Here is a 72,089-nt window from a genome sequence, read left to right on the forward strand (position 1 = left end):
GGACCAAGGGATCTCCCAATCATGTGGCCCCGCTTCCTCCTAAGAAATCAAGTAAATTGGCCATCTCCTCGTCCTCGCGGGCCTCATCTGCCTCGTCGGGAGCCTCTGCTGGTGCCTCTGCAGGTGCCTCTCCTGCCCGGGCCTCAGGCCAATCTCCAGGCCATGCGACCTCTGCCCTGAACTGGTCCGGAGTAGGGCACAGAAAAGAAGTAAAGCCCTGGCTCTGCAGGCTGAGGCTCATCTGATAAAGACAATCATGGGTCTGTACATGTGCCCGATGGTTGGCCGCCTGCTGGCGAACCAAATGTCGCAAATACTGCTCCGTATCAAACGATCCGGCTGGACCGGCCTGATGAGGTGGCGGCGTGTCTGCGGCCTGCGGAGCATCCCCCTGGACCTGTCTCTGCGTGCAATACTTCTCAATAAAAGCTCGGGTGATGGGCGGCCGAATCACCTTGCTAGGTGCGACAGGGACTCCGAACAACTAGGAGAGTCCTGTGATCAAAGCGGGAAATCCCATACCTGCAAATATATTGATGGCATCAGCGATTAGCTGAGCCACGTGAATGCTCATCCACGTCAGGATGGCGTACACCAGCTGACACTTCGGCAGGGGGAGGTCGGAATTATGGTTGCTGGGCTGGATGTTGCTGAGCAGCAAAGTCATCCAGATCTGAGTCAGGGTGGTCATGTTGGTGCGCAGGATCCGCACCCGTCTCCCGGCAGCAGTCAGGGCAAAATCCTGCGCCGGTATACATAGCAACTGGGCGATGGCCTCCTCATCGAACCCATCAGACCGGTTCCTCCTCTGGCCATACTCGCACTCCTGACCCTCTTCCAACACTAAAGGATATCCCAGGAACTGGCTGATAGCATCTGCATCAAACGGGATCCACTGAGCCCTCACCCAAGACCTCATATCTCGCACGCCCTCCTCTGTAGGCCAAGCATTGGCATAAAATTCGAGAACTATGTCTGGATCGAACTTGGCCATGGGGGTAACCAGTGATGCCCACCGCCGGCGAACTATCTTCTCCTGGAAATCGGTATACTCATCGTCCCTGAGCTGGACACGTCGCTCCCGGAGAAATGACCATCCCTTGATGGCCTCAAAGCGCTGCTGGTGTTCAACGCTCCTAAAGCGGTGACTGTCATACTCGGGAGCGGAACTAGTTCCTTCGGCCGCTTTATCGTTGCTGGATCTCTTTGAGGCAAGTTTCCTCGGGGCCATTTCCTGCGAGAACAAACATTTGGAAGTTAGTTTTACAAGATAATGCTTATCTTAACGCAAAAATGTCGTGCTAACCCCCCTGATTTAGACCAAACTCATGTAACCCATTTATGCACACGCGCATGTGTAGAAAATATCCTATTACTCATGTCAACATACAAGAGCATCAAACATATTCTAATTTCCATACACCTATATACACTATGAAAAAAGAAAACACACTTTCGTGCTCAAAGTGTTGCGTCAAACTTTACACCTAATTTATATCCTAAACATTTGCTATCACAAACTACATACATACATTTGAAGTACACCATACAAATTTTTACTGTTTCACTCATATTTATTTATATGAATATTGGAAAGCTAATTACATCCTGCACATATTTGCATTCAAAAAGGCATTCCACATTATCATACATTCATTTAGGAAGACAATCATTCACACTTTGCTAGGAATTTCATGCTCCTTATATTTACCTATGTATACACACTATTGCAAGGTGTTTTCCACACTACCTCTATGTAAAGTATCAAACATGGGGCAGCCCAAATTCGAGCAAAAACTCTCACAAGCAAATCCTAATTTTCATGTTTTTTCTAATTCTAAAACCAAATTTTGGATTCCTAGCCATAAGCATGTTTCCTTGCATTGAAGCTACAAGTTTAGGTTCCTAAGCTTGGAATTGCATTTGGGCACCTATTTTGAATCTCCTATGTTGTACCTACATATAAGAAACAGTCCCACTCTCCCAATTTTTCAAAATCATATTCATACATCATTGGGGCATTTCACCGAGCACTTGGTGAGCGCATGTTTGGACATAAATTGCAAGAGGATGGGGACAATGTGGCATGCCCCATTTCTTCAGAATACAGCATAGGCCTAAGGCCTTCTCATTCAAATCCTCAACTCAAGAAAACAAGCATAAAAATAAACCAAAACTGCCCCACAAATATAAGCACATTCTCACAATTTGGAGCACCAAAAGATGAAGAAAATATACCAATGGGAAGCTAAAAACATCAAGGATTGAATACTTACTTGTTGGAGTGAATAATAACACCAAAAATGAAATCAAAAGGCAACCGAAAGTGGCTTGAGGGAACAAGAACTGCAAGCCTTCGTGTTCTTTCTTTTGAATGAGGGGGGGGGGGGGAGTTTTTGGATGCCAAAACATTCCCCTCCCTCATTTTTATAATTTGGGTGCAGGGGTTGCTCGCCCAGGCGAGCTAACCTGCCATTTTTTTTTTTGAGGGGAACATTGACCATGTCTCCTCCTCCCTTACGGGTTAGCGTTTGCCTACTTGAACCTACTTAAATTAGAATTAGGTGTCGATTACTTATTTAAAACAAACAATAGTAAAAGAAACTGCGAATGCAAAGGATATTAGGCTGCCTTGCAGCGATGTTCTCTGCTTGTTTGGCGCCGGGAAGGGGCAACGATCGGTCGGTCGTGACCCTATCCCCACTTGCATCCGTCCCTATGTACCTGCAAGTAGGAAACAAAATCCGTGGCCAATCGTGTCCGGTCATCGTCTTACCTTGGTTGATTTTCGCAGTCAACTTGTCTTGACTTCTAACCGTGACCTAGGAAGGCCCTGCCCCTGTTACCACAAAATATGCATGTGTATGTGCATGTATGAATGTTCCTAATGCGATGACTTTCTTTTAGTGAGGGCTGGTTAGATTCAATTTTAAATAAGCGTTTGGGGCACCCCATACACCGAGCGAAGAGGGCTCAAGTTATAACAAATCTAAAACACAAGGTTTGAAAACAAAGGGAGGACTGAAACCTCGCCCATCTTTAAAGAAACGAGACAAATACAGTGAATGGGAATCCCTAGAGGAAACCAAAAAGAATGAGAACAACTCAAAAATAGAAAACATGCAACGGTCCTCTCGATTGCCCCAGACTTCAAGCGTAATATCGTTTAACTACATCGGAGTTCACGGGCGAGGGCAGCTCCTCGCCATCCATGTCGGTGAGTATCAGAGCACCCTCAGAAAAAGCTCTTTTCACCACGAAAGGTCCTTCATAATTCGGGGCCCACTTGCCTCGACTATCCTTAACAACGTGGGACATCTTTTTCAGCACGAGGTCCCTCTCGTTGAACTTGCACGGACGTACCTTCTTGTCGAATGTGTTCTTTACTCTTCGTTAATACAGACACCCATGGCTCATGGCTGTCAAACGCTTACCTTCAATGAGGTTGAGTTGGTCGTAGCGTGCTTGAGCCCATTCCGACTCTTCTAGACCGGATTCTGCTATTATCCTCTGAGAAGGAACTTCCACCTCAAACGGGAGTACTGCTTCCATCCCATAAACTAAGGAATACGGTGTTGCCCCAGTAGAAGTTCGTACCGAGGTTCTATATATGTGCAGGGCGAAAGGCAACATCTCATGCCAATCTTTGTATGACACTGTCATCTTTTGAACAATCTTCTTAATATTCTTATTCGCAGCCTCTACAGCTCCATTCATCTTTGGCCGATAAGGGGTAGAGTTATGATGTTGGATCTTGAAGTCTTCGCACATCTCCTGCATCATCTTATTGTTCAGATTGGTGCCATTGTCAGTAATGATCTTCCTGGGGAGTCCGTATCGACAAATCAACTCCTTCTTTATGAATCTAACTACCACATTCCTTGTGACATTAGTATAAGAAGCTGCTTCGACCCATTTGGTGAAGTAATCTATCGCCACAAGAATGAAGTGGTGACCATTCGACGCTTTGGGTTCGATGGCCCCAATGACGTCTATTCCCCACATGGAAAAAGGCCAAGGGGCGGACATAACATTCAGAGGATGTGGCGGAACATTGACATTGTCCGCGTATGCCTGACATTTTTGGCATTTCCTTACATGAGCGCAGCAATCGCTTTCCATGGTAAGCCAATAATAACCGGCCCTAAGGATTTTTCTGGCCATAGCATGCCCATTGGCATGTGTCCCAAAGGAACCCTCGTGGATCTCCTCAATCATGAAGTTCGCCTCTTTGGCATCTATGCATCGTAGGAGGGTCATGTCATGGTTTCGTTTGTACAGGATGGTACCACTTACAAAGAAACCTGTAGCCAATCTCCTCAACGTCCTTTTGTCATTGTCAGAAATCCCTGGTGGGTATTCCTTGTTCTCGACATACTGCTTGATGTCGAAATACCACGGTTTCCCATCCCGCTCTTCCTCTATTGCATAACAATATGCTGGCCTGCCTTGAGATTTGAATTCGATGTACGGCAGATCCCCGTGTGGGGCAAGTTGAAACATGGATGCCAGAGTGGCTAATGCATCAGCCATTTGATTCTCTTCCCGAGGTATGTGGTGGAAGGAAATGTCGTCAAAGTACTTGGCTAACCTCAAGATGTGAGTTTGATAGGGTATCAACTTCGGATCCCTAGTTTCCCATTCTCCTTTCAACTGGCGTATCACCAAAGCTGAGTCTCCATACACCTTGAGTAGTTTTACATCAAAATCAATGGCCGCCTGAACCCCGAGGGCGCATGCTTCGTACTCAGCCATATTGTTGGTAGAATCAAAACCTAGCCTAGCCGTGAAAGGAATACACTGATCATCTGGGGATACAAGGACTGCCCCTACTCCGTGGCCCAAAGCATTTGACGCCCCATCAAAGCAAACAATCCATTTGTCTATGTCCTCGTGCGTCCGCTTCTCTTCAAATAGGGCCATGATATCTTCATCTGGGAACTCGGGGTGCATCGGCCGATAATCCTGGAGGGGTTGCTGGGCCAAATAATCTGCTAAGGCACTTCCCTTTACCGCTTTTTGGGTGACGTAAACGATATCGAATTCAGATAATAGTACCTGCCACCTAGCGATTCGTCCCGTGAGGGCCGGTTTTTCAAAGATGTATTTCACAGGATCCATTTTGGAAATAAGCCACGTGGTATGGCTGAGCATATACTGCCTAAGCCGATGTGATGCCCATACCAGAGCACAACACGTCCATTCCAGCATTGAGTAATTCATCTCACATGCGGTAAACTTCTTGCTCAGATAGTAGATGGCTTGCTCCTTTTTCCCAGAATCATCATGCTGACCCAACACGCACCCCATAGACTCGTCCAACACGGTCATGTACAGGAAAAGAGGTCTTCCTGTTACAGGTGGCATGAGCACCGGGGGATTCGCGAGACTCTGTTTGATCATCTCGAAGGCCTCTTGGCAGTCACTGTTCCATAGGACCGCCTGGTTCTTACGTAACAGCTTAAAAATGGGCTCACAGGTAGGGGTGAGCTGCGAGATAAATCTCGCGATATAATTCAACCTGCCTAAAAACCCCCGAACCTGCTTCTCCGTGCGTGGTTCTGGCATTTCAAGGATGGCTTTTACTTTCTCGGGATCTATCTCTATCCCTTTTTGACTTACGATAAATCCTAGCAGCTTCCCCAACTTCACCCCAAAGGTGCATTTGGTTGGGTTTAGTTTTAATTGGTATTTCCGCAACCTTCCAAACAGCTTACGCAGATTGACAAGGTGTTCGTCCTCAGTCCGAGACTTGGCAATCATGTCATCTACGTAGACCTCTATTTCCTTATGCATCATATCATGGAACAATGCCACCATGGCACGCTGATAGGTTGCCCCAGCATTTTTCAGCCCGAAGGCCATCACTTTATAGCGGAATGTCCCCCATAGGGTGACGAAAGTGGTCTTCTCCACATCTTCGGGTGCCATCTTTATTTGATTATACCCCGAGAAACCATCCATTAATGAGAAAAGGGTGAATTTGGTTGTATTATCTACCAATATATCAATGTGTGGCAGGGGAAAATTGTCTTTAGGACTGGCTCGGTTCAAGTCCCGGTAGTCTACACACATTCGAACCTTGTCGTCCTTTTTCGGGACTGGGACAATGTTGGCCACCCACTCCGGGTACCGCGCCACAGCTAAGAAACCTGCATCAAACTGCTTCCTTACTTCTTCTTTAATTTTTAAGGACATCTCGGGTTTCATTCGTCGTAACTTTTGCTTAACCGGGGAAGACCCAGGATTCAAAGGCAACTTATGCTGCACAATGTCGGAATCTAGACCGGGCATGTCTTGATATGACCACGCAAAGACATCATGATACTCTTGAAGAAGGGTTATCAAGCCTCGACGGATAGGCGCGGTCATACCGGTTCCTACCTTTACTTCTTTCTTTTCCTCCGTGGTCCCCAAGTTTACCAATTCGGTTTCTTCTTGGTGAGGCTTCATTTCACGTTCTTCCTGAGCGACCAACCTCTCCAACTCTGGTGACAGGACGTCCTCTTCCTCTTCCTCGTTTATCGTTTGGCTTATATCTCAATCGAAATCGATTTTCAAACCCTCGTTGTTAGGATCCTCAAAGAATCGACCCTCATATCTATACCAAACAAGACAAAAGAAACAAAAAACATGCAAAATGATATGAGAAAAGGTGGGACTGCAAGAACAGATGAAACAAGATCTCTTCGTTTATTTAATAAGGTAGGTTTCACAAAACAAAAGAGAAAGGAAATCTATAGGCTCTAATTACATTGAATCAGCGGTATAGACTTCTGATTGGCTTATCACGCGCCAGTTCCCCACTTGGGAATCGGGGTGGCATGGTTGCACAAAACTTGGTGGGTCTTGAGGGAACTCCTCTTTTATTGCTGCCACCTCCTCCTCGGACACCATTCCAGCGCTGGTGAAACATTGGCTAATACGGCCGGGCCATACCCTATCTGCCCGAAATCTTGACGGCACGTTCCTCCTCCCCGGCATCCCGGGTTCATACCCTAATCCATACTTGTATGGATTTCCCTTGATATCGACCACGTCGGCATTCCTGAGGCAGTCCTTGCCTAGACCCATTCCGGGCTCAAATCCGTTCCTGAGCATAACACGCGCCACCATTATGGCCGCTTTGGAGAGAGAAGGTAGCGACGGACTTGGTTCCACAGAGGCGCAGCTCACCACTTCAAAGGATTGGAAAGCCGTTTCCAATGATTCTTCCGCCGCTTCTACGTATGGTGCGGAGGAGGGGCAGCTCACTAACATGTCCTCTTCACCCGACACTATCACTAAAAGTCCACCCACTGCGAACTTCAATTTCTGGTGAAGCGTTGAAGGGACCACTCCCAGGGCATGAATCCACGGTCTTCCCAAGAGGCAGCTATAGGTAGGATTTATATCCATTACTTGAAACACCACGTTGCAAGTGTGGGGGCCTATCTGAATGGGAATGTCGATTTCCCCCATCACTTCCCGCCGAGTACCATCAAAGACTCGCACCACCATCGAGCTTGGTTTTAAACGTGACGCACTAAAAGGAAGCTTTTCCAAAGTGGTCTTCGACATTACATTTAAGCTTGATCCATTGTCGATAAGTACCTTTGCGACAACGTGGTCCATACATCTCACCGACACATGTAGAGCCTTGTTGTGTCCTCTCCCCTCAACGGGAATCTCTTATTCCGCAAACGCGATATAATTGTTGGTGGTTATATGATTAACGATGCCTTCGAAACCCTCCACTGAGATATCATGTGCTACATGGGCATCGTTAAGGACCTTCATCAACAGCGCACGATGAGGCTCGGAGTTTATGAGTAGTTCAAGCAAAGAGATCCTTGCTGGAGTTTTATTCAGTTGCTTGACTACCTTAAACTCGCTTTGTTGGATGAGGCGGAGGAACTCATGGGCCTCTTCCAAAGTCATTGTTTTTCCTTGAAGTCCCTTTTTTTTTTCGGCCCCTCTTACCACTGGAGGATCTACTTCTTTCGATGGGGTGGCTATATCTGTGGGCTCTTGGACCATGGGCGCTTTCCCTTTAGAGGGCAAATCCGCCGGGTGAGGGGAAGCGAACACCCGACCACTGCGGGTTACGCCACTGAGGCCGGTGATGTTGGTTACCTTAGTTGATAGGGAGTCAACTTCGGTTGCAACTCTTTCGCTGGACGCGGGAGGGGTATACTTCCACGGAACGTCCTTATTACTTTGATATGCAAATGGTGTTGGCTTGGGTGCCGTTCGGGGGTATATGGGTGTGGAGCCGGTCCCCTTCCTAGTAAAACATATCACTAGGGCCTTGGGGGTTAGAGGAACCTTCTTCTCTTCCGACTGCATGCAAATTTGTGGTTCTTCCCTCCCTCCTATGGACACTTCAAGCTGCCCGCAATCCATGAGCCGCTAAAGCAATTCTTCCACCACGGGACAGGTTTCCATGTCATGCGACTCCCCGAGGTGAAACAAACATTCATCCCTTTCGTCTCCACCTCGGGAAACCATGCACGCCGCTTGCAGTGATTGATAGATGAAGCGTCTAGAAGTAACCACCTCTCCTAACCTCTTTGCCCGCGATGGCCTGTCCTCTTCGACGGCGTTCACGCTAGCCCCTCCATGACTAGCTAGCAGGTTGGTTTTAACATTTGGGCCTTCCTCCTGAAACGCTAGCCAGCCGGCACTAATCAGGTGCTGCACTTTATACTTGAATGGGATGCAGGAGTCAATATTGTGTCCAGGAGCTCCACTATGGTACACACACTTGGCACCCGGGTCGTACCACTTGGGGTAGGGTGGCTGGAAGACCTTCCCGGGTATGGCCACCACCAAATGATTCTCCAATAATGAAGGCCATAACTCGGAGTATGCCATGGGAATAGGGGAGAAGTTATCTTTCGGGGACGGGTGCTGGGCATATTTATAGCTTGCGCCAAGGGCTGTATTATTAATTGGCCGGGGAGCGGCTAGAGCTGTGCGTTGGGCTGGCGCTCTTTCTGCTGCGGGTGGTCCTTTTACTTGGGTCGGGAGAGAATTCCCGGCTCGGATTAAAAAATTTGGGGGATTGGGCTGGTATGAGCTTTGGATATTTTGGGGTGCTTTCATCCACGTCGGGGCGGTGGTGACTGCGTGGGCGTCTCCTTCTTTTTTCCTCGCGCCCACTACTAGGGCTCCTGTGTTGTTGTTGGAAGCATATTCGAACTTGCCTTTCCGTAATCCAGATTCAATCCTTTCTCCAGCAAAGACGAGATCCGCAAAGTTAGCTGGCATGTAGCCTATCAGCTTTTCATAGTAGAACGTGGGTAACGTATCTACCATAATTGTGATCATCTCCCTTTCCGTCATGGGCGGTACAACTTGGGCTGCGAGATCTCTCCATCTTTGGGCATATTCCTTAATGGACTCATGCTTTCGCTTAGTCATACTCTGAAGCTGGTTCCGATCGGGAGCCATGTCCGTATTGTACTGGTACTGCCTAATGAAGGCAGTTGCCAAGTCCTTCCATGATCGGATCTGGGAAGCTTCCAAATTGGTATACCATGATAGAGCTGCTCCGGCCAAGCTGTCTTGAAAGAAATGGACCAACAATTTCTCGTCCGCAGAATACGCCCCCATCTTTCGGCAATACATCCGAAGATGCCCCTTCGGACATGTCGTCCCTTTGTACTTATCAAAGCCCGGTACTTTGAACTTGGGAGGGACGACGATGTTGGGCACGAGACATAAATCTGCTAAATCCGAGAATGGGTAATTGCCGAGGCCCTCGACTGCTCTCAACCTCTCTTCAAGCGCCTCAATCTTTCCCTTATCTTCCACGAAGGGAACAGATTCTTTTACAGGTGTGGGTGAGGCCGGGATATGGCGGACTATGTTCGGTTGGGGTAGTTCATGTGGGGACGGATCTTTGAGGTGGAGCAGGGGGCCGAGATGGGTATCTCCTTCCTCATCGTCTTGCCCGGGATAGTCGTCATAAGGCGGGAGTTGCCCCTCAAAAGTAGGGCTTGTCTTAAATCTTCCGGAGTGGCACGGGGAGTGAAGTCCGGAGGCAAGCCATAAGGATAAGCTTGCAGACTATACCTTCGACCAAACACGGTCGTGTTTCTGTCTCGGCCCGGATTTAAAGCGGGTTGCAGCACCGGCTCCGCTTCCCTAACCGTACTGGAGGCGGTTGCCATGGCTTTGTCCTCTATGGTTTTCTGGAGTTTTAACATGACCTCCGAGATGGAAGCCATTTGATCTTTTAAGGCCGATAGTTCGGCCTTCATCTGTTCCTGCACGCCCTCTTCATTATCCATTTTTCTGGATCGAGTGTTATAGGGGTGCCTTGGTGTTTTCTTAGTTATGATGAATTTCCTAAAGAAATAAACAAAGGTGAGTATGCCACCAAAACATGAATATGCAAATGAATGATCGGTGCACTTGGATCCACCCAAAGGTTTTTAGGTAACGTAATGAGTCCAGAACTTCTCATTTTACAAAAAGAACAAAGCTTTCATCTAGCCAAGATTATACAAAGGTGTTATAAGAGAACCTAACGATTTCTAATTATGTGGGCCATCAAATCTATCATGTGTTGACAGTAATTGATTAGCCCATGAATCTCCTCTAGGGCCGTACACACTTCGGCCATGGCTTTCGCTTTGGCTAGTAGACGCGGGAGGTCTTGACTTCCATTCAAGGTCAAGGCGAACCTATCCATCCACATAGTCGCTTCTTGATGCAATGCATCAATCACCCTCCCTCTTGCTTCTTTTTCGGCGTACACTTGTGCAAAATCCTCCACTAGCTTTTGTTCATGGGCCATAGACTGGTTCAATTCTTCCTTGTATTGCCCTATGATAGCTAGCATGCTTTGCTCCGTGGCTTCCAAGTGTTGAGCCAAACTTCTTTTGGACCTCGCGCAGGCAACTAACTCTTCTTTTAAGATCATGCCATGCACCCGTGACCGATCTCTCTCCTCTCTTCGGAGCTTGAGCTCATTGTTGCTACCCCACAATGCTCCTCGGAATTTCTCTCGGCCATATTCCTCCTTGCGGGCCCTTTTGGTTTTTTGTTCAAGGGCTTTTGCAGTGGCCGCGTTTTCCTCTTGTAACTCAGTGCAGTCCTTCCGGATGTGTGTAGCAGCTGACTTGAACTTCTCCTTGGCGAGTCTTGCCTTCCCTAACTCTAATTTTAGAGCTCGGACTTCTTCATCTTCCTCCGGAGCTTCGAAGTCCTCCTCATCGATAACTTTCAACTTGGAGAGCCAATCTAACCCCCGCGTGTGAATTCTTAGCCATCCATGATAACCTCCGATGACGCCATTACGGATGCCCCTAAGCTCCTTGTCTTTCCTCAACGGACTTCTCCACGCCTTGTGGACTCTTTGTATCGCCTTGAGACTTTGTGCGCCTAGATTCCTCACAAGGAAAGGCGAGAGACTTTCTTCGGTTGGCGCTCCCCTCATGGGGTACCCTAGTTGTCTTATGGCGAGTGCGGATTATAATTAATACACCCCCTAGTCCCTATCAATGGAATATTAGGGTAGTCCCCACACGAGAAAAGAACTCCTTCCTTGCCTTCCTTCCAACGAGGAAACCAATTGATCGCGCTGCCCCCTATCCCAGCCAAATGTTGGTCCCAATCGACTCTTCCTTTTTCGGCGCATGAGCGATAGCTTTGAAGCGGACACGGGTGTCTCGTGTCTTGTTGGAATAGGTGTGAAATCAACCACACACAGAGAGCGGGTAAACAACAGACAATCCGCGCACTGTTTTTCTCACACCTCCGGTCAAAGGTGTCAAACAAATCTGCCAAGATAGCCACCACTGGACTTTCCTTGCTATGGTGATATGCGAGGAAAGCATCAATGGCGGCTAAGTCTACCAAACCGTCGACGTTCGGGAAGAGGACAACCCCAAAAATCAACAAAGCTAAAATATCTGCAAACGGGCCCCACTTCTCTTGGCTCGCCATATCCTTTGCCTTACCTTCCAAGTATTTCCGAGGCAGGCCCACTACGCCGTTCCGAGTTTGCTTCGTGCGATCCAACTCTTTTGCTGAATCACCAACCACAGCTGCAATCTTGCTCAAGGAAGGAAGAAAGCCGGAGAAAAGATACGGTTTTCTCCCCCCAAGAGGGCATCCTAATATTTCCTCAAACTCTTCAATAGTTGGTACCATTTGGAAGTCCCCAAACGTGAAACACCTCAACGGCTGGTCATAGTATTGGGCGAGGGATACGACAGCTTTCGTAAATACCTCCGCTGCGGCCAAATCTAAAATCTTCCCGTACACTTTGCGGAAGGCTTGCCTTTGGAGAGGTCCCATCAATCGTCCTAATTCCTTGAGGCTAGTGACATCTAGACTTTTAACCTTGACTTGATAAAACCTTTTGCCGTTTTGATTTGTCCCCATCATTTACCTAAAAAAGGGGTGGATCAAGACTCCGACATGAATGATGCGATGCGTATGCATGAAACGGAAAGAAAACAAGAAAAAGGGGTAATTCATACATACGAGACCGCAGAGACCCAATTTTAATGCTACATTTTGGGCATGATGGCGCCTCAACGTAGCATTAAAAAGGTTACGTATTACTCTAAAGAAACCAAACATCACTAGCAAAAACTATAAACCAAAAATGCATGAGAACGAATGGCACAGGAGAGTGTTTGCTCTTTGCCCCTATTTGGGAACCTATAGGACAATATCTAGGGGTCTCTAATAATTACTTCCCAACAATTCATAACTCACATGGCCGTTCTCTAGAGGTATTATCACTCAAGATAATAATATTGTGGCGGTATGGAATACTAGCAACAACACATTATAAAGAGAGAAAGCTCTAGACGAGGTTTCACTATTATCAAGCAAGTCGGAGAGCTAGCATGATGATAGATTCACCTCCACTCCTTAAATTCCCATGAACCCGGGTATAGGGCCCTTTTTTACTCAAACCCATGGGTGCTTAGAATGCAGTGTAAAGAATGCGAAATAGACAACAGTTATTTACATTTTACACAATTCAACAAAAGCACACACAAGGTTTCACAAATCCACAATTCCTTAAAATAGGCCTAACACAAAAATAGTCCCCAGTGGAGTCGCCAACTGTCGCAACGTGCCCTTCGCGGGCGAGCGAGGGCGAGGCTCACGGGTGCGCTTTCCAAAGGAGGAAAGATGCGCGGAGTCGCCACCAACGTTTATTTGTGGGAAACTTCGGAAAAACCGAAGGAAACCGGTCACAATGAAAATTCTAAGTTCGGGAGTTGTATTTACGCTTGAGGAAGGTATTAGCACCTCTCACGTTTGTCTCAAAGGACAACAGCCTATTTTTTAGAATTGTGGAAATTGTGTTACCTTAACTTTTATTTCTTTTTATTTTTTGAGGTCGACAAAAGCGGGGCTTTTGCTCCTACGTACCCTCCATCAAAGAGGAAATCAGACCTACGTAGTTCTTTCTTATGCGTGAATCAAGTGATTCTTTTTACTTGAAAGGTGATCATTTTAAGGCGTTGGACCTTAAAAATGATCCATTTTGCTTGGTAAGAAACTGAAATGATAAACTTTGAAAACCCTATTTTTTGTGGACGAGCTTGACTAGGCGAGTTGATTTTAGCCTTAATTTCACTTTAGTTATTAGTCAATTCAATTAAGAATGAGAAATCCCAAAGAGAAAACGTCTGATTGATTTTTCGCTTTATTTTACTAAAAGGTACTTTTTCCGATTATTATATTATTATTTTACCTCTTTTTTTGATTTCCGATGTGGTTACGGCACGACCGAACGGTCGGAATTCATTTTAACAGAAATTAACGAATGATACAATTCAAACGATCGGTGGAAATTTATTTTATTTTTAGATTAGGCGAGAAGTGACTTAAATAAATGACTGAAGCACGTCAAAAGGGGGTATAGAAAGCGAATGAAAACGAGAATAAAAATACATGAAACAAAATGTGGACCACCACGGGTACATAGAATGAATTGAAAAGCTCGGTTTGAAGTACTTACCCGTTGAAGACTGAAGAAAACGAAGAACGAACAATGAATATTTGAAGAACGATCGAGAATCTTCGCGTAATTACTCACGGAAACGTTACGGAAGCGCCTCGGCTTGGATTTTCTTCACGGAAACAATTTTCCTCAGCAAATTTAAGAGAATACGAAATGCCAAGAAGGCTGAACCCTTTTCTTCTTCACTCCTCCCCCTATTTATAGCAAAATAGGGGAGGAGCTTGCCACCCAGCTCGCCCAAGCGAGCAAGGTTGCTTCCTCCAGAAGCAACAACCTTCTGGAGGAAGGATCTGGAAGGCCCAAGTGGGCCAGATTGCTATTTGTACCCCCTTTTTTACTAAATGCACCCCCTTCTATTTTTTTGGTAATTCTTTTTTCGTAACGTTACGAAAATTTATGAATTTCGTAACGATACTTATTTTCCTTCCACAAGGTTACGAATCCTTATGGAATATATATCTACTCTTTTTTAGCTTTCGAAGGAGTTACGGAAACTCACGGATTACGCAAAAACACCTCTTTTCGATTTCCGCCACATCACGGAATTTCACGGATTGCGCTAGCCTGCTTCCTTTTGATTTCTAACACGTCTAGGGACTTCATTTATTGTGCAACAAAGGACGCCAAGTATCTCAAAGCGGCTAACCAAAGGTTGCATGTCATCAAGTAATAATCCCCGGACGAAATTAGGGTATGACAAGTCTGATATTGGTTCAACAAGGAACCCAGAGAGAAGCTCTCACCAAATTTTTATGAAAATGCCAAAAAGTCTTTTTTATTGAAAACAAAAACCAATACTTATAGTGTATCAGAACAAAAGATAAAAATAGACATGGGCCTTCTAAACAATTTGGGCCAAAATTACACTAAATAAAAATTATAACTAAAAAACATATTTAACTTGGGCCTTCAGCAACAATTAATAGTCTTGATAGTGTCTTTGCCTCTGGGCCTTCATCCTTCTCCATTCGGGGGCTTTGTCCTTCTCCACTTGGTCCTTCGTCCTTCTCCACTTGGGCCTTTAGCCTGTATTTGACCAGTTTTAGGATTCTCATCATTCCCTCCTTCTTGGAAAACATTTGCCCTCAAATGTCTAGGATCATCACCGGGTTCAAGTACCACTTCCTTCCTTTTCTGGTTGGCTTGCTTGGCATAACTTTCATTCTTCTTTGCAATTTGCACCTTCACTTGGTCATACAATCTTTTCACATACTCAACTTTGGCATGTGCATCCTTACGTTGAGTCTCTTGGGGATTGCTTTTGTAAGTTGGCCTATTAGGCAATGAAGCTCTGAGAAGGAGATCAACTTGATGTTCTATGCCTCTTGAAGGTGGCAGTCCATGAGGAATCTCCTTAGGAAAGACATTTTTAAATTCCTGCAATAAGGGTTGAACACTAGGAGAAATAGAAATAGTAAACTCATTAGAATTATCAGTAGAAATTTTACTGTCTTTGTAATACTGTAGATAGAGTGGTTCATGAGCAGGTAACACTTTCCTCACTTCACTCGCCTCTGCAAAATAATTAAATTTTCTCTCATGTGTATCACTCTCTCTTTTATGTGTATCACTCTTTCCCTCGGGTGTATCACTCTTCTTTTTCCTAATCCTCTGTGGTGCCTCACTATTTTCTTTCTCTTGTTCTCTCTTTTCTCTCATTCTAATTTGGTCATCACACACTTCTCTAGGGGATAGAGGTTTAAGAATAAACAAGGAAGATTTGACTATTCGCCTGTAGAGCTCTTCATTGTTACGGTTCAACAAATGTTGCATTTGTGTAGTCATCGCGTCCAGTAATAAGCGCTGAGATCCGTCCAGTTGATGATATACACCACCATTATCACCAGCTCCTGCCATGATTAAGGAACAAAGAATTTTGTAGTAATTTAAAAAAAGATTCGGGACCTCACCACACTCTACTCACGTGTTTCTCTCTTTGATGGTAGTTCACTCGTGTTTGATGCTCTCAATATAGGCTTTTGTGTGATGTTTTCACTCTTGCCTTTTACCACTCACTCCCTCTTAAGTTCCTGAATGAATCAAATTAGACACATAAGGTATATAACAGGAAAGATAGTTTAATTATCGCAGACTGTGTAGCAGATTTAATTTGGATAATAAATCAGATTTGATTTTGGTTAACAGATTAGACTTGATTTGGATTTAGATTTGATTTGGATAACATATTAGACTTGATTTGGATAGCATATTGGATTTGATTTGCATAACAGATTAGACTTGATTTGGATAACAGATTAGACTTGATTTGGATAGCAGATTGGATTGATTTGGATAACATATTAGATTTGGTTTGATTTGGATAACAAATCTGATTTGGATAACAAATTTTGATTTGGATAACAGATATGATAACAAATAAGATAACAGATAAGATAACAGATATGACCAGTAAACTTCAAATGCTCATAACTTTTGCTACGGTTGTCCGTTTGAGGCCCACTATATATCAAAACGCTCAGAATTCAAAGGAGAATCCAGATAAGGGGATTTGGTACACGATTTTCTGCCAAGAAAAAGCCTCTAACTGCCTCAATTTCGTGTTCAAAGATTAAACACCCACTTTTTTTTTCTTCTTTTCTTTCAAAATTTATGCAGCTTATTTATTTTTTTACTTGAAACAGAACTCAAACAATTTTTTTTACTTGAAACAGAACTCAAACAGATTTTTTTTACACAAAGTCTGAAAGACACAAGAAACAAGAACAAGAACACAAACGTGACAAGAACAAGAACGAAACAAAGACACAAATAAGAATGCAACAAAACGCAAACATGAAAACAAATAACAGAACAAGGACAAAACACGAACCTGGACAAATTACAAAGAAAAAAAATAGGATAGGATATAACTTGTGTGATTTTTCGTATTTTTTAATTTTATCCAAATCACTTGGTTCTTTTTTTATAACTTTTTTCCAGATGTCTAGAAAATTAAGTAAAAATTTCAGCTCAAAATTCAAAGTAACCAATTCCCAGTAATTTTTACAAGTTTGTATATCCAAGCTGCCAGCACCAGCGATTTTTTTTTAAGCATGGTATATTGATTGCCTTGGGCTTACTTTCAACCTTCCTATGTATGTTGAACTCACTAGGATTGTTTAACACAGTTTTAGGAGTTCAATATTCACTTAGGATCAACATTTCAGCCAGCAATTCAATCACCAAAACTCAAATTCACAATAGACACAATCATAAGGAAACCTAAAAGTTCAAGAAAAGGTTCACAATCAAAGACTCTCTAAGAATTTTGCATGAACATGTTAAGGACTAATTAACATGAAAGATTTGACTCAAATCAAATAATAGGCTAAAAGAATTTCATACACTCATGAACAAATGAGTTAGACAAAGAAACAAGAAAATAAAATTCAGCACAACATAAGAAATCTTATGTGACAAGTTTCATGACTAGACATGACTTCTATGACAAAACTACAATAGGTGAACAAGTCACTCTAGATTTTTGAGGTTTTCTTCTACTTTTAATATTTTTGTAAGAATTTTATGGTTTAGGTTTCAGCCACAAAAAATAACAAGAAAAAACTCAAAGGAACCTAAACTCAACACAATTCATGGTTCAAGAACAAGAACAAGAAATTTGAACCATAGAAAATCAAATCTAGCTTCTATAGCAAGTTTAATCGGTGGAAACTCTAAAGAATCATGTTAACAACATTTAGCACAAGACATGTGAGGAGATACATGGAGAAAAATGAAGAAACAACAATAGAAGAGAAGGTAAAGCAAAAATTAATGGAGGTTTAAGGAGCACTTACTTGAAGCTCTTGTGCTCTGATACCACTTGATGGAAGCATGCTTGTGGAGCTTCTATGGAGGCTGGATCTTTGAGCTTCAATGAGGTCCTTTAATGGTGACTTTCCGCCATGGAGATGCAGCGGAAGATAAAGGAGAAGAGGTAAGAGGCGGCGCCATCCACTAGGGAATAAGCCATGGAAGAAGGAGCTTCACCACCAAGATGAGCCTTGGATAAGAAGCTTGGAGAGGATGCTTCAATGGAGGAAAAGAAAGAGGGAGAGAAAGAGAGAGGGGGGAGCACGAAATTGAAGGAAGAAAAAGGGAGAGAAGTTGAACTTTGAGTTGTGTCTCGCAAGACTCTCATTCATCAAAGTTACAACAAGTGTTACACATGCTTCTATTTATAGACTAGGTAGCTTCCTTGAGAAGCTTTCTTGAGAAAACTTCCTTGAGAAGCTTCTTTGAGAAAACTTCCTTGAGAAGCTAGAGCTTAGCTACACACACCCCTCTCATAACTAAGCTCACCTCCTTGAGAAGCTTCCTTAAGAAGATTCCTAAAGAAGCTTGAGCTTAGCTACACATACCTCTCTAATAGCTAAGCTCACCTCCTTGAGATGAGAAGCTAGAGCTTAGCTACACACCCTCTATAATAGCTAAGCTCACCCCCATGACAAAAACATGAAAATACAAAAAAAAGGTCCTTACTACAAAGACTACTCAAAATGCCCTGAAATACAAGGCTAAAATCGTATACTACTAGAATGGCCAAAATACAAGGCCCAGACGAAGGAAATACCTATTCTAATATTTACAAAGCTAAGCGGGCTCATACTTAGCCCATGGGCTCGAAATCTACCCTAAGGCTCATGAGAACCCTAGGGCCTTCCCTTGGATCTCTAGCCCAATCTACTTGGAGTCTTCTACCCAATGCCCTTGCGGGGTAGGATTGCATCAGAACCCAGAGAGAAGCTCTCACCAATTTTTTATGAAAATGCCAAAAAGTCTTTTTTTATTGAAAACAAAAACCAATACTTATAGTGTATCAGAACAAAAGATAAAAATAGACATGGACCTTCTAAACAATTTGGGCCAAAATTACACTAAATAAAAATTATAACTAAAAAACATATTTAACTTAGGCCTTCAAATTAGTTTGGACCTTCAACAACAATTAATAGTCTTGATAGTGTTTCTGCCTCTGGGCCTTCATCCTTCTCCACTTGGGCCTTCATCCTTCTCCACTCGGGGGCTTTGTCCTTCTTCACTTGGGCCTTTAGCCTGTATTTGGCCAGTTTCAGGATTCTCATCAGTACCCCTCAATGCGATATTAACCATATCATTTCCCACTACGCTTACTTTGTATTTGTGCAGCCGGACAACCTGTTGCGATTCTCGTAGCAATTCTTTAGGCATGATGCCAATGGGAGGCCTACTAAATCTACCTTCCATCGGGATATAGTTGCTAAAGTCCACGAGGATGTGGGAGATTTTAGCAATGATGAGGATCTCACGTCGTCCAAGATCACTTTCTATCGGGATGTCATCGGTGAAGAGATATTTGAGGAAGAAATGGTTCCGTCTGTTGAGGAATGGGATTCCTCGGGACACGAGAGTGACCCTTCCGAGTATATGACTTCGTCCTAGGTAGTTTGTGGGTCTTGAGTAGTGACTACTCTAAGTGTAGGATTGTTTCCTTTTTTGATGTATATTTGGAGTGGGAAGATCTCTATACTCATTGTCGTAACATTTTGTTGTACTAAACCTTTTGTTGATACTGTGTAATATTTTGAGGGGTGGTGGATGTTTTATTTTCTTACCAATAGTTATAATGATTTTGTTACACTTATGTTTAAATCTTAAGGATCATTGAGGCTCAACATATATGTTTACGTATTTCTTACACTTTATCATCATTTAATTTGTGCAAGTTATTTCTTTATGATTTATACTTTATTATAGCGTTGTGTAAGGATAGAAGAAAAATGACAACAACTTTTGAAATGTTTTTTTAGAGAACGCATTTTGACAATACCTTTTATTCGTGAGCTTTTTAATTATATGTACATGTTTTAATCAAGAGTAATATATATGTGTGTGTGTGTGTGTTCCTTCTTTTCCCAAAAGAAAAAAATGCATATATTGAGATATTTTAACAATTCATAAATATAAACTAATTCAATGGTGCATATTTCACAATATTTATTATTTACATGATTTTAAAGCTATATTTCAGAAAAAAGAATTTGAGGTGTTACATTACCAACACTTATCTTACCATTTGATAATATGCTTTTACCACATTAATAAAAATCATATATATAACTCTTGTTCTTTATGTTGGTACCTCTCCATCAACCTCTATAGAAAATAATGACTTTTGTGTACATCTTTATGACATGAAGCTATGCTATATAAACAATGCTATGTCATTCACTATAATGATAATTTTGTTAAATAATATTGCTTAAGTTTGAAACAACTCTTGTTAGCAACAACACTGGAAGATGACATAAAATGCCCATATTTAATGTTCAATAAAATCTCAAATAAGATTACCTTTGATATCTATTATGGAAAAAATAATTGTTTTTGCTAACATTATTTTTATAAAGTTATGTTAAACAATGACGGTAACTTAATTACAAAAAGTATTTCTCAATAACAAAAAGTATTTCCTATTGAGAAGTCGGAAAAGTAAATATTTGATCTCGTCATTGTTATAAATGATTATTTGATACTTGAGTTCATTAATTAAGATCCATGGGGTTTGATTTTCAGCCTTATCCTAAAAAATGGACTGGTGAGGGGTGTAGAGAGATTATTCAAGTGTCAATAAGAAGTTCAAGGTACATCTCAATTAAAAATCATCTTATACGATCATTAAATCAAAATCAATTATGTACTATAAATTTGTTAACTTTTAAAATAATTATTTACAATAATTCAAATGATAATTTATGATGGAATGATGTATAATAATAATAATAATAATAGTCTAATTAAACATAATAATAATGATAATTTGTGGGTTAGCGTGCATGAAAGAAGAAAGGGAACGGTCACTTACCCAAGTCCGAGTCTGACATCAGGAGTGTAGGAGTAGCTGGATCCAAAACTAGCAGGAAATACTCTAGAGCACTTCATTCTATTTGCGCCCTTCTCTCTGTTTCCATTCACCGAGCCAGAGAGAAAGAAAGAACTAGTCTCTCTCCCTCTATAACCACACGCGAAAAAAGGGTACAACACCCTCTTCTCCTTCTCTCACTCTCATTCGTTCATCTAACTTCTTTTTCCTTTTCACACATTCACTTCTCTTCTTAAATATATCATCTTAACCTTCCGTATCTACCTCCCTTCCTCGCTCTCTAGTATTTCTCTAACTGCACTTTTTATTATTACTACTAATACTACTGTTACTGTTATCATCATTATTTCTTATTCCTTATCTCGTTCTCCATACTGGTAATTTTATACGCTTACTTAGGTCCTTTAAATCTTTTCTTCCCGCAAGATTTTCCTGATTCTGGTTTTTCAGATTTGTTGTTGTTGTTTTAAGGGGCAAATCTAAGAATGAATCTGAATTGTTGTGTTTTGGGGGCCTTTTTTCTTTGAACAATAAATATCAATTCAATGCCTATCTTTCATGAATCATAGAAAATGAGCTTTCCACATAAAATTTTGCACCTAACCTACATGGCTACACCTATTAGTGATAAGTAAATTATCGATTAAATTGTTAAGCAATCCAAGGTTTTAAATTGTAGGCAAATGCAGCCAATGCTGCAGTTGTGATGCAATTGCGGAGACCTCCGAAACCATGATAATATGGACGTTGCGGATCATAATTTGAAACCTTGAATCATTTGATACATAATGTTAATCAATAGTTTTAGTCATGGTTATGTATGGAATGCAACATGTGAAATGTTTGGTATAGGGATAACAAGACTCATAAGAGAATTATTTTTAGATACATAGACAAATTAACTTTCTTTGGTTTGAAATTTGATTTGATGTGCCAGAACAATGGCTTCTCATATTGTTGGATACCCCCGCATGGGCCCCAAGAGAGAGCTGAAGTTTGCATTGGAGTCATTCTGGGATGGAAAGAGCAGTGCCGATGATTTGAAGAAGGTGGCTTTTGATCTCAGGGCATCCATTTGGAAGCAGATGATTGATGCTGGGATCAAGTACATCCCCAACAACACTTTCTCATACTACGATCAGGTGCTTGATACTACCGCCATGCTTGGCGCCGTTCCACCCAGATATGGATGGAACAGCGAAGAAATAGGGTTTGATACCTTTTTCTCCATGGCCAGAGGTAATGCATCTGTGCCTACCATGGAGATGACCAAGTGGTTTGACACCAACTAGTAAGTGGCAACTTAGGTTCTGTTGTATTGATTATTACTCCTTTTGTCCCTAATTATAAGATCATTTTAATTAATTCATGTCTCTTAAGAAAAGTAGTTAGTTAATTATATTAAATCTGTCAATTATTTATACTATCATGCCAAAATTACATTTTTTTCTTATCTCTCTGTCCACTTAATTGTTTCTTATTAATGTTTCGAAAAAAAATAATTAAGTAAAGATATATAGTGAAAATAAATAAATAATATATTTAAAAATTAAAAAAAAATATAAAAGGAAATAAATAAATTTCTAAAAGGAGTTTTATAATTAAAAACGAAGGAATTACTGGTGATGCCATGACTGACCTGATTGATTTATGTGCATTGATCCAGCCACTTTATTGTCCCCGAGTTGGGACCTGATGTGAATTTCAGTTATGCTTCCCACAAGGCAGTGAATGAGTACAAGGAAGCCAAGGCGGTATGAATTTTATAGCCATTCATGTTATCTGCTTATTTACAAAGCTTAGAGCTTAGTTAAGTTAAGTTGTGGGTGTGAGCAGCATTATGATTTTTTGAGTGGTTAATATTTAGGGCGGGTCGTCCCATGAGAACTAAAGTAAAAATTGAAATTTCTTTTTTTACTTTAATGAAAAGAGTGATATGTGAAACCTAGCCTAATATTTTTTACTTTAAAAAACTAATAACAAATGTTAGTAGGCCTAAAGTGATAGTTTTAATTATTTTACCTTTGGACTGAGCATGAAATATTATCAATATCTAGATTCTCATTGAATTTCTAATGTCTCTTCCAGCTTGGAGTAGATACAGTTCCAGTCCTCATTGGCCCTGTATCATACTTGGTGCTCTCCAAACCTGCCAAGGGTGTTGATAAATCCTTTTGTCTTCTTTCTCTCCTCCCAAAAGTCCTTGCTATCTATAGGTAAGGCTTTAAATTGTGTGCAGCACATCTTCATTAGTATTTTTCCCTTTATGATTATATTTTTGTGTTAATTATTTCTCAAACTCAGGGAAGTTGTGGCTGATCTTAAGCAAGCTGGTGCTTCGTGGATTCAATTTGACGAACCTATCCTTGTCTTGGACCTTGGCTCTCAAACGTTGCAAGCACTTACTGCAGCATACGCAGAACTTGAATCTACTCTATCGGGTTTAAATGTTCTTATTGAGACCTACTTTGCTGACATTCCTGTAGAGGCATACCAGACCCTCACAGCTCTTAATGGAGTTGCAGCATTTGGATTTGATTTAGTCCGTGGAACTAAGACTCTTGATCTAATCAAGGGTGGATTTCCCAGTGGAAAATACTTGTTTGCTGGCGTGGTGGATGGAAGGAACATCTGGGCTAATAATCTCACTGCTTCTCTTGATACATTAAATAGTCTTGAGGGAATTGTGGGAAAAGGTACTTGTTGCAATTCATGAAAAATTTTGGGAGACTTTTTCATTTTTTTTTAATATTTTTTTGGTAAAATAATCACTTTTTCTTAGATAACAGTTAATATTTTATTGAAAGGGAGATAACAGTTAATATTTTTTTGAAAGGGATCTTGGTTAATTTGAAAATCAAGATGATACTGGATAAATCTGAAGTCGTGTATAACACTTTCAAATTGAATCAAATTTCGGGGTTCAACCAAAATTGTTCAATCGGATAAAATCAGAAGATTATAATTCAAGAGTTTTGTTTTGGTCTTGTATGTTTTGTCACCCGTTATGCTTTCTGAACCAGAATGATTATTTATGATCAAAGAAAAGGTGGTTTTTTGGCGGTTGATGGAAGTTATTTCTTTTTAAAAATTGTTGTTGATGGAAGTTTTAGTAACTTCCATGTAACTTCCAACCGTTGATGGAAGTTTTAGTAACTTCCATGTAACTTCCAAAATTTGCCTAAACCGAACATCTCGTTATTACATTAAAACAAGCGTGCACTCTTATTTTAACATAATAAAGAGATCAATTACACTAAAATGTCCAACAAACCTCCCCCATTTTAGTGTAATTACCAATCAAATCACCAAAGTCATAACATACCACAAACTACTGCATAGATGAAATATCGTGACGATTGAATTTCATCTTAGCAAATTACACGTTTCAAATATTCGAATATCAGGGTGTCACTAAGGATTGAACCCTTTCTATTCATAATGAATACATGAAGATAATCTGCACAATAGTTTATAACATTACTCTTGCTCGACACTAGTTTACTAGCCTGTGTCCCTATCCTTCATAAGCATATCAAAGCCAAGTCCCAGCTTCTTGAAGCGGCTAAACTTCATTCTTATATAGATAGTTATTTTCTTTCTTGCACCTGCAAATGCAATTTTTCAAAAGAACCATTGAGGAGTTATACTCCAACCTCCTTAACTTACAGAACCGAACACATACCTTTTGGGATACTTTCGATGATGTGTTCCAATCTCTATATGTTAAGCTTTCCACATTGAATTCAGCACCTAATGTCATATTAGATGGGAATTGGGTATCTTAACATAAGAGATTTCAGATGGACTTTAATCCTAATCCCACAGCCGACCTTTTCACGAGATCTCTACTTAACCCTTTGGTTAAATGATCGGCCAAATTATGCTGAGTTCTCACAAACTCCACTGATATCACACCATGCATGATTAACTCCCAAACCATGTTGTGTCTAACACCCAAGTGTCTAGACTTCCCATTATACACTTGACTATATGCCTTAGCCAAAGTAGCCTGACTATCGCACCTGATAGACAAGGGAGGTATAGGTTTGGGCCATAATGGAATCTCATAGATCAGATTTCTTAGCCACTCAGCTTCTTTACCAGCTGCTGCTAAAGCTACAAATTCAGATTCCATTGTTGAATTTGTAATGCAGGTTTGTTTCTTGGATGCCCAAGAGATAGCACCTCCTCCAAGGAGGAATACCCAACCACTTGTGGATGAATAATCTTCCATATTGGTTATCCAACTTGCATCAGAGTAACCTTCAATAACTGAAGGAAATCCAGTATATGTCAAACCATAGTCAATGGTTCCCTTTAAGTACTTGAATACTCTATTCATAGCTTGCCAATGATGAGAACTAGGATTACTTGTAAACCTACTAAGTTTAGCAACAACATAAGCTATATCAGGCCTAGTACTAATCATTGCATACATGAGTGATCCTATCGCCCTTGAGTATTCAAGTTGAGACACTGCTACACCTTTATTAGGTAATAGCTTCAGGTTAGGATCAATGGGAGTACTTACCGGAGAACAATCTTTAAAATTAAATTTCTCCAATATCTTCTCAATATAATGTGATTGAGAGATGGAAATGCCATTGTTTCCACGTTTGATCTTTATTCCTAAGATCACATCCGCCTCCCCCATATCTTTCATATCAAACTTAGAAGACAAAAATGCCTTAGTTTCATCAACTTGATCTTGGTCGGTACCAAAGATCAACATGTCGTCTACATACAGACAAATGATAACTCCTTTGCCATGAGTATCAAACTTGCTGTATAGACATTTATCTGCTTGGTTTAGAACAAAACCACTAGACAACACAACCTCATCAAATTTTTTATGCCATTGTTTAGGCGCTTGTTTCAAGCCATAAAGAGATTTCATCAGTTTACACACCTTATTTTTATTTCTTGGCATAACAAACCCTTCAGGTTGTTTCATGTATATCTCTTCGTCCAATTCACCATTTAAGAATGCAGTTTTCACATCCATTTGGTGAATCACCAGATTGTGGATAGCAGCAAGTGCTAACAACAGTCTAATAGTGGATATCCTAACAACAGGAGCATATGTTTCGAAAAAATCAATACCCTCCTTTTGCCTAAAGCCTTGGATAACCAATCTGGCTTTGTACTTGTCAACAGTACCATCCACTTTCATCTTTCTCCTAAAGATCATCTTACATCCTAATGGCTTACATCCAGGAGGTAAGTCAACCAATTTCCAGGTATTATTTTGCATGATGGAATCCATCTCACTTTGGATTGCTTCTTTCCAGAATACAACATCCATTGAAGCCATTGCTTCACTAAAAGTCTTTGGGTCTTCCTCAACATTAAGGCAATATTGATATTGAAATTCAATATCATTCCTTGACCCTTCAACCAAATAGAGTTGAAAGTCATCACCAAATGACTTAGCCTTTCTTACTCTCGTACTCTTTCTAGTTTCAGTACTAGTTGAAGGTATATCCTCAATATTAACTGAGACTTTCAACATGGAATTCATGTCCTTTGGCCTAGGTATAGATGTAAATCTTTGTTCATCAAAGATAGCATCCCGTGACTCTATAACCGATTTCACAGCAACAGAATCATTAGATTCTAGCACATAGAATCTATATGCTTTAGAATGTTCAGCATATCCAATAAATATGCAATCTATACCTCTTTCACCTATGGTTTTCCTTTTAGGTTCTGTAAGCCTGACTACAGCCCTACATCCCCAAATTTTGAGATAACTCAAATTTGGTGTCTTTTTGTGCCAAATTTCATATGGGGTAACCTTATTCCTTTTGTTAGGAATTCGGTTCAACAAGTAACAGGCTGTCAACATAGCCTTACCCCAAAATCCTTCACTTAAACCCGAATAGGATAACATGGAATTCACAATTTCTTTCAAGGTTCTATTCTTCCTTTCGGCTACACCATTCTGTTGTGGTGTATAGGGAGCTGTAGTTTGATGTATTATTCCAGTAGATTGAAAATAAACCGGATCATAATACTCACCTCCCCTATCCGTACGAAGAGTTTTGATTAGCCCATTTTGATGAAGTTCTACCTCTTTCTTATAAATTTTAAATTTATCAAGAGCTTCATCTTTTGTATTTAATAAATATACATAACAATACCTTGATGCATCATCAATAAAAGTAACAAGATATTTTTTATGACCTAATGATGGAGTAGCATGCAAATCACACAAATCACTATGAATAAGGTCTAAGACTTTAGTCTCACTTTTAACATCCTTAAAAGGTTTCCTAGTGATCTAGGTCAACATGCAAGTTTTGCATTTTTCAATGTTCATATCAAAAAGGAGGAATCATACTTGTTTTTGACATATCTTTTAATCTTTTGTAATGAACATATCCTAATCTAGCATGCCAAATTTCTGATTTTGTCATATTAGTTATAGAACTACACGAGGCCATACAAACAGATTCATGAACAAAAGGAACATCAATGTTTAATTTAAACATTCCATTACAACGATAACCAAATCCAACAAACGAACCATGTCTTGACAAGATGTACTTGTCACTTTCAAGTACTTGCTTGAAACCACAATTATTTAAAACCATACCAGACAATAAGTTCTTACGAATACCAAGTACAAATAAGACATTATCCAAATACAAACTTTTTCCGGAAGTAAAAACTAAATTCACACAACCTAATCCTAGGATTGGTTCAGTTGCAACATTGCCCATCTTCACAATAGAGCCATCATCGATTGGTCTAAATTCCTTGAACCAACAACGATCTTTGCACACATGGCTTGTTGCTCCCAAATCAAACTGATGCAAGCTCCATTGGAGCTTGTAGGCCTAGGATCTTCTTCATCAATGGATTCCTTTGCTTCTTGGAAGATGAATGGCAGCGGAATGGAGAAAGGGAGAGAGAGAGGAGACGCCACTTCAAGGAGAAGATGAGTCTAGAAGAAGCTCACCACCATAGGAGGCCATGGATAAGAGCTTGGAGGAAGAAGGAGATGAATGAGGGGAGAGGGAGAGAAGAGCACGAAATTTTGTGCTCCAAATGAGCTTTGAAATCTGAAGTTTAATATTCAAATTATCAAAGTTCAAAAAAAATGCACACACATGACCTCTATTTATAGCCTAAGTGTCACACAAAATTGGAGGGAAATTCAAATTTCACTTGAATTTGAAATTGAATTTGTGGAGCCAAACTTTGGAGCCAAAATTTCACTAATTATGATTAGTGAATTTTAGTTATGGTTCAGCCCACTAATCCAAGATCAATTCCAAGATTCTCCACTAAGTGTGCTTAGGTGTCATGAGGCATGAAAAGCATGAAGGACATGCACAAAGTGTGACTATATGATGTGGCAATGAGGTGTAGTAAGCAAATGCTCACCTCCCCCTCTAAAATTTAATTGGATTGGGCTTCTACCAATTCAATTAAATTTATTTCCAACCACACACATCAAATATCCACTTAGTGCATGTGAAATTACAAAACTACCCCTAATACAAAAACTAGTCTAGGTGCCCTAAAATACAAGGGCTGAAAAATCCTATATTTCTAGGGTACCCTACCTACATTATGGAGCCCTAAATACAAGTCCCAAAAATAATGAAACCTTAATCTAATATTTACAAAGATAAGTGGGCTCGTACTTAGCCCATGGGCCCGAAATCTACCCTAAGGCTCATAAGAATCCTAGGGCCTTCTCTTGAATCTCTGGCCCAATCTACTTGGAGTTTTCTATCCAATGCCTTTGCGGGGTAGGATTGCATCACAAACCACCAAGCAACATCATCATCCTGCACATAGAATGCATCATATATTAGTGATACATAATTTGAATTCGTATTCGAATTAAAATTATTCACTACAATCTGACCTTGTTGCTTTTCAGGATCATTAGACCCACTTGGACCAGCCTTGTTCTTTCCTTTGAACACCCGGCAATCCCTCTTTAAATGACCAGGTTTCCCACACTTCCAACATGACAATTTTGTCTGTTTGTTTGGATCTTTGTTCTTATTTCCTTGAAATTTTCGTTTGTTACCTTTAGCATTGTAATTTTGCTTAACTGTTCCACTTTCCTCTACCATATTAACGGAAGAGGAACCTGCTACGTTTTTATCATTGACTTTGTCAATTTCCTGAGCCCTCAGCAACTCCTCAATCATGAAATGACTACCGAGTTGAACCAGAGTCAACTCTTCCTTCTTATGTTTCAAGGTATGCTTGAAGTCTTTCCAAGAAGAAGACATTTTATCAATTATATATGAAACTGCAATAGATTCATCCATTTTCAAATCATGTTGAGTAAACTGACCCAAAATCCGCAGCAGTTCATTATATTGTTCCATAACAGGCCTCGAATCAATCATTTTGTAATTAAAGAAATTACTAACTAAGAATTTGTTACTTGAGGCATCTTCTGCCATATACTTGGATTCAAGAGAGTCCCATAATTCCTTAGCAGACTCAACATTTTGATAAATATCAAAGAGAGAGTCAGACATACCGTTCAGAATGTGTCCACGACAAATGTAATCGTCGTTCTCCCATTTCGAACGCTTCCTTGTTTGATCCAGAGTTTCGTCTTCCATATACACCGGCATCAGTGTACTCAGCACATACACCACATTCAATGTTGTCAAGAGAAAGTGCATCTTCTTCTGCCATCTTCTGAAATCCTGCCCTTCAAACTTGTCCAACTTCGCAAACTTGCTTGTCATCTTCAAACTATCATTCGTCATCTCGAAAGATTTGATTCAATCTTTTGTTGGTTAATTTGAAAATCGAGATGATACTGGATAAATCTGAAGTCGTGTATAACACTTTCAGATTGAATCAAATTTCGGGGTTCAACCAAAATTGTTCAATCGGATAAAATCAGAAGATTATAATTCAAGAGTTTTGTTTTAGTCTTGTATGTTTTGTCACCCGTTATGCTTTCTGAACCAGAATGATTATTTATGATCAAAGAAAAGGTGGTTTTTTGGCGGTTGATGGAAATTATTTCTTTTTAAAAATTGCTGTTGATGGAAGTTTTAGTAACTTCCATGTAACTTCCAACCGTTGATGGAAGTTTTAGTAACTTCCATGTAACTTCCAAAATTTGCCTAAACCGAACATCTCGTTTTTACATTAAAACAAGCGTGCACTCTTATTTTAACATAATAAAGAGATCAATTACACTAAAATGTCCAACAAGGGAGATAACAGTTAATATTTTTTTGAAAGGGAGATAACAGTTAATATGATTACTTGATTGTTCTGAATCTGGACTAATGGTTTGATTATTGCGATACTATATTCATGGTCTCAGGTTCGAGACATGACAGGTTCAAAATAATCACTTGATTTGTCTATTTACTAAACTATAATGCAAATAAACTTGTTGTGTCCACCTCCTGCTCATTTCTTCACACTGCTGTTGATCTTGTTAATGAAACCAAGTTGGATAATGAGATAAAATCATGGCTGGCTTTTGCTGCCCAAAAAATTGTTGAAGTAAATGCATTGGCCAAGGCATTGTCTGGTCAAAAGGATGAGGTAAACTTTGTTCCTTTTATTTTATCTTACATCTGACAAAATGAGTAGTTAAATAAATAGATGATATTTATTAGTTGATAATAAAGTTGTAGTTTTCGTAGTGGGGAAAATATAAATGAATACAATAAAATATGGTTATCTTAATTCAAATAAGTTATAGGGAAAAATAAACAGTATTTTAAATTTAAAAAATGATACCATCATGAAACATTTACTTTTGTAACTATTGTCATAGTAAGAAATTTTTATTTGCTTTTCAAATAGATTCTTATGCAATACACACTTATAAAATCACCATGATTTCGAAACAATCAATATAAGAATTGGAAGAGAGATTGTATGATAAAAAGATCAAAACAGTTTTAAAGTGAAAATAGTGTATCATTATCACTGACATAAAATTAAGAAATTTGAGGAAAAGTATAATGTTCCCATAATAGTAATAACAGGTATCATAAAAGTAGCCAAGCATTTTGTTAGCAAGTTAGCAGTGACCGGAAATATATGCATATGTTGGAAATAAAAGATTTTATTTCTTTGCCACACCAAATACAAGAGTATGATCCCCTATTTATACTAGAATAGAGTGACCATTTGACTAATCACATAAATGCTTAATACCTTATTCCAAGATACTAAATGCTAATGAAAAACTACAAGACTTCATAACTCACAACTTTGACTTAGTAACTTACAACTTTTAACTTAGAAAATTGCACAATTATAAGACTCATAATATAAGCTTAGAAACTTGCTATTATTAATTTTCTAATTAATATCTAACATCCTCCCTTAATTGGAAAATTCTTCTGCACACCAAGTCTTGTTCGCAATCTTCGAAAATCTTCAAATTTGAGAGGCTTGGTGAAAATATCCACAACTTGATCTTGAGTCTTCACATGAGTCAATTCTACTTCTTTCTTGGCAATGCACTCTCTAATGAAATGATACCTTGTATCTATATGCTTACTTCGTTCATGGAACACCGGATTCTTGGCAAGCTCTTGTGCAGATCTATTATCAACATAGATCTTTGTGTTTTCCTTTTGCAACAAGTGAAGTTCCTTCAACAATCTTCTTAGCCAAATTGCATGACATGTGCAAGAAGTTGCAGCTACATACTCGGCTTCACAAGTAGAAAGTGTCACAATGGCTTGCTTCTTAGAACTCCATGTAAAAACACAATCACCCATAAAAAACATAAATCCGGTAGTACTTTTTCTATCATCAACATCTCCTGCAAAATCACTATCACAAAACCCCACAAGCTTAAAGTTATTGGAGGGAGAATAAAACAATCCAAAATCAATTGTACCCTTCAAGTAACGAAGAATTCTTTTTGCGACTTTTAGATGAGTAGAGGTAGGAGCCTCCATAAAGCAACACACAACTCCCACCGCATATAGAATATCGGGCCTTGTATTGGTTAGATACATCAAACTCCCCACATGACTCTTGAAGACCGTGGGGTCTACCTTCTCTCCTTCATCAAACTTTGATAACTTCAAGCCACCTTCCATAGGTGTGTTCACGGGATTGCAATCAAGCATATTAAATTTCTTCAACACTTCTTTTGTGTAGCTTTCTTGTGAGACAAAGATACCATTCTCCATTTGCTTCATTTCCATTCCCAAGTAATATGACATGAGTCCCATATCTGTCATCTCAAATTCATGAGACATGGAATCCTTGAAGTCTTCAAACAAATTTGGGTTATTGCCGGTAAAGATAAGGTCATCCACATAAAGACAAATAAATAAGACATCACCATTATTAAAAGCTTTAACATAAAGAGCATACTTATTTTTACAACGAACAAACCCATTGTCTTGGAAGTACTTGTCAATGCGACTATTCCATGCCCTCGGTGCTTGCTTTAGACCATACAACGCCTTGTTCAATTTCAAGATATTTCCTTCTTGACCTTTGATGAGAAAACCCATTGGTTGTTCAACATAAACATTTTCTTCAAGATAGCCATTTAGCAATGCCGATTTTACATCAAGCTGAAAAACTCTCCACTTCATTTGAGCTGCCAAGGAAATAAAAAGACGAATTGTCTCCATGCAGACAACCGGTGCAAACACTTCATCATAATCAACTCCATATTGTTGCTTGTAGCCTTTAGCTACGAGTCTTGCTTTGTGTCTCTCAATCTCTCCTTTTGCATTCTTCTTGATTTTGAACACCCATTTGACTCCAATTGCTTCATGACCTTTGAGAATGCGTGATAACTCCCAAGTGTTGTTCTTCTCAATGGCTTTGATTTCTTCTTCCATGGCTTGTCTCCACCTTTTGTCTTTCATTGCTTCACCAAAGTTTAAGGGTTCACTGTCAACAAAAAGACAAAACAAATCATTTATAACTTCAATTTCATCATATAATTCTTGAATATTTCTCATTCTTCTTGGTCTTTCACTTGAACTCCCTTCGGAAGATGATGAGGCTTCATTGGTTGAAGGAGTTGGTGAAGGAGCTGGAGTTGAATCATTTGGAGTCAAGGTTTCTTCATCTCTTTCTTTAAAGTACCGGAAAAAATCATAAGTGTCTTCTTTCTCCTCCCAATTCCATGTGCCTTCTTCATAGAACTCGACATCTTGGCTCACAATTGTCTTCCCATTGTTTGGATTGTACAATTTGTAGCCTTTTGAGCTAGCATCATAGCCAATGAACACATGTTTCTCACTTCTACCATCAAGCTTGAATCTTCCTTGGTTGGGTACATGAGCATATGCAATGCTCCCAAATACTCTCAAGTGATCAACTATTGGCTTCACTCCACTCCATGTTTCTTGTGGTGTTTGATCTTTGACATTCTTTGTTGGGAAAAGATTGGACAAATAAACGGCACATGCAACAGCTTTGGCCCAAAATTCCTTTGGCATATTTTTAGCCTTCAACATACATCTAGTCATATTAAGAACAATTCTATTTTTTTCTCTCCGCTACCCCATTTTGTTGTGGAGATCTAGGAACCGTTAGAGGGCGACAAATCCCATGTTTTTCACAAAATTCATTAAATTCTTTTGATGTGAATTTCCCACCTCTATCGAATCTTAGAGCTTTGATTACATAACCACTCTCCTTTTCCACAAGAGCTTTAAAATTTTTAAAAGCTACAAATGTCTCAGATTTTTGCTTTAGAAAATAAACCCAAGTCATTATACTATAATCATCAATAAAAAGCAAGAAATATTTATTGTTACCACATGAAGGAGGATTGATTGGGCCACACGCATTGGTGTAAACAAGTTGGAGAGACTCCTTTGCTCTTGAATTAGCTTCTTTTGGAAAACTCCTTCTTGCATGCTTTCCAAGGAGACATGCTTCACACAATTGATTAGGATGGTTGATGAGAGACATCCCTTTCACCATCTTCTCCTCTCCTAAAGATTTTAGTGCTCCAAAATTCAAGTGCCCAAACCTCATAGCCAACGTCATGATTCATCTTTTATGCTAGCCTTCAAACATTTTGCTTCATTGGTTTTAATATTCAAAGTGAACATTTTATTTCTTGACATAAACACCCTGGCAATCAAATTAGAATTTTGATCTCGAAGTGATAAACAACAATCTTTCATATGAATTTCATACCCCTTTTCAACAAGTTGTCCCAAACTCAAAAATATTGCTTTTTAGTTTAGAAACATAGTAAACATCCGTGATTAATTTGTGAGCACCATCTTTTAAAGAAATTAAAATGATACCTTTTCCTTGGATTTACACCTTGGAAGAATCTCCAAAGGAAACATTTCCTTTCACCTTCTCATCAAGTTCCACAAATTTCTCTTTGCATCCACACATGTGATTGCTTGCTCCATTGTCAAGATACCATAAGCATTTGTCTTCCTTCTCACCATTATTAAGTGATAGCAGTAGTGTTGGCTCTTCAACTTCTTTATCATCAACAAGATTGACCCTCTCTTCAACATTAGTTCTACACTCCCAAGAGTAATGGCCATATTTATGACAATTAAAACATTCAACATTAGATTTATCATACCTCCTTTCATATGTTTTTTCATAATTGTTTCTACCTCTTCCTCTTCCTCTTACACGACTTCTAGTGGATTGATGGCTCCTCCATTCATTATTGTCAAAATTATCACGATCTCCTCTTCCTCCTCTTCCTTGGCCATGACAACATCCACGACCACACATCCTCTTCCACGTCCACGTGCTCTTTGACTACTTTCTCCTCCATTTTCTTTCAAAGAAGCTTTGGCTTTGAGGACTTGCTCCAATGACTCATCATGTCTTTTATTGAACCTTTCTTCATAGGCTTGAAGAGAACCCATCAATTGGTCTACGGTCATTGAGTCTAAATCCTTAGACTCTTCAATAGCACAAACCACATAATCAAATTTAGCGATTAAGGAGCAAAGGATCTTTTCCACCACACGGACATCTTCCATATTTTCTCCATAACGCTTCATTTGGTTCACAATAGGCAACACCTTATTGCCAAAATCCGAGATAGATTCGGATTCCTTCATATGCAATGATTCAAACTCTCTACGTAGAGTTTGTAGGCACACCTTTTTTACCTTATCAACACCTTCAAGGGAGGTTTTCAAAATCTCCCATGCTTCTTTGGATGTGGTTGCATTTGACACCAACTCGAACATAGCTTCATTCAAACCTTGATGAATGAAAGCAAGTGCTTGTTGATCCTTCTTCTTCGACTTCAACAAAGTTTCCTTCTCATTTGATCACAAAGTAGCCTCATTTTGAGGTTGGGTATAACCTTTCTCTACAATCTCCCAGGCATCTTGAGAACCTAACAAAGCTTTCATGCAACGACACCAATTATCATAATTCCCTTTGGTAAGACGAGGGAATTGAAACATACTCAAGCCATTGCTTGCCATCTCTCAACTTACAAAGTGTTTCTCTCTCAACACTCTAGAACTCAAGCTCTGATGCCACTTTGTTGGAAGAAAAAGATTTTATTTCTTTGCCACACCAAATACAAGAGTATGATCCCCTATTTATACTAGAATAGAGTGACCATTTGACTAATCACATAAATGTTTAATACCTTATTCCAAGATACTAAATGCTAATGGAAAACTACAAGACTTCATAACTCACAACCTTGACTTAGTAACTTACAACTTTTAACTTAGAAAATTGTACAATTATAAGACTCATAATTATAAGCTTAGAAACTTGTTATTATTAATTTTCTAATTAATATCTAACAGCATATTCATCTCAGTTTCAATACATTATTCACTGAATTACTGTTTTTATCTTTTCAATTTCAGGCCTTTTTCTCTTCTAATGCTGATGCTGAGGCATCAAGAAAGTTCTCTCCAAGAGTAACTAATGAAGCTGTTCAGAAGGCTGTGAGTGTTTATTTTCTGTAGTTTTCTGTTCAGCTGCTCAATTCAATTGAGCAGGGTTTTTTTTTTATCCTAAGATTTTGAATACCAGCAGTTTATAACAATCACACATGTTACCCAACCAAACTATACCCTCTTGATAGCTGAACAAGATTTGTTTGGAAATTTAATTCTCTTTTTAAATTGTTATTGATGACATCTTTTAGTTTCTTCTCAGGCTGCTGCATTGAAGGGTTCCGATCATCGCCGTGCCACAAATGTCAGCACTCGATTGGATGCTCAACAAAAGAAGCTCAACCTTCCAATCCTCCCAACCACCACAATTGGATCCTTCCCTCAGACTGTTGAACTGAGGAGGGTGCGTCGTGAATACAAGGCTAACAAGTAAGATGCGCCTAGAGTTGATAGGTTGGCTTGTTTTCTTGACCATTTTGGCTTTTATTGATTATTTTGATTTGTATTTTTTTTTTCTTTCAGGATCTCAGAGGAGGAGTATGTTAGTTCAATTAAAGAAGAAATCCGCAAAGTTGTTGAACTCCAAGAGAATCTTGATATTGATGTCCTGGTACACGGGGAGCCTGAGGTCTGCTCTCATCCTCACATGAGCTAGGACTGAATATTATTAACATGTTGAAGTAGAGAACATGAGTGTTCTATCACACTGAAACTCAGGGTTCCCCCAAAATAAAACAATTAAAGTTCATGTTTTAGGTTATTATTAGTTCTTATAAAATAAAAAAGGTCACATATGTCCACAAACATGTCACTATTTTGACAAAAATGTTTAACATATAATTATTTATTTTAAAGTAAAAACTTTTTTTTAAAAAAAATTATTTTAAGTTCCTATCACAGTTGGATTGGTTCTGCTGAAACTATTTTGATAAATCTGTATTCACCTCTTTCGTTTTGAACAACAACATGCTCTTGTCAGATTTTCTGCTCCTCGTAGTTGTGATGTTGCGAATTCGCGGTATGTACTTTGTACTAATGTCTAATGGCGTGCCTTTCCTTATTGCAGAGGAATGATATGGTAGAGTACTTTGGTGAGCAGTTGTCAGGCTTTGCCTTCACCGTTAACGGGTGGGTGCAATCTTATGGATCTCGTTGTGTGAAGCCGCCAATCATCTACGGTGATGTGAGCCGCCCTAAGCCAATGACTGTCTTCTGGTCATCCACTGCTCAGAGCATGACCAAACGCCCAATGAAGGGAATGCTTACTGGCCCTGTCACCATTCTCAACTGGTCCTTTGTTCGAAATGACCATCCTAGGTACAAACAAATTAATTCCTTAGGTTAAATTAATTTTTAATCTTTTAATTTAGTTTTTAGATTTGACTTGGTTTTTTAATATTTTTTTAATTTAATATAATTTTTTAAATTGATTCAATTTAATCACTTGATCTAAATTGTAAAAAGTAATACTAAAAAATAAATTGATTTTAAAAATTAGATGACTAAATTGAACCCAAAGAGGATTAAATTAAATCAATTTCAAAAATTAAAGAATCAAATTAAATAAAAAAATTAGAAGATAAAATTAAACTTGAATAATAAATTAGAAGATCAAAAACCTAATTTAACCAAAGTTAAGAATATGTTTGATTTAGATGATAATAATAAAAAAAAATTTAATTAAAATAAAATATAAAGAGTGTGAGACCCACAAAAAGTATAAAATTTTTCACTTATTTCTCTCCTTCCACCCACAACAAAACACAGCCTAAAATAACTGAGAAAGAGAATATGATGGTTATTTTTAACATGGTGTTAAACCTATATATCTACAGGTCTGAGACCACCTATCAGATTGCTTTGGCTATCAAGGATGAAGTAGAAGATCTTGAAAAGGCTGGTATTACTGTTATCCAAATTGATGAGGCTGCTTTGAGGGAGGGGTTACCATTGAGAAAATCAGAGCAAGCTAACTACTTGGACTGGGTTGTGCATGCCTTCAGGATCACCAATGTTGGTGTGCAGGATACAACTCAGGTACTTCTCATGGATTACAAAAAATCAATGCATTTTTTTATCGTAGGAATTGAGTATAGTACCAAAGGGTTTACAAATCAACGGGTTAGATAGAATGCATTTACATCAAAATATAATATTTTCTGTATTCTTAACAATTGACAGATCCACACCCACATGTGCTACTCTAACTTCAATGACATCATCCACTCAATCATTGATATGGATGCTGATGTGATCACCATTGAAAACTCTCGCTCTGACGAAAAGCTCCTGTCAGTGTTCCGTGAAGGAGTTAAGTATGGAGCCGGAATTGGCCCCGGAGTCTATGACATTCACTCCCCGAGAATACCACCAACTGATGAAATTGCTGATAGGATCAATAAGATGCTTGCAGTGCTTGAGAAAAACATTTTGTGGGTCAACCCTGATTGTGGGCTCAAGACTCGCAAGTACCCTGAGGTGAATCCAGCCCTCACAAACATGGTTGCTGCCACAAAACTCATCCGTAACAAGCTTTCCAGTGGCAAGTGAATGGTGTCACTAAAGTAGAATCTCAATAATCACCATGGTTCTGCTTGATTCAAGGAGAAAGGAAAATTTACTTTTGTCGTTGTTGCAATAACTGAGTGTTGAATATTTAGGTGTTTAGTACGTTCTTCCCAGCTTTTTCTGTATTTTTGTTGTGGCATTGCCTCAATATGCAAATGCAATATTGTATTCTTTTTTCTTCTTTTCCATGCATCAATACAATTTTCTTGTACTATTGCTTCAATTTGCAAATGCAATATTGTATTCTTTTTTCTTCTGTGTCCTAAGCTAAGTTGACTAATGCACTATTGGTTAGGCATATATCCAAGAAATGGAGCAACAATTTACGAATAAAAACATCTTTATTTTCTTTGGCCCCGTTTGTTTGTTTTTTTTTTCCAACAGAAATGTCCAACGCGTAAAGCCTGATATAACGGCAAAAACAAAATTAAGATTATTTTACAAACATTTAAGAGCAACTTTTTGAAAATAACATTCCATGATTGGAATTGTATAGTTAGATTTGCTTTATCACGCAGCCGTTTTAACTTTCAGGAATCATTTGCTCCAGCTGCGCAACTGAATGTATCATGTTATAGTGGAACTGCAATTAGGAGGAGATGCAAAGCTAAGGCAACAAAACGGCCAAAGTTTCTATTGATCATTCTGTTGAAAATGTTAATCAGTATCTATTTTATTATACTTTATTCGAGTTTATGTTAGAATTTCTAGTGTTACGTTATTACAGGTTTATGTTTTAATTAGAGTTTATGGGTTGTTACAAATTAATGGGTAGCTTTGCTCATCATTATTTTATGTTATGAATCTTTTGTATTTAAAGATTAGAAAGTATGATGTAAAACATCACAGTTTCAGCCTTCATTTTATTGTGTTTTTTCTGAAATTTCTTTCTTATTTCCAACAAAGTGGTATCTGAACTCAATTGTTCTTGAGGGACCTAGTAAGGAGAGAGTTTATCAAACACTTACCCTGAGAGTTGAAAATGCAAATGCAGTCTAATATTGCCAAATTTTTAGGGTGAGAATTATCACTTATGGGCAGTCATAATGGAGGCTTAATTTGACACCGATGATCTATGGGAGGCTGTTGAAGAGGATTATGAAATTGATTCATCACCAAACAATTCAATGACAAAATGGTCCTCAATTTTGGTGGTTGTTCTCTCTTTGGTGATTCATTCAATTTGAAGTGCTTCTTAATCCAATAGCTCTTAAGGTGGTTTTCCCTTGCTTCTTGACTCAAATTCTTTAAGGGATGACACCAATCCTCCTTTCCAATCCCCTATATCGCAAATCACAAACAAGGAAACAAAGAGACAAGCAATAACCAAAGACCAAAAAAATGAAATGAAAGCTAAACCAATAGAGTTTTAACAAGACAATTTTTCAAGGATTATTCAACAATTAAAGCAATGAAAAGCTAGGTTGCCTCCCAATAAGCGCTTCTTTAACGTCACTAGCTTGACACATCATCCTGTTATCCAAGATCCAATAATGTTCCCACTTCCAAGACCTTCTCAGGTCTTCTTTCTTCCATCACATGAACCTTAAAACAAACATTCCGGTCAGGTGGCTCTTTATCTTCATGAAATAGATCAAAGATGATTCTTTGATATTCTATGCCCATTTGTAACATCTTCTTTCCCATATCTACTACGCAACTTGCAGTAGACATGAATGGGCGACCAAGAATGAGAGGAATATCTACATCCTCTTCTATGTCTCACAATAAAATCAGCTGGGAATATAAGGTGTTTCATCTTCACCAAAACATCTTCAATCACTCCATACGATCTTGTGATGGAGCGATCTGCCAACTGAAGGGTCATGCGTGTAGGCATTATCTCAAGCTCTTCAAGTCGTCGGCACATGGAGAGAGGCATTAGATTGATACTAGCTCCCAAATCTATGAGATCTTTTCCTACAACAACCTCACCAATAGAACATAGTCTTGTGACAACTCCAAGATCTTTGTGCTTAGGCGGAACAATGCGTTGAATCACAACACTACAATTGCCTTCCACCACAATTCTATCACTGTGGATGTACCGGTTCTTCTTCGTCAACATATCTTTTAAAAACTTGGCATAGAGTGGCATCTGTTGAAGTGTTTCTCTAAAGGGCAAAGTAATTTCCAGTTTCTTGAAGATATCAAGAAATCTGGCCAAATGTCTTTCTTTATCTTTCCTGGAAGGTACCAAGGGATAAGGTACTTCATTGCTTTCATTTGAAGTAATATCCTTCTTCTTTTCAGTGTTTGCTTCACTCTTGCCTCTCTTCAGCTCATCATCAACAACTTTCTCTTTTTGTTTTTCATTTTTTGACTTTTTTTCTTTTTCTTTTTCTTCTTTTCTTATTCTTTCTTTTTCTTCCACTTTTATTGGTGTCTTCTCCTCCTTGTCATCTTCAGTCTCCTCATTAATCTCTTCAAGTTCTACAAAATCAGAAACAGGTTCAAGTGCTGGCTTAGGTGCCAGCTGTTGTTTATGTTCCTCCATCTTCTTTCCAGCTTCACTATCATCTCGTTGGATTGCCATTCTACTTCTAGTCATCACAGCTTTACATTCCTCCTTGGGATTTTTCTCTGTATTAGCTGTAAAACTGCTTGATGATCTATCCGCCAATTGCTTTGCAAGTTGTCCCACTTGGACCTCAAGATTCTTTATGGCGGACTCTGTGCTCTTCTGATCACTACAAGAAAAATAACCTATGCCTACAGACGTTTTTTTGCTACAGACATACACTAGTGTAGGTAAATCTCAAAAATACTTTTACCTACAACTAACTAATGTAGGTAAAACTCAACCACTTATACCAACCATTATTTGGTGTAGGCAAATTCATTAAAACTAAAAAAATACTTCTACCTACAACTATGTTATGTAGGTAAAACTCCAAAAAACTTGGGCCTATGAGTGATTAGTGTAGATAAAACTCAAAAGAATTACTACCTACAGAAGCACAGTGTAGGCAAAATTTTAAAAAACTTATACCTACAACTACGTGATGTAGATAAAATTTCACAAAATCTATGTCTATAATTAGTTGATGTAGGTATAACCTCAAAAGCCTTATACCTATGATTGTTGGTGTAGGTAAAACTCTTTAAGACTATTTGAATTTGAATACTAGTCTCTTGTTTTTTTTAGTAAATACTCAATCTCAAAAAATAATTTTCAAAATCTAGTACAAAAATTGAAAAGTTCCACTCATAAATAATTTTTAAACTCACTTTAAAAATATATAAGAATAAATTGAACTATTAAAAAAATAAATGGTCAAATTGAATATAATAAAAAATGTAATGGCAAAAAAATATATCTTAGCTTTCAATTTAAAGTACCAAATCCATCACCATTATTTTACAATCTTAAATTTCGCACCAGTTCTTGAGTGTTTCTACCTAAAATTTAAAAAATGACAATTGGATGATGAAAAATGTATACTTTGTACCACTAATGTTTCCTTGTTTAATTTACATAGCCGTGGTCTTCAGACGTAAATATAAAATTAAAACTTTAACCATGTTTTAGGATAAGATAATAATCAATATCCAAACGATTTGTTTAGTATGGATTTCAACATGAATTCCACTTTTGTCCCGCTACTGAGATACTTTGGTTTTCCATTACGCGTTGGCTTCTCTTTCATAATGTGTTTCTATAACTAACCAAAATTAATGTCAATTATGCTAGATAACATTTTGATTTCAAGAAGTAACAGCCAAGAAACAAAAATGGGGATAAAAAGCCTGATTGGTTTCTTAAAAGAGATTACGCGACGAGAGATTTTTAAATTCCAGTGAGAAAATGACAAATAATCTTTTACAGAAAAAACAAGAGGCATGAGCTTTAATATTTGTTCACGCGTAAAGATCACTCTTCGAGCTCTCATCCTCTCTCTTCCTCTCTCTTCGAGCTCTCATCTTCTCTCTTCCTCTCTCTTCGAGCTCTCATCCTCCACGGCCCCGTGTTAATGCTTTAATCTGTAACTCTCTTTCCATTCAGAGGTTACTACTATTGTACGTTTTTCTTTCTCACACTCTTTTTTATTTTTCTTTAACCTAAAACTCACTCTTTCCCCGGTTTCTTCAGAACTCCATTCTCGGCTTTCTTCGAAGCGTTGAGCTAAGGGACTTGAGGACTGAAGACAGAATCACTGTGAGTTTCCTTTTTGACGTTTGTTTGTTTGTTACATCAAAATTTTCGCCACCACGCAGTGGTATTTTTTTTTGAGTTTGTATGTGACTTTAGGTTAGGAAGGAAAAAAAAAAGGGATTGGAAACTTGGCCTTGGATTGCAATGTTACTTAGTATTTGTTCTGTTCAACAATTTCGCATCGTTGTATGTACTTAAAATTTGATAGAATTTAAAGCATTTTAATTGGAAAAGATTGTTTCTAAGGGAATGGGGTTGAATCATTTGCCCTAAGCCCCTAAGTTAATTTGAATTCAGTTGGGGATTTAAGTCACTAAACTGTGTTGTAGGAGATATGTTAGTTGCCTGAACTTCTGTTCATGGATTTTTGAAAACCTATTCAGTTCACATTGTTTCTATTGGTCCAAGTTTCCCATATAGACTACACTCTGTATGATTGAATTAATTATTATTTTGTGAGAATCTTACTTTGTACTCTGTTAGATCTCTATTAAGTTGAATATTGGGATTCGGCTTTGTACAGACCTATTATTAGTTTATTATTATGTCAAAGTTAGATTACATGATTGCTTATATATAGTTAACTTAAGGTGAGAATGAAATCCATGTAGTTTTGAAATTAAGAAAATAAAGCAATCCAAGGTGATTTAGTCCTACCTTAAAAAAAATAAAAAATAAAGCAACCTCCGAACACCAACTCAAATAATTAATTTGTACTTCTAGCATGTCTGGGAACACGTCCAGGAGCCACGGACGTCCATCAACTTGAAGCTAGTCCCTGTTGCTTCTGCGATAATTACCTACTCTGACATGAATTTTTCCAATTACTCACGTTCTGGACTCTGATCCAGACATGCACTTCATCTATCTGACTGTTGTTAACACTTGGATTTTTATGTTTGGACTCCTAATGGTAGTAGTCTATTCAGGATATACCGCGATGCCGAGTATTGGGATTTAATGAAAATAGCACTATCTGATTTCTGGTGGAAGCATGTCTATCCAGCGAGAGAGTTGTATAGTAGTAATGTTATAACACATCCCCTATTTCAATTAAGATCAATGAGGCCTACTCCTAGACATGAATTATGTAGAGATATTGTTTATAAAAGCAAACACATTGCTGCTAATTCTAAGTTGTTGATGCGGGAGATACATGGTGATGCAAGCTCCATTGGAGCTTGTAGGCCTAGGATCTTCTTCATCAATGGATTCCTTTGCTTCTTGGAAGATAAATGGCAGCGGAATGGAGAAGTAAGAGAGAGAGGAGACGCCACTTCAAGGAGAAGATGAGTCTAGAAGAAGCTCACCACCATAGGAGGCCATGGATAAGAGCTTGGAGGAAGAAGGAGATGAATGAAGGGAGAGGGAGAGAAGAGCACGAAATTTTGTGCTCAAAAGGAGCTCTGAAATATGAAGTTAATATTCAAATGATCAAAGTTCAAAAAAATACACACACATGACCTCTATTTATAGCCTAAGTGTCACACAAAATTGGAGGGAAATTCAAATTTCACTTGAATTTGAAATTGAATTTGTGGAGCCAAACTTTGGAGCCAAAATTTCACTAATTATGATTAGTGAATTTTAGTTATGGTTCAGCCCACTAATCCAAGATCAATTACAAGATTCTCCACTAAGTGTGCTTAGGTGTCATGAGGCATGAAAAGCATGAAGGACATGCACAAAGTGTGACTATATGATGTGGCAATGGGGTGTAGTAAGCAAATGCTCACCTCCCCCTCTAAAATTTAATTGGATTGGGCTTCTACCAATTCAATTAAATTTATTTCCAACCACACACATCAAATATCCACTTAGTGCATGTGAAATTACAAAACTACCCCTAATACAAAAACTAGTCTAGGTGCCCAAAAATACAAGGGCTGAAAAATCCTATATTTCTAGGGTACCCTACCTACAATATGGAGCCCTATATACAAGGACCAAATATAATGACATCCTAGTCTAATATGTACAAAGATAATTGGACCCAACCTTGGCCCATGGGCTCAGAAATCTACCCTAAGGTTCATGAGAACCCTAGGGCCTTCTTCAGCAGCTCTAGCCCAATCTTCTTGGAGCCTCTTGCTCATGGTTCTAGTGATTGGTCCCTTCCTAGGGAGGATTGCATCATCCCTTCCCCTTGAAGAGGATTTGACCTCAAATCTGTTAGTTCCTCCTCCTCAATATCAGCTCCACCTGCAAAAGGAGTTAAATCAGAAATGTTAAAAGTGGTGCTGACTCCATACTCTTCTGGGAGGTCCAACCTATAGGCATTGTTATTGATCCTCTCCAAAACCTGAAAAGGTCCATCCCCTCTAGGGCTAAGCTTGGATTTCCTTTTAGTAGGGAATCTATCCTTCCTAAGATGGAGTCAAACCCAGTCACCCTCATTAAGAACTAGCTCTTTTCTTCCTCTATTGCCTTTAGTTGAATACACCTTTGTTTGGTTCTCTATTTGGTTCTTAACCCTCTCATGCATCTTCTTTACAAATTCTGACCTAGATTCCCCTTCTTTATGTATAAAAGAAGTGTCCAGTGGGAGGGGAATGAGGTCTAACGGTGTTAGGGGATTAAACCCATAGACAACCTCAAAAGGGGACTGCTTGGTGGTTCTATGAACCCCCCTGTTGTAGGCAAATTCTACATGAGGAAGATACTCATCCCAAGACTTATGGTTGCCTTTCAGAAGAGCCCTTAAAAGGGTAGATAAAGACCTATTCACTACCTCTGTTTGCCCATCAGTTTGTGGATGACAAGTGGTAGAGAAAAGAAGTTTAGTTCCTAACTTAGCCCATAAGGTTTTCCAGAAGTGGCTAAGGAACTTAGCATCTCTATCTGACACAATGGTCCTAGGCAAACCATGGAGTCTCACAACTTCCCTGAAAAAGAGTTTTGAGATGTGGGAAGCATCATCCACCTTGTGGCATGGTATAAAGTGTGCCATCTTGCTAAACCTATCCACCACCACAAAGATAGAGTCTACACCTCTTTGGGTTCTAGGAAGCCCAAGGACAAAGTCCATACTAATGTCTACCCAAGGTGCAGATGGGATGGGTAAAGGTGTGTATAGCCCATGAGGCATCACCCTAGACTTGGCTTGTAAACAAGCCACACACCTAGTGCAATGCTTGTGGACATCTTTCTTCATATGGGGCCAATAAAACTTTTCTTTGAGTAAGACAAGGGTCTTGTCTATCCCAAAGTGGCCCATGAGCCCACCCTCATGGCTCTCTTTCACAAGTAATTTCCTAATGGATCCTTGGGGTATGCAAAGCTTTCCCTCTTTGAACAAATACCCCTCAGCCAAATAGAATCCATCTTGGGCCTTTTTCCCACAACTCTCATAAATGGGAGAGAAATGTTCATCTAAAGCATACAAGTCCCTAATATTATCAAATCCTAAAATTTGAGCTCCTAGGGAGCAAAACAATGTGTGTCTCCTAGAGAGGGCATCAGCTACCACATTTGTTTTTCCCTTTTTGTATTTGATAACATATGGAAATTGCTCTAGGTACTCTACCCATTTTGCATGCCTCTTGTTTAACTTGCTTTGCCCTCTAATGTACTTAAGTGATTGATGATCACTATGAATGACAAATTCCTTGGAAACAAGGTAATGTTCCCAAGTTTGGAGGGCTCTTATTAAGGCATAAAGCTCTTTATCATAGGTGGGGTAGTTGAGGGTGGCACTATGAAGTTTTTCACTAAAATAAGCAATAGGGTGCCCACCTTGTAACAATACAGCTCCAACTCCCACTCCAGAGGCATCACATTCTAGCTCAAAAGTTTTAGAAAAGTCAGGAAGAGCTAGAACAGGTGCCTTAGTAAGCTTTTCTTTGAGCAAAGCAAAGGCTTGCTCTTGTTTTTCACCCCAGGTAAATGCCACATTCTTCTTCACCAGCTCATTGAGAGGTGATGCAATTGTAGAGAAATTAGGAACGAACCTTCTATAGAAGCTTGCTAACCCATGGAAGCTCCTAATATCTCCCACACTTTTTGGGGTGGGCCATTCTTGGATGGCCTTGATTTTCTCAGGGTCCACTTGGACCCCATTTCTACCAACTACAAAACCTAAGAAAACTATATTATCTACACAAAAGGTACACTTCTCTATATTTGCATAGAGGGTGTTTTTCCTAAGGACTAAAAGAACTTGTCTGAGATGTCCTAAGTGATCATCTAGGCTCCTACTATACACTAAAATATCATCAAAATAAACAACTACAAATCTACCTATGAAATCCCTTAAGACATGATGCATAAGCCTCATAAAGGTGCTTGGTGCATTAGTGAGCCCAAAAGGCATCACTAGCCATTCATACAAACCAAACTTGGTCTTGAAAGCAGTTTTCCACTCATCACCCTTTTTCATCCTGATTTGGTGATAACCACTTTTAAGATCAATTTTTGAAAAGATATTGGCACCATGCAACTCATCAAGCAGATCATCAAGTCTAGGAATGGGGTGCCTATACTTTACAGTGATGTTGTTGATGGCCCTGCAATCTGTACACATTCTCCACGTACCATCCTTTTTGGGCACCAACAACACTGGCACAGCACATGGGCTTAGGCTCTCTTGGACCCAGCCCTTCTCCAACAATTCTTTAACCTGAGACTCTATCTCCTTAGTCTCCTGAGGGTTAGTCCTATAGGCTGGCCTATTAGGAAGGCTTGCTCCTGGGACTAAATCTATTTGGTGTTCTATTCCCCTTAAAGGAGGTAGCCCAGGGGGTATCTCTTTGGGAAATATATCACCAAATTCATGTAAGAGTTCTTGGACCTTTGGGGGTAAGGTCTCAAATGTAGGAATTGTGGCAGTGCTAAGGGATGTTTCCCTTGATAGGAGAAGGTAGAAAGATTGTTTAAGAAGGAGTGCTCTTTTAATATCACCTTTTGTTGCAAAATGATTTTCCTTCTTAACAATCTTCTTGGAGGAATCCTTTCCCTCTTTTTCCTTCCCCCTGGCCTTTGAAGACAAGACCTTACTATCCTTCTTTTTCTTTTGTTTTTCTAATTTTTCTTCCTCATCCCTCTTATCTTTCATAGTTAGTTGATCTTTGGCCACCTGTGAAGGTGTTTGAGGATGCAACACAAATTTAGTGCCAAGATGGGTGAGGCTAATCTCATTAGTTAGGCCATTATAAATGATCTTCCTATCAAATTGCCACGGCCTTCCTAAAAGAATATGTCCTGCCTCCATGGGAACTATATCACAATTAACTTCATCCTTATATGTCCCAATGGAGAAAGGTACCTTCACTTGTTGGTTAACTATCATTTCCCCTTGCTCATTGAGCCATTGAAGTTTATAAGGTTTTGGGTGGGGAATGATAGTGAGGTTCAACTTGGAAACTAATCTTGTGCTACAACAATTGCAACAAGATCCACTATCCACAATGAGAGAACAAGTTTTATCTAAAATTTTGCATCTTGTATGAAAGATGTTCTCTCTTTGGGATTGAGATAAATCACAAGATTGACCTCCAAGGAGCCTTCTAACCATTAAGAGGTCACCTTCTTCATGAGGGTAGACTTCCTCACTAGACTCTTCATCCCTTACTTCATCTTCACTTCCACTAGAGGAAGGGCAAGAAGTAGTCTCCTCTTGACTACTATAAATGTCTTGACCCCTCATGATCATGGTTTTCTTTGTGGGGCATTGAGAGGCAATGTGACCTCTTCCAAGACATTTGAAGCATTTAATGTTGCTAGTCCTTTCTTGGGAACTAGTCTTAGGGGTGTATTTCTCTATGGTCTTACCCTTATCTTCCTTGGGTTTTGAAGGTGCAGCCCCTAAAATTCCATGGGCTTGGTCCTTCCTTGGATAAGAGTGAGAGCCATAAGATTTTGAAGAAGGCTTTCTTTTAAGTTGTTGCTCCACTCTTATACAAAGTTGGACTAGCTCATCTAGGTCCCTATATGGAAGGAGTTCAACCTTGTCCCTCACTTCCATATTGAGCCCACTAAGGAACCTAGCTATGCTTGTTCTTTCCTCCTCCCTAAGTCCAGCTCTTAAAAGGAGTAGTTCCATTTGTTGTCTATATTCTTCAACACTCATACTCCCTTGTCTAAGCCTTTGGAGCTTGTCCATAAGCTCCCTTTCATAGTAGGAGGGAATGTGCCTCTTCCTAAGGGCACTCTTAAGATCATTCCAATACTCTACTGGAGGATCCCCATGAATCCTTCGTTCTTTAACAAGGGAAGTCCACCAATAGAGGGCATACCCTTGAAAGCTAAGGGTAGCCAATGGAACTTTTCTCTCTTCGCTAATATGATGGCAAGCAAAGAGTTGTTCAACCTTCATTTCCCAATCTAAGTAGGCCTCAACATTATCTTTTCCGTGGAAATATGGGAGGCTAATGTTAACCTCTTGAGGCCTTCTATCCTTTTCTCTTCTTTGGGAGTGATGTTTAGTATGTGAACTATGACGCCCTCTATAATAGTCGCTAAGTTCTTCACTTAAACTCTTGCAAGAGTCATGACTACTATAGGAGGCATGTTTTTCTCTTTTCATTTCTTTCATTATTTTTCTTCTTTCTTCCTCTCTTATTTTCTCTCTTTCATCTTGACTTATTTCTTCCACTCTTTTTTTACCTTTTTCTTTTCTCTCTTGTTTTTCTTTCCACAACTTAAGGGATCTCAACTCATCTAATATCTTATACAAGGGGTCCTTAGGAGTAGAACCCTCACCATTAACACTAGATGAAGAATGAAGACTCATGTTGGTTCCTAAGTTATGGTTCTTTCTTGTTGGGGGTTTGAAAAAAAGGTAAAAGAAACTATGGTTGAAACTAGCCAAAATAAACACTAAAAAAGGTGCGAAAGATAAGGTAAAAACTAATTGGTAAAAGGCAAGCTATCTAGGCGGTTTGACAATGGAGGGTAAAGGAAATAAGCTATGAAAGTAAGCAAGAAATTAAAGTGCAAGAAATGCAAACTAGGCGGATCCTAAGAGTGTTTGGATGATCTCATTTAAGGTTCCCAACAAAACACTCACTATCCTAAGGGAAAATTGCCTAAAATTATTACACACAAATGGAAGTAGGGTGACCTAGCGGAGGCTCCCAACTTACTTCCAATGAAAGGCCTTTTTGTTACAAAATTTGAAAGCAAAGCAAATTGCCAATTACAAAATTACAAAGAAAAAAGTCCTCAATTGTGGTGGCTATTCTCTCTTTAGTGTTTCACTCAATTTGGAGTGCTTCTTAGTCCAATAGCTCTTAAGGTGGTTGGCCCCTTGCTTCTTGACTCAAATTCTTCAAGATATGGCACCAATCCTCCTTTCCAATTCCCTATATGGCAACTCACAAGCAAGGAAACAAAGAGACAAGCAATAACCAAAGACAAAAAAAATGAAATGAAAGCTAAACCAATAGAGTTTTAACAAGACAAATTTCCAAGGATTATTCAACAATTAAAGCAATGGAAAGCACAAAAAAGCAAGCTAGGACTCAAAGAGAAACCTAGAATGGCTCTAGAGTAGAGTAGAAAAACTAAAAAAAAAAAAAAAACAAAAACGACTCAAGAAACCTCTAGTTTTGGCACTTGTTTTCACAATAATTTTCAATTGAAATTTCAGAACTAGGATTGGTATAAAATAGGCACCAATTATAGAACAAATTTTGAGCCAAAACAACTAGCACACTTTCCTTTCACCTTTTTTTTTTCCTGGACACTGATTTTTCTGCCAACTTGTGAGATTTTTCTTTATTTTTCCTTTAATCCAAATCGCTTGGTTCTTTTTTTATAATTTTGGTCCAGATGTCTAAAAAATTCAGTAAAAGGAGAAGAATGACATTATGAATCTGTTAAATTGATGCCTCCAGCTGTTAGAGAAGATTCATTACAGTAGAACCAAACTCTATATCATAGATTACATTATATTTGAGTGGTGAGTGTGAATCAATATAGCTCATGAATAAATTTATTTTGCTGAAGAATGACATTATGAATCTGTTGTGTTGATTTGCAGATTAAGGAGTTGATTGTTAGATGTGATTATTTGAAGTTGGAGATTGGAGACTGGAGTGAGACAAGCTTAAAAGGTGATAGAACTATACAAAATTGAGAAATCTGATATTGAGTAAGAGGAGAGTTTGGCAACAAGTATACCTGTAATTCTCTTCAACCTTTTTTTTTTTATTGTTCTTACAAGACATCTTCTTGTATTCTATGAGATCTGTTGGATCTCTTTTCTATTAATAATAAAATCATTTGATACTTGGAGTTAAATGTTCATAATAGGATTTTACATGCCATAAAATCCAGTTTGAGGTTGCAGGACTCTTTCCTTTTCTCTTCCTCTCTTTGATTTTCCCTGATATTAAGACTCTCTCTTCTCATAGTCAGTGTGACCCAGTTCTTTAGGTTTTGGCAAGGTGATTTCTTAGTTCTACTGAACTTGAATTGAAGCTTTGATTGTAATTTTAATCTTGATTGGTTGTTAATTTGGTTTTCTTATTGCAATTTGCACTATCTATGAATGTTTGGAAGGTTCAAGTTTGTAGTTTTTGCTGGTAGTCTTGAATGTGTTTGTTAAGCTATCATGTTATTTCATATCCAGTGTTTGGAGTGAAAAGGTTCAAATTTTGTCAGGTGTTGTCTTTGGCTACCAAGGTGATTTGGAGTGAAAAGGTTCAAATAAAGCAATCCAAGGTGATTTAGTCCTACCTTAGAAAAATATTTTATATTTACAGTTAAGTGTTATTGTTACTGATTTAGTCCCACTATCCAGTCCAGGTACTACTGAACACATAAACAGGCAAAATGATTTTCAAACAGCATTTTAAAAGTTTAAAAATCTCCTGATTAATAATAATAATAATAAAAGTAGACTTATGCAAATAGTTGCTAATTTTGTGGGAGCATATACGTCATAAGCAATTTTTAACCAGACTAAAAGTTATAAACTCAAGATAAATAATTCTCTAGAAAAGAAAAAAGAAAAATAGTTCCTATATGGGTTGGTAAGAGTACGACGGCATCTTAGGTAGATGAAATTTGACGTTGTCTTCTAACTATATAAACTCTCGCACTATAGTTAAACTCTTCTTTTTAGTACGCTGATAAGAACTTAACTCTTAATCGATTTTTTTTATATATAAAAAAACAGAATTTAGTTCTTAACAGTTTGTATGGAAGGTAAAACTTTTTTAAAAGGACAAGAATCACTAAAATACTTCAAAATATTCATTTCCAACTATCAATAAGAAATCCTCTTATTTAATATATAAAATAAAAGATTTATTTAGTGACTATATATTTATATTTGGCACCCTCCAATGGCCTTTGAGCTCAGATTTGCATATATTTAATTTCTTTGGCCTACTAGTACTTGAGGATCAAGAACTGCGTATCTTTCAGTATCTTCCAATCGCCTTTGAACTGAGACACGCACGTATTTAGTCTCTTTGTGTTATTTAGTCATGCAATGGGGCGTCTATGTCCAGAAATTATTAGCTAATTGAAGACTATCAATTGCTTATGATCTCAACCAATCATGTATTTCTACTTTTGCTTCCGGAAGCAGGATTATTTATTGTGAATATTCTAAATTTAGCTTGAAAATAATTGCCAGCTTATGCGAATATATTTATGTGAGGATGATACTAACTTTCCCTTTTCCATAATGCTTGAAATGGTTACCCCTGGGACAGCTACAACTTTAAATTTACAGGTAGTTATGTGCCAGTTTTATATAATTACTGAGTTTTTTTTTAATATATTTTTAATTACAGGCATTGGCAGAGGAGATCAAGGCAAGATATGATAAAGCTGCTGTCAAAGTTGTTGACCTGGTAAGTTGGATCCAAATGAAATTTTGGCCATTCCTACATTCCTACATTCCTATTTAATTTGAACTAAAGATATGAGAGAAGGTTAAGAATTTAAAGAAAGTTGATAAAAACTTTGTATATACCATGAAAGAATCTTATAATTGGCCCATAGCTTAGTGCATAAATTATTTCTTATTGATAGCTAAAGATGGATAGTGCCAGATGTTGCTGTCTATGCCAAGATACATATATATGCTCTACCAATAAAGTTGTAATTCTAGTTGAAGCCATTCTCCTAAGTCCTAATCACTAATTCACTATACTTCCCAAGCTTCAATAACATGATTAATATAGACTGCAAGTGTCTTTCCTTCTGCTGTTTAACGGAAAAAGGCATTGCAATATTTGACTATGAGATTATTTGTAATGCTTTGATATATTGTTGTAGATTCTTACACTTCTACAATTTGGAGGATATACACTAGTGCAAAATTCAGTTGATCTGTATCGAAGCTTTGGGTTTGATACACAGCCAGTCCTCATTGGGCTCATCATATTTCAGGTACTTTTCAAAATTATGGTCTTTCCATCTAAATAAAAAAATTTAGAAGATTATCTATTATTATTTGTTAGTTTTTTTTATTCGTGAGAACAAAAGATAATTTTAAGATAATTTATCTTTCATTAGAATTTGATATTAAAAATTTAAAAAAAAATCATTGAAAACACAATCTCAATTAAATGAAAATATTTAGGTGATAATGTCATTAAATAAAATAAATTAGTTAATAATAAAAAAGGATCACCGAAAACATAATCTCAACAAACATGTGATTTATCGTAAAAATAAATAAACATGTGATTTTTTCTTATGAGATCAAATGAAGTAATCATTAAGGAAAGAATATACTATTAATTTATTGATTGACCAGTAGCTTGTTAAGCGCCAATATGCTAACCGAATCAATGATTCAACTGCTAATATATTGGTGGTTGTAGGCTTCCAGTGCATTAGACATTTAGTTATTAGTTAAAATTCTCACAAGAGTCAAAGTTATTGTTTTGGTTCATTAATGCAGAATTAGTACTCTCAATTTGGTTCTTCAAAATTACTTGTCATCATGTTAGGTTTTTTAAATTGTCATTAAATTAATCTTGTTAACATATATATGCTATGCTTGTATTCTTGTGTTTTATTTTTCATATTTTGTTTCCAGCTAGGCAATTAAAATAATTTGTCCTTTTCACTGCTAACATTATTAATTTTATAGTTGCTAACACGGTTGTGATTGACTTATACCTGGATATTTTAGTTATATTAGCACTAATTTATTATGTCTATTTTATTCTACTTTTTCAGTTTATTTTATCAAATGGATAAGAGTTGGATAGACTACAATTCTCTTAATAAAGAGAAGTATATTAGAGGAGTTTTAAACTTTCTAGATTTTGCATTTGCGAAATCGTCAAAGGATGGAAAAATTTTATGCCCTTGTACCAAATGTGTCAATTGCAAGTGGCGCTCTCGGATGAATGTTTATGAGCACATTATTAGTAATGGATTTCTAAAAGGATATGTTACTTGGATCTTTCATGGTGAACAAGTTGGCCCATCTAGTTCTTTAGATACATCCCAAGTGGAAGGGGAGTTTGATCATGACATGGATACATTGGTTCATGATGCATTCACAATGCATGCAACTAATGAGAGTAATGACACAGATATAAATATGGAGGATGGAGATTCTAGAGAATTTATGAATGGACCTAGTGTTCAACAATCTGAAGACAATAATAATTCAGAAAAGTTATATCAGATGTTAAGGGAGGCAGAGCAAAGTCTTTATAAAGGTTGTAAGAAGTTTACAAAATTGTCATTCCTTGTACATTTGTATCACTTAAAGTGTCTAAATGGGTGGACTGATAAAAGTTTTTCGATGTTGTTAGAGCTGTTAAGTGATGCATTACCAGAGGAAAATACTTTGCCCAAATCATTTTATGATACAAAGAAGATTATTTCAGGGTTGGGTCTATCTTATGAAAAAATTCATGTTTGTCCCAATGAATGCATATTGTATAGGAAGGATTTGGCTGATGCTGAAATTTGCCCTAAATGCAATTTGTCAAGATGGAAATATAACTCTGATGATGTTGAATGTAGAAAAAAGATACCAGCAAAGATTCTTCGTTGGTTCCCTCTTATACCTAGATTGCAAAGACTTTTTGTATCACCAAAAACAGCTTGTTCTATGATATGGCATGAGGTTGGTCGAACTAAAGATGGACTCCTGAGGCATCCAGCTGATTCATTTGCTTGGAAGAATTTTGATTGTCAGTATCCTGATTTTGCTTGTGACGCTCGTAATGTTCGACTAGGTTTGGCTACTGATGGCTTTAATCCTTTCAAAACTATGGCAATTTCCCATAGCACTTGGCCTGTTATCTTGATTCCGTACAATCTTCCTCCATGGATGTGTATGAAGCAACCTAATTTTATACTTTCATTGCTTATTCCTGGTCCAAAAGGTCCAGGTATGAACCTTGATGTTTATATGCAGCCTCTTGTGGAAGAATTAAAGGAATTATGGGAAATTGGGGTAAAAACGTTTGATGCATGTAAAAAAGAGTCATTCCAAATGCGTGCTGCAATTATGTGGACTATTAATGATTTTCCTGCTTATGCAAATTTGTCTGGTTGGAGCACTAGAGGCCAATATGCTTTTCCATGTTGTGGTTTTGAGATTGGCTCAAAGTGGTTGCGTTATGGTAGAAAGTTTTGCTATATGTGTCATCGTCGTTGGTTAGAGCCCGATCATAAGTGGAGATACAATAAAAGAGATTTTGATGGAACCCAGGAGTTTAGAGCTCCACCTGATCTACCTAGTGGAGCTTTTTCTTTGAGACAGATGGAATATCATGGAGTTGGGGATTGGTCACCATGGAAAAAGAGAAGTATTTTGTTCACATTGCCTTATTGGCAACATAGTGTGCTCCGTCATAATCTTGATGTTATGCACATAGAAAAGAATGTGTGTGATAACATTATTGGGATGTTGTTACAATTAGAAGGTAAGTCAAAGGACAATGATAAGGCACGCTATGATCTTGTTGATATGAATATTAGAAGCCAATTACATCCAAAGATGCACCCAAGTAAAGGCAAACAATATTTTCCTAGAGCTTGTTACCAAATGACTTCAAAAGAGAAAGAAACATTTTTGGAAGTTCTCAAAACAATAAAAGCTCCTGATGAATATTTGTCTAATATTTCAAGATGTGTGCAAGTGAAGGAACACAAAATATCCGGTCTCAAAAGTTATGATTGTCATCTTTTAATGCAAGAGTTTCTTCCTATAGCTATGAAAGGTTGTTTGCCAGACAAAGTGAGTTTAGCTATATCCGATCTTTGTTGTTTCTTCAAGGAGTTGTGTGGCAAGGTGCTTAATGAGAGTAATTTAGAGCACCTAGAGCATCAAGTAGCTCTAACATTATGCCAATTAGAACAGATTTTTCCTCCATCTTTTTTCACCGTAATGGTACATTTGGTAATCCATTTGGCACATGAAGCAAGAGTTGGAGGACCTGTACATTACCGATGGATGTATCCTATTGAAAGGTATGAATACTTTTTAATCATTTTAAAACATTCTAGAGTTATAAAGTAAAATGATATTATCTTAATTTGTAACCTAAAATTTTCCTTTTAGGTTCCTTTTGACTCTAAAGTCATTTGTTCGTAATCGAGCACATCCAGAAGGATCTATTGCAGAAGGATATTTAGCTCATGAATGCTTGATATTTTGTTCAAGATATCTATCTAGGGTGGAGACTCATTTTAATCAATTTGCTCGAAATGATGACTCATGTTTTGTGGAAAATGTAAGTGTTTTAAATCCTAGAGGTAGACCATTGGGCAGAAAGAAGCAAGTTGGATTCAATGTGAAGAAGAGAAAAAGAGCTTCTCGGATTTCTCTTGATAAGAAAGCATTGGTTCAAGCACATAGATATGTGCTTTTCAATAGCAACAATGTTGACCACTTTCGAAAGTAATACAATTTTTTTCATGTTCATTTATTTATTGAATATTTGTATAATATCTTTCTATCAATGATAATGCTTACTTTTTCTAACCTTTTTTACATAGAGCCCATACTGATCTTATCAAGAGACAAAATCGTCGATTATCTCCATATGAAGTTGACAAAATTCATAGTAAAGAATTTCCAGATTGGTTCCGTGAAAGAGTAAGTTTAGGAAGAATCAATAATATTAAATTTTGCATTCATTTAAAATTTTAACCATTTGAAATAAAATTGTGGTAGGTTGCTCGATTGGAAGAGCAAGACAACACTCTAGTGGCAAATGATATCAAGTGGTTAGCTCGTGGTCCACTAGAAATAGTGAGAAGATATAGCGGGTACATTGTTAATGGAGTTAGATTTCATACAAAGACACGTGAAAGGTGCTTGAAGACTCAAAACAGTGGCATTGTTGTAACTGTTAAGACATTAAGTTATGCCAGTTCAAGAGATAAAAACCCAAAGAAGGGAGAAATCCACTACTATGGTGCACTAACAGATATAATTCAATTGGATTATTCTGGAAAATATAAGGCTATACTTTTCAAGTGTGATTGAGTTGATATAAACAGGGGTTGCAAAATTGATAACTTCGGTATGACATTAGTGAATTTCAATTATTTGCAACATACAGGGAATGATATATGTGACGATCCATTTGTTTTTGCATCTCAAGCTAAGAAAGTATTCTATGTGGAGAATAAAACACAAAATGGTTGGCTTGTTGTTGTGCATGCTAAAATCAGAGATGTATATGATATGGGTGATGAGCAATCCAATGACACGGATCAAGGGAATGAACAAGTCTTACAAGAGATAAATCATAATGATTTGATCAGACCAGAAGCCGATGATAGTGATGATATCATTGAAGTTACAATACCTATGGAGAACATTTTACCACATGACAAGGATGATAATTATATAGATGATGATGAGAGCGATGCAGACTTCTTTTGATTTGTTTTTATTTGTTCTATTTGAACATTTGGTTATAGTTTGAGTATACATGTATTGAACATTTTGTCACATTTATATACTCTTATTCCTTTCTTTAGTTTTTTGTTCTTATTATTCATTACTCTTGTGTTTATTTTTTGTTATGTATAAAAATCACTCACAATATAATGATGTTATCCGTTTTTTATCAAAATTTGTTTCGTTGTTTCCTCAATAGTTTGATTCTTTGTGATTGGAGATTGGTGAAAAAATAGCTTACAAGCAATCTAAATTTGCCTTTTAGGTAATTACTTTATTCTTCTTTTATTTTTTGGCATGGTGTTTAAAAAAATCATAGTCAATAATGTAGTTATATCTAATTTTTATTTTATTTTATTTTTTGGATGGATTTATTCAGCATACTATGGGAAAGCGCAGAAAGTTGAATATCATTCAAAATGATGGTCAATCACAAGCAAAAGAGCAATCAATTGAAAGCTCTACTGAAGTGAACCAAAATAACAACTCTATACTTGAAGAAAATGCACAATTTGAAGGAGGTATAAAGATTTTATTAACTTAATTTCTTTATTTTATATTAAATTATTTATAACACAATTGTTTATTAACTAAATCAACAATCACAAACAGAACAACACATACAAGAAGATAGTCATGTTCAGTCTCATACTTCTCTTGAAAGTGCAAATGAAAGTTCAACTAAAGGTATTTATACACATATGCTTTTTTGGCTTAGAATTATATGTAAAATTCTGTTTGAGTTGAATATCTTTTAGAATATGATAAGATTAAATTTACTAGTGAGTTTCTTTTTTCCATATAGTTCAAATCTGTGTGTGTGTGTGTTTGATAAATGTCATATCCATGAATGATTTAGATAAAAAGAGAACCAGAGGTTATACACATATGCTAGATGTGTGGGACTTGCCAGATGGAGAATTCATACTTGTTGAAGTAGATCATTGGGGCAATCCTATGGGTTGGGAAGGGAAAACTCTACTGAATGCAATTGGGAGCTTGGTAAGGAGACACCAATGTGCTCCTATCAATTTTCTTAGCTGGAAAGACATGCCTAAGGACTATATTACTGACATGGTTGAATTAATTCAGGTCTGGTATAAAACTTTATAAGTGTTGTTTCATCTTGCTTCTTGTAAAATTTTATGTCTTCTAATGTCTAACAAAATGATCTTTTTTGTTTGTTAATGATACTCATAATAGAGTAAGTTTCGATTTGTTCCTGAATTAACTGAACAAACAAAGAAAATATTGATTGATGACATGAGTCTGAAATGGAGGCAATTTAAATATGAACTGAAATCAAAAGGATATGATGAGAGCAAAACTAAGGAGGAAATGATTGCTCACATCCCAGATCCAAGGGTTGATCCTTCTCAATATCGTGATTTAGTACATTATTGGTGTTCTGAGAAAGGGCAGGTATACATGACAATGTCACCAACCTTTTGCTAACATAACAATTATATATTATATGTTTATTTTTATTATTGACTTTTTATATTTGTTGGTTATAGAAAATAAGCAAAATCAACAAAAGGAGCCGCTCAAAATATGAGGACTTGCATTGCATGGGAACCAATAATCTTCCAAGACGGATTCATGAGATGGTTTGCCTTTTTTATATTTTTTTATTTTTAAATTGCTTAATACAAATAGGATGATTGATCTTTTTAACTAATGTTAGACTACAAAGGCTAAGGGAGTGCAACCTTCTAGGGCAGAAATTTATATTGACACTCGAACTCGAAAAGATGGAAGCATTGTTACTGAAAAGGCTGCTATTGTAATTGTAAGAATTTTAATTTTTATTTCAATACTTTTTCTTTGTTTTGCTCAATTTTCTAATAGAAGGTTATGGGGTGAGGGGGAGTAACTAATGTGGAGATGAGTTTTGTTTAGTGATATTGAAGTATTCAGGATATTGATGTATGATAATAATTTATAAGGTGTATTTATGTAGGATGAACTAAAAAAGAAAATGGTTGAAGCAGAGAGTTCGCAAAATTTACAAAGCACGCAAGATTCTACTGATTGGACAAATGATATATATTCAAAAGTCAAAGGACCTGAAAAAAGAGGACGTGTGCGTTGTCTTGGCAAGCTTCCACATCAAGCAAGTTCATCTCAAAGCTCTTATACAAACAATAGAATTCAAAAGTTGGAGAATTTGCTTGGAAACCTTGTAGCTGTGCTTAAAGTACGATTTGCAGAAGATCCACAAATTAATCAAGTCTTAGAAGCTATAGATCAAGAGGTATGAATTTATAATTCTACTTATTCAACGATTTAACTATGATATGATACTTTACAAAGAAAAAACGTTCTTTTAATTTAGGTACCTACAAATGATTCTACCGGTAAAGATCATCAAACTATAAACAATCTTAGCTAGAGGTGAGTTGAAATATAGTACTATATTTTAACTATATATATATATATATATATATAGAATATATCATCATTATGTTATTTTAATAGCAATTGAATGTTATAATTTATGCTTCAGTCTTGTTCCTTTTACTTGAATGATGATTTGGAAAGCCCTCGTGCAATTGGACCCTTCTTTAGGCTCTCACGGTCAAGGAAAAGATGATGGCAGCATCAACCACATGATTATTCTGTTTGTGTCCCCACTATAAATATATAATTGGGTCATCTAATTGATCTTTTCTGGATGGGATCACCTAAATGAATTATTGATTAACTGGACCAGCTTGTGATAATATATTGTTAAATTTACACGTCCCATTTTTCTTTTTTGAGGTTTGTTTTCTTGTATATGTTATTGGGTGATATATACTTGTTAAATACATACTTGAAAGACCTATGCTAAAGCAAGAGTATTTTACAATTGGAATGAGGGTGGGAAAAATGTGAAGCAGAAAAGCAACCTTATTTTCATGTGAATGTTTGGCTATTATTGTTGCATACTCATTTTGTTTGACCATTCCATGTCCTTCCTAGGTTTTAATTATTCTCATCTGCATATCAACTTCATAAAATGTAACCCTTCAACAATTTCTAATTAATTATAAGTTGATGTAATTAATTAGTTGTGCAGAAGTATGCTAGATAAAGTAATCTTTTTGAACTTTCAACAGAAAACACAATCAATTTGGCTTTAGGGTCATCTTAATTACAGTTGTCATGTAGCCCTTTGAAGTATGCCATATCTAGTAAAACTAAAAGCTAAGAACAAATATCTTTCTTGCTGTGAAACAGGCTTCATGGAGTTGCTATAATTTGTTGCTTCTGAGAGAAAAAGGTAGGAGCATGCCAAGCTTATGATGGAAGAAACAGCTAGTTAAAACAAGATTCCAAATTAATTGCTGCACATGCAACATTTTAATACTACTGGGCTCTTTTTTTGTTCCATGATATTACATATAGAAGAACCATGTTCTAAAAACATTCCCTTTTTTGTTCTTAAATCTTGCCACTATAACCTTTTTCTAGGCAAAAGTGATGTTAATATGTTAGTCATTAGTCATAACTCCACGTGATTAGCACACAGCATATACATTTAATTTGAATTTCAAATTGAGAGCAAATAAATTCTGAGGTCAACCACTAAAGATATGTTTGGATTTCTTCCATTCAAAGCTCACAATCTAGTTACAACAATCACAAATTAGGCTAACAAAAATTTAATTGTATGTAGCAGGTTGTTGTAACTTTCAAAATTTAATTAAGCTCATGTATATTTAATTAAAAATTATAATAAAAAAATAATGTAATTAGGAACTAGTTTTATTATTATATGACATTTACCTACAGAAGACCGTAGGTACAAGTAAATTGACTTTTACCTACAGTTAGAGATTATAGGTATACATTAATATCTTTTACCTACACATTTAAAATAGTAGGTGTTACCTATAGTGATAGTTAAATTTGACTGTAGGTAAAAATATATCCGTAGGTAAAGCCTATAGTGACAGACTATTAGTTGTCACTGTATACCCCCTCAAAGTTGACGCAAAAAACGTCTGTAGGACAAAGTCCTTTATACATTTACCTACGGATTTTGGACTTCTAGTGACAGATTTTGACTGTAGGTATAAGTCATTTTCCTTGTAGTGGATTGGACATAGAAACCTGCATAAACTGAGCTAGAGTCTCTTCCAGCTTCGTTGTGCGATCACAGAGACTAGACCCATGTTGTTATGGCCTTGTGGATGGTCCACCTTGATCTCTATTGAACTGATTTCTAGGGTGGTTCCTCCATTGTCCCTACTGTTGATTATATTGCTGGCCATGTTGGAATCCAGAAAATCCTCCTGCATTAAAATTGTTTCTAGGCTGATTTCCCATGTAATTGACTTCACGAGTGGGGTGTTCTTCAATAGGAATACAGCATCCAGATTCATGAGCTCCCCCACAGATGGTACATCCTGCAACCTGCAAAATAGAAGCATGTGAAGTATATGCAAAATGAATTTGAGTTGGCAACTTACTTAGTGTTTCAGTCAAGACTTCCAGTTGCTTAGACAACAATTTGTTTTGTGCCAACAATGCATCTTGGGAGGTTAACTCCAATAAACTCTTTTTTGGTAGGAATGTGAGCTCTATCTCTCAAAATAGCAATGTCGCTTGCAGCCATATTTTCAATGAGATCCATGGCTTCTTTAGGGGTCTTCAATTTGATTTTCCCACCTGCAGAAGTGTCTAATAGCTGTTTGGACTGCGGTCTTAACGCATCTATAAAGATATTGAGCTGTATTGGTTCTGAGAATCCATGAGTGGGAGTCTTTCTCAATAAATCACAGAATCTTTCCAAGGCCTCACTCAAAGATTCATCGGGAAATTGGTGAAAAGAAGAGATGGCAGCTTTGCCTTCTGTAGTCTTAGACTCCAGAGAAATATTTCTTCAGAAATTTCTCCACAACCTCATCCCTGTGGAAGCAATGCCTTCCAAGATTATTTTGATGATGCCAAAATATCAAGAGTTAAGAAAATTCCAAAGTTTCAAGATACAAGATTCAAGAATCAAGTTTCAAGAATCAAGAATCAAGTTTCAAGAATCAAGATTCAAGATTCAAGATCAAGATTCAAGACTCAAGATTCAAGAATCAAGAGAAGACTCAATCAAGATAATTACTAAAAAAGTTTTCCAAAACATTGAGTAGCACAAGAAGTTTTCACAAAATCATTACGAAAGAGTTTTACTCTCTGGTAATTGATTACCAGAAGGTAGTAATCGATTACCAGTGTTTTAAAACGTTAAGATTTCAAATTTCAAGAGTTACAACTTGTGTTTAATAGTTTTAAATCATTTTAAACTAGTGTAATCGATTACACAACACTTGTAATCGATTACTAGAGCCTCTAAACGTTTTAATTTTCAAAATTCAAAATGAAGAGTCACATTTGTTGATGTGTAATCGATTACACCTTGATGGTAATCGATTACCAGTGACTGATTTCGAAAAATACATTTCCAAAAGTCACAATTCTTCAAATGACTTGTTTCTGAAGATTTTTCAAAAGTCACAACTTTTTAAGTGACTAGTTTTAAAGAAATTGTCAAGAGTCATAAGCTTTGACTTGAGTCATCAAGAGATTATAAATATGTGACCATGGCATGTATTTGAAGATCAATCATCTATCTTTCAATCTGTCTTTCAATATCTTCTTGCATCTCTTTCAACAAATCTTTCTAATTCATTTCTGTTCATCTTTCTAAAAGTTTTTGTTCAAACACTTTCTCTTCCAAGAAAAGTTCTTTGTTCAAAAACTTGTGTTATTCATCTTTTTCATTCTCTTCTCCCTTTGCCAAAAGAACAGAAGGACTAACCGCCTGAATTCTTTTGTGTCTCTCTTCTCCCTTACAAAAGATTCAAAGGACTAACCGCTTGAGAATTCTTTTGATTCTTCACTTCCCCTTAAACAAAAGATCTTAAAGGACTAACCGCCTGAGATATCTTTTGTTTCCCCTTACAAAGATTCAAAGGACTAACCGCCTGAGAATTCTTAGTCCCAATACATTAGAGGGTACATCCTTTGTGGTACAAGTAGAGGGTACATCTACTTGGGGATTGTTATACTGAGAACAAGAGAGGGTACATCTCTTGTGGATCAGTTCAAGTGGAGGGTACATCCACTTGGTTTTTCAAAGAGAACAAGGGAGGGTACATCCCTTGTGGATCTTTGGCTTGTAAAGGATTTTACAAGGTTGAAAGAAATCTCAAGAACTGTAGGTTGCTTGGGGACTGGATGTAGGCACGGTTTGTGGCCGAACCAGTATAAATCTTGTGTTTGTCTTCTTCTTCCCTACACTCTTTAATTTCCACTATGTACTTGTAATTATCGCTTTTACTTTTGGTTAATTTTCTATTTCTGTTCTTTACTTTGTTAACTTAGTAGTAAAAGCCTAATTGAATCTAGTAACATTAAGAATGATAGATTTTTAAATTAGTCAAGACACGTTAATAATTAATTCAACCCCCCCTTATTAATTATTATAAGGCCACTTGATCCAATAATCCCATGTCTTAAGACTATTACCTTTGAATGAATGAAGCCACCTCTTGGCTTCTCCCGATAAAGAAAATGAAAACAAGCTCAGTTGGATTGCATCTTCAGGCACTCTAGCCAACCTAATAGTATTGCATATTTCTATGTAAGTGGCTAAGTGTGCATATGGGTCTTCATTTGGTAATCCATGAAACAAATTATTCTGAATCAATGATGGTGGATAAGTAACGGTTTGTGCTTGAAATTCTGGTTGTGCAATGCTGGTGAAAAATTGTGGCACATTAGAACTTGAATAATCTTCCAGAGTAACTCTTCTTGGCTCTTCAGCCATGATGTAGTCTTCACTAGGATCTAAATGAGAATGTTCTGCAATAGGAAAACTAGAAGATGCCTCAGAAGATTGAGGTTCTTCCTCTAGAATTGCTGCTACCTCTAAGTCCTACAAAATTTTTCTAATTCTCTCTTGATTATGCCTTCTACAAGTGGCTTTAATCTCCAAATCAATGGGAATCAAATCACCTGAAAAAGATCTTCTTTGCATACAAGAACAGTACAATAGTTATCCAATTCAAAAGAATAATGAATGTACTAAAACTACTATGTTAGTCAAAGGAATCAAAAAATTGAAAAAGTAAAATTAAAGCAATGTTGCAAAACTGAACTAAACTCTACTAACAGTTTAGTTCCCCGGCAATGGCGCCATAAATACTTTTGTTGACTCCCCAATGCAGTTACTTTTTGTTCATTTATGTCTCAAGGAAATTTCAATGGGGGTTTACCGGAAAGCACACCGGATCGTCAAGTATTTAAAATTTAAAATGGATGAATCCGAGTATCGAGCACAGGGAACTAATGTTAGCCAGAATTAAGTTCAGAATCAAAGCATTGTTGAGAGAACATGCATGAGTGATAATTTCAAACAGAATTTAAACTAAACTTTTATGCTAAAAACTATAAAACGCAAGGTAAATAAAATGACAACAGTAGGTAGAAATGTTGGGTCTTTCTAACAAACAAGCTGATGCATAGAAATATATTTCTTTAATCAATCATACTCTTGTGTTCTATGTTGTAGCCTAAATTACTAAACCCTCGATCCCTCATCAGGCCGAATTAATCCAAGCTTCATCCTCAGATCCCTCTTATTGGACTAGGCCCGATTTAGACAACCCTCTTAGGTTTAGACTAACTTAAACTGATTTTCGTCCGCAGATCCCTCATTTAAGACTAGACTCAGCTCAAGTAGCTTACGAAAGTTTAGCCTAATTTAGACTATGCTTCGTCTGCAGATCCCTCATTTAAGACTAGGCCTAAACTAATCAGCATTATTGTAACAGCATAATTAAAACCAAAACTTAATCCGCAGATCCCTCATTTAAGACTAAGTTTTGATCCTGCTTCAATCAAGTTCTAAGGCAATAATACATTTTCCAATGCTAAAGTCACCTAATTGTGCACACAATTGGGTGATCAAACCAAAAGCATACAAACATTAAGCAATGAATGAAGCATTGAACATAGGAAGCACAATCAATTAGATATTATGTATTTACATCAGCTGTTCATTAGAAATTCCCAACTAGGGTGTTTAGTCAACCATTACAAAGAAACCCTAACAATAAATGAGATTAAAAGCAGAGAATGATAGTTTCTTACACAAGAAGAGGAATTCCTCCTCCTCTTCTCAGCATCTCACACCCACTCTTTACTCAATAATCTCTCTAAAATGAAAAAACCTAGGCTTCAATGCACAAGCTGTTCCTCTTTGCTGCTTCTAGGGCTCTTTTCCTAAAATAGGAACTGTGGAATGCTGTGCACCAGTGCCTCTAAAAATTCTGTGCCAAGTCTCAAAAGGTGTGTATCCTAAGTCTGCACAAAACACAGGCTTTAAAGAGGCTCAGAATTCACGACCTTACGCTTAGCACCACCCTCGCGGTTAGCGCGAGTAAGTGGAATTGGGCTTAGTGCTAGCCTTGCGCTGAGCCTGGCTGAAGGCACCTGCTACGCTTAGCGCATTGATCTTGCACTTAGCATGCAACTTTGATGCTGATGCTCTGCCAGATTCTCCTTTGCGCTAAGTGTGTTGAAGCTGCGCTTAGTGGTGGATATGTGCTTAGCCCAACTGCTACTTTTTGGCAATTCAAAACTTAGCCTATTTTTCACCTAAAAATGCACAGATTTCATCATTAAATCCAATGGAAATGTTCTAGAGACAATGTTAACCATAAAACAAGATTTATTTACAAAATTAACTCCAAAATAACCATAAATTGGGGAACTATACAATCTTTGGAAAATGATTTCTATACAAAAGTTAGTCGTATAAAGCGACTAACATGTTCTATGGTGTCTCCTGAAATGCTAAACCCCGATCCCTCGTGATAGTCAAGCCTAATCCTGATCAAGCATCATCCTCAGATCCCTCTTGTTGGACTAAGCTTGAACAGAACCGAATTAAGACAAACATACAAACGACTAAGTTATCGTACCCTGATCCCTCGTGATAATACGATAAACTAGCCATGTCCTATCAAGTTCTAAGAATCAGACTAGTTCCCACTGTTGAATGATCCTAACAAAGCATGCATCTATGTGATCAAAGCAAAAGCATACTAAAATGACGTACTAATAGCACAAAGAACACACAAAACATCATTAAATAGATAAAATGGTATTTACATCAAGTACCTACAAGGAAGAACCAACAGAGGATTTAGCTCTCCATATCTAGGAAGCTTCCTTTATAACAAAAAGAAGAGAAAAATGAAGGATTGAAGAAATACAAGTAGTGGGGATGTCTCCTCCACCTCTAGAACCTCACAATCACTCACAAACTCATCCCAAGCTATCAGGATGACTTCCTCTTCAAACTCAGTTCTCTGCCAGTCTTCACACAACAAAAGCTCTCAAAATTGTTTGGAACTTGGACCTTTCTTTCTCTAGAAATCTCTAAACATGTAAAAGCTTCGAGAAATGCCCAAACCCTCCTCTCCATTTCTGATTTCAGGCTTAAATAGGTGGCATTGTTGGTGCTTGCGCACTCAGCGCAACTCTGGCTCGCTTAGCGAGTATAAGTGAATTTCGGCTTAGCGCGCGTCTTCTCGCTTAGCGGATGCATGCAAGCAGTGCGCTTAGCGGGATGAGCCCTTGCTTAGCGCACATGTACAGCTCATCCTTCTTCCAGATTCTTCCTCGCGCTCAGCGGATGACTCCCTAAGCCAGTAGATTGGCTTAGCGAGAAGCTAAAAATCAGCACTTCACAAACTTGCCTAATTAACCTGAAATTGAAAGGAAATGATTATTAAATACACAAAATGGGAGTACTAAGTACTTATTGCCTATATTTAACAAAAAATAATTACAACACTACAAAATGACCATAAATGGGAGGAGTTAGATACAATTTGCATAAATTTCTTACACAAAAGTTAGTCATATTCATCGACTAACACCTACCTATGAATTTAGGGTTTAAGACCCCTAGTTTCTACCCTAGAGTTCAAAAAATGCAAAGACATTACAATCCTAAAACCTAAATATAAACATTGTAATCAACAGTTTATGTACAATTGAATATAGGAGTAGAGGCAGTTGTTTGAAGCTTGGGCTGCTGAGGAAGATTGGTAATTTGTAGTGTAACCTTTTCAATTTTCCTACCGAGCAACTTTTGTTGGGCTAAGAGACCTTCTTGGGTGTTGAATTTAAGAAGTCTCTTTGATGGAACCATGGCTCTATCACTTTGAAACTCATTAGCATTGACATCCATGTTCTCGGTGATCTCTATAGCCTCCCTTGGAGGCTTGAGAGAGGTCTTCCTACCAGTTGAAGCATCAAGCATAAGCTTGCTTTCAGCTTTCAATCCACCTAAAAACATGTTTATTTGGAGAGCTTCATCAAAATTACAACCAACTCTCAATTAGGCAGTTAACACACAAGTTCTATTCATAATATATAATTTCTTCCTTATGCCAACTAGCTTTTCTTAGCTAGTAGGCCAGTACCACTACATGCCTATATATCTAGCTAAAATGGGACTAAATTGCAGGGACAACTAATGCCTTAAAAGAAATAAGAAACAACCAAGATACCAAAAGTACAATTTCTCATCATCAATTAGGCAACTAACCATCAAGTCAGAAAATGGCTTGTATAACAATCCAAGTATTTCAAATTAAATGTCAATGATAACAGGGTTAGAAGTGTCCCCGCCAGTACAACACGAAGACCTCACCCTCTCTGAAGAGGAGGACTTACTATCAGAGACACCACGACGAGTATCCTCCGAGGAGGAACTGCCAATTGAAATGACCTCCCGGTCCATCATGGTTGCTTAATTGAGCCCCCAGAATCACTGCCACTTATGCCAATGGTAGAGTCAGACAAGAATGAAGACATTATGGAAGACAAAATACCTTGAAGAATCGAAGAAAGTGAAGGAAGAAGAAAAGGGATTGCAAGCAGAAGGAAAGGAAGCAAGAAATCAAAGTAACGGTGACCTGAAATCAAATGTTCACTACATTTAAAAGGGAGACAAACTTTTCAATAACTGGCGGGAGCGGAAGTGGTGCCCTAAATTTTCACACCACGACGCACCCCCACTCACCCATGCACCACGACTCCAGTTTGTGCCCACTCCGTGAGTGAAACATATGCAAGAGTATTGCATGTGCACCACACACGCCTGCAGTAGTAGACAGAACGTAACGCCTATCTTCAATGCACCTTCCAACGGTCAGAAAAATGCAGAGTTGTCAAATCTATAGACTTTCATCACCTGACATGCCAAACTTAGCCTGCAAGATCAAATACATGTCCATCTCGAACAACTTGACAGAAACAACTCGGACAACACTTGTCCAGGCTCAGGGGCTTGACAAGCCACATCGACCTGCAATTCTCTCACTTGTCAAGGTTACCACACCCGACATAAAAAAAACACTTGTCCACACCTGGGGGCTCGACAAACTCATCAACTTCTACTTGTCAAGACTACAACCCTGGACATTAGATTCTCTCCTTTGACACTAAACAATCTCTTTCGCCCTCAAGACGACTTAGAGCTTAGGGGGCTTATGTACTATCCAGGGTTCACAAAATACACATGGCACCTTACATGGTATTCTGAGACACGTGTCAACCCTCCATGTCAGCCTTGGAACAGGAGCACAGACACTCAGCCCTTAGTAGTCAGGCTCCCTAACTGACAGGTTATCTATAACCTATTAATATTTGAATATATTTGAATCTCTTTACCTATTAGCAGGTAGTTAATTATCTACAAAGCCACACATTACCTACAAGGTACAATGATCTACTAGCTTTTATCTATAAGCTATAGTTTATCTCTAACATTATCTACAAGCTACCAGCTATTATCTATAAGCCGAGAATTGTTTGCAAAGGCTATAACAGTCCCTACAAACAAGGACCCACAGCTACACTCCACTCCTATAAATACCAGGTTCCATCGAACCCACAACACATCCAACACACACATTTGCACATGAGCAACAAGCCTGTGCACATCCAACACTTTGTTTTGTAGGTCCTCCCTCCTATCCTTTTGCAAAGACCCCTCTGCAACTCAACATGTGAAGTCCAGGAGCCCACTTTGGCAAAATTTGCAACAATATTATTAAATATTTATTAAAATTTGCACTAACTAAGTTATGAGAAAGTAAAGAACAGAAACAATAACTTAGACAAAAGTAAAGCAGAAATAAAAAGTGCACAGTGGAAAAATAAAGAGTGTAGGGAAGAAAAAAGACAAACACAAGATTTATACTGGTTCGACCATAACCCGTGCCTACGTCTAGTCTCCAAGCAACCACCGGTTCTTGAGATTTCCAATAACCTTGTAAAATCCTTTAAAAGCAAAGATCCACAAGGGATGTACTCTCCCTTGTTCTCTTTGAACAACCAAGTGGATGTACACTCCACTTGAATTGATCCACAAGAGATGTACCCTCTCTTGTTCTCAGTATTACAACCCAAGTAGATGTACGCTCTACTTGTACCACAAAGATTGTACCCTCCAATGTGTTAAGACAAAGAATTCTTAGGCGGTTAGTCCCTTGAATCTTTGTAAGGGGAAACAAAAGATATCTCAGGCGGTTAGTCCTTTGAAATCTTTTGTTTAAAGGGAAGAGGAAGAATCAAAAGAATTCTCAGGCGGTTAGTCCTTTGAATCTTTTGGCAAGAGGGAGAAGGAAGAATCAAAAGAATTCTCAGGCAGTTAGTCCTTTGAATCTTTTGCAAGAGGAAGAAGGAAAGAAGAAGAAGAATAGCACAAGTTTTTGGCCAATTAACTTTTCTTTACAAAGAAAGTATTGAACAAAAACTCTTAGAAAGATGAATGAATGAATGAGAGAAATATGTTATGCATTCTTTAAAATTTGTGCCATGGTCACATATTTATAGCCATTTTATGGCTCTTGAAAAAGATTTGTGACTTTTGGCAATTTTTTCAAAACTAGTCACTTTAAGAGTTGTGACTCTTTTGAAAACTAGTCACTTAAAAGTTGTGACTCTTTTTGAAAACTAGTCACTTTAAAAGTTGTGACTTTTAAAAAATCTTCAGAAACTAGTCACTTTAAGAATTGTGACTTTTGGTAATTTATTTTTCAAAATAAGTCACTGGTAATTGATTACCATCATAGTGTAATCGATTATACATCAACAGATGTGACTCTTCATGTTTAAATTTAAAAATCAAAACATTTAGAAACACTGGTAATCGATTACAAGTATTGTGTAATCGATTACACAAGTTTGAAATGATTTGAAAATGTTTTATCACAAGTTGTGACTTGAAATTTGAAATCTAACGTTTTAAAGCATTGGTAATCGATTACATGATTATGATAATCGATTACTGCCTTCTGGTAATCGATTACCAGAGAGTAAAACTCTTTGGTAAAAGATTTTTCTTTTTGAAAAATTCTCTTGAAAAAAATTGTGCTATTCAATATTTTAAAAAACTCTTTTAATACTTATCTTAATGGTTCTTGCATATCTTGAGTCTTCTCTTGATTCTTTTCTTGAATCTTGATTCTTGATTGAACAACTCTTTGATTCTTTGAAACTTGCTTGACTCTTGATTCTTGACTTGAGTCTTTGGCATCATCAAAATACACTTGGAAAGCTTTGCTTCCACAACAATATTATTAAATGAGATAAAAATATAAAAATTGTTAGGTAGTATAACAAAAAAATATAAAAGGAAAACTTGTTACTCATAAAAGTAGAAAAGATATGTTAAGAGTTTATATATATATATATATATATATATATATATATATATATATATATATATATATATATATATATATATATATAAACTCTTGAACCATCAAAACGTAAGTAAGTCTAGTTAATAGATTTTAAATTATGATAATAGATTTGAACCATCAAAACGTAGAAGATTCATTTGGTTTGAATTTGATGTTGTATTTAAATCAAACTGCATCTTAATTTTATGTTTAATTCAATTTTTTTTGTCTAAAAATCAAATCAAATAACATTACAAATACCCCATAATTTTATGTATTTTTATTTATAGGTTATATTAAAAAAGAAAACATTTAATTTTTTTGTCATTATGATATTTATACCAATAGGTAAAAGGGATAACTTTTTTGGTAACCACCTTTTGGTCTCCACTTTTTCGTAACCTTTTTTCCCCTCAATTATACCACACTTCCTTCCATCAAAATAGGCTTAAATATGTTTGAGATATTTGAAATATACCTGGATTTTGCAATTGATCCCTGAAATTTTTTTGTTTCTCATTGGGTCCTGAAACTTCAAAAGTTTAATGGGAGATCTTTGCCGTGTCCGTTAGTTGGACATGTCAGTAGTACACGTGTGGAGCCACGTCAGACGTCCAAATGCATGAACTACATCGTCGCCCCCTCCTTGCATCTTCCTCCTCCTCGCCTCCCCCTCCTTTGACCACCACCGCTCCCATGTCCACACGAGTATTACGCCTTCCATCATAGTCCAAGATCCAGAAGACTAAGCCACACACACACACACTTAAGCTAGGACCTTGTCATCTTCAGCAACAACTACACTCTTCTCCTCTTTTGCCTCCATCTTCTTCCTCATCTTTCATAACTTCATCCCACCACTGTCTCATTTCTTTCAAATGCTTTTTCATCCTTCTTAGCCTCTGCAATTACACACCCACAAAAAAAGAAAAACAAAATCCATTATTCCAAACCCAAAAAAATCAAAACTTTAATTTCAGGTTTCAATTTCTCAACCCTCCATACCATGGAATCAGGAATGATAGTTTCTTCAGAGCTCAAACAGGATTGAGCCTTATCTAGTGAAGGAATAGA

General features: G+C 37.7%; 2 protein-coding genes and 1 long non-coding RNA gene across 3 annotated transcripts; 2 read left to right on the forward strand and 1 right to left on the reverse strand.

Annotated features, from left to right (window-relative positions):
• Positions 1-20,935: 20,935 nt before the first annotated feature.
• LOC100775388 (5-methyltetrahydropteroyltriglutamate--homocysteine methyltransferase) lies at positions 20,936-38,524 on the forward strand. The gene is made up of 12 exons (XM_014769406.3): positions 20,936-20,995; positions 21,781-22,134; positions 22,510-22,597; positions 22,932-23,059; positions 23,148-23,539; positions 30,232-30,395; positions 35,666-35,746; positions 35,961-36,127; positions 36,221-36,326; positions 36,765-37,015; positions 37,534-37,735; positions 37,880-38,524. Exons 2-12 carry the CDS (start codon positions 21,785-21,787, stop codon positions 38,246-38,248), a joined length of 2,298 nt encoding a protein of 765 aa, XP_014624892.1. The 5' UTR covers positions 20,936-20,995; positions 21,781-21,784; the 3' UTR covers positions 38,249-38,524.
• A 1,336-nt stretch (positions 38,525-39,860) lies between these two features.
• On the reverse strand, positions 39,861-41,087 carry LOC102667305 (uncharacterized). The gene is made up of 3 exons (XM_006601494.1): positions 41,081-41,087; positions 40,641-40,978; positions 39,861-40,364 (listed from the first exon to the last, which is right to left on the reverse strand). The coding sequence occupies exons 1-3, from the start codon at positions 41,085-41,087 to the stop codon at positions 39,861-39,863; spliced, it is 849 nt and encodes a 282-aa protein (XP_006601557.1).
• A 17,073-nt stretch (positions 41,088-58,160) lies between these two features.
• LOC102667565 (uncharacterized) lies at positions 58,161-59,438 on the forward strand. Its single transcript, XR_005889420.1, has 2 exons — positions 58,161-58,874; positions 58,952-59,438. It is a non-coding gene; the product is annotated as an uncharacterized lncRNA (long non-coding RNA).
• The last annotated feature ends 12,651 nt before the right edge of the window (positions 59,439-72,089 follow it).

The sequence above is a fragment of the Glycine max genome, chromosome 17, assembly GCF_000004515.6.
Source record: "Glycine max cultivar Williams 82 chromosome 17, Glycine_max_v4.0, whole genome shotgun sequence".
NCBI lineage: Eukaryota > Viridiplantae > Streptophyta > Magnoliopsida > Fabales > Fabaceae > Glycine > Glycine max.

Excerpts from the sequence above, each read along its gene's own strand:
- LOC100775388 (XM_014769406.3), top strand. The coding sequence starts at position 21,785 with ATGGCTTCTCATATTGTTGGATACCCCCGCATGGGCCCCAAGAGAGAG. Across the intron at positions 30,396-35,665 it reads TGTCTGGTCAAAAGGATGAG|GCCTTTTTCTCTTCTAATGC; the intron begins GTAAACTTTGTT and ends TTTCAATTTCAG. Across the intron at positions 36,128-36,220 it reads CGTGAATACAAGGCTAACAA|GATCTCAGAGGAGGAGTATG; the intron begins GTAAGATGCGCC and ends TTTTTCTTTCAG.
- LOC102667305 (XM_006601494.1), bottom strand. Across the intron at positions 40,365-40,640 it reads AGGAGAAGACACCAATAAAA|ATGCCACTCTATGCCAAGTT; the intron begins GTGGAAGAAAAA and ends ACACTTCAACAG.